We start from the raw sequence: 60,948 nt of genomic DNA, 5'->3' as shown, positions 1-60,948 counted from the left end.
CCTTATATGTATATTCTCATCCCTACCTCGCACGAGGCATTTTGGGAGCTCATTGGCTTCGGGTTCCATGGAAACTCCGAAGTTAAGCGAGTAGCGCACGAGTACACTCCCAGGATGGGTAACCCATTGGGAAGTTCTTGTGTGAGTTTCCAAAAACAAAACCATGAGGGCGTGGTTGGGGCCCAAAGCGGACAATATCGTGCTATGGTGGAGTCGGGGCCGGCAAGTGGTCCCGCCCGGGCTGGGATGTGACAATTTGGTATTAGAGCCTAACCTTGGTCGTGGTGTGCCGACGAGGACGTCGGGCCCCTAAGGGGGTGGATTGTGACATCCCACATCGCCCAGGGGAGTGATCCTTATATGTATATTCTCATCCTTACCTAGCACGAGGCCTTTTGGGAGCTCACTGGCTTCGGGTTCAGTGGGAACTCCGAAGTTAAGCGAGTAGCGTGTGAGTGCACTCCCAAGATGGGTGACCCATTGGGAAGTTCTCGTGTGAGTTCTCAGAAACAAAACTGTAAGGGCGTGGTTGGGGCCCAAAGCGGATAATATCGTGCTACGGTGGAGTCGGGGCCAGGAAGTGATCCCGCCCGGGCCGGGATGTGATAGGAAATCCCTGAGGCAATTGTTGGAAGATTTAGCTTTTGTTTTGTTTTCTTCATTTTGCTCGGGGACTAGCAAAAGTTAAGTGTGGGAGAATTTGATAGGAGCATATTTATGCAACTTTGTTATCTTATTTCTTTGCATTTACTTCGTTAACTTCCATTTATTTTGGTAGTTTATGTTATTTTCATATTATTGTAGGTCGAATTGGTAAAGATGAAAATAAATGGCAAAATGGAGCAATTTGGAGCAGTTTTGGACTTGGATTGGATAGCAGGCGTGGATAACATATGAGCTGGACATTTTTGGTGTTTAAATTGTGCTAGATATGTGCTAAAATCTGGAGAAATTAAAGTTGAGGCTTGGAAGGCAAGGAATTACACAAGAAGGAGGAATCCTAGTTGGGGAGAAACATTATCTTATCCAAACTTATCCTATTTTACCTTATATTATCTTATCCAATCTTATCTTATCTTTAGCTGCAAGGAGGAATCCTAATCATATTTCAACACTTTCTACCTGATTTTTAGAGTCCTAAAATAACTCAAAAACGCCAAAACCCATTCCTCCTTGGATTCACTTATATATATGAAATTCCTACAGAGATTTAGAGGGTGCCATGCCTACCATTCATCCATTGAAGTTGCTGGAATTTTCAGAGTTCTTTCTATCTTTGTTTTAAGTTTCAATGTTTATTTTAGATTGCTTTTCAGTTATGATGAACATGTGTAACTAAGTTTCTTTTTATCTAGAGGTGGATTCGAAGCCATGATCATATATTTTATATAAAGTGATTACATCCAGTTATTGTTTCATAAAGCATGACGCGATTTACTTATTTGCTTTATTGAAAACTTATTCTTGTATGTTTATTAAGGGTGCACACTTGGTTTTGCATGCAGGGATTTGATGCTAGAATATAAGGGAATTTCACCTAATCGTTATGAACTTATATTTGCAAGTAGTAAAAGTCACTAGTCGTGATTAAGTTAAGTGAATTCTTGGCAGGAGTATCATGCTTTTTATAGTTACGAATGCTTTGTTAATGCTTATGATTTTCACAGAACTTAATGATCTTCAAGATGTATCTTTATCATGCTTTTCATAGTTAGGGAACTTGAGAAGAATAATTTAATTGTGTCGCTGAGTCCAATTCAATGAATCTAGGAAAATATGAGAGTTAATTTATGCAATTCACAGTTAATTTGGGGCATTGTCATTCATGGTTTATAGAAATAATAATTGGAAATCGATTTGTATGCGTATGTTTCATGTGTGGAGAAGAATCCTCTAGCTAGCCTTTCACCTATATCTCATACAAGACCTAATTCGTTTGCTGCAATTTACTTTATTTTTGTTAAAATTCGTCCAAAAATCCCCCTCATTTTTTATTTTGTGTTAGTCATAGCTTAGTTTTCAGTTTTTAAGTTTAATTTGTGTTGATTAGCATCCCTCCTAATCCCCGACCTAGAACGATCCCTAATTGCCCATAGTACAATTGTCTAAATTATAGGGTTTAATTTGTGTGCTAGTTTATATCACATCATGTGACCATTGCGTCAATGTATCAACCAACATCATGAAGTATCTAAATGGTCCACATGTTGGTTGGATAAGTCCACAAATATCCCCTTGAATCTTCTGAAGAAACTTAAAGGGGTCATGAATAATCTATGTAAAGGAGGGTTGAATGTTCAACTTCCCCAACGAGCATACTTTGCAAAGTGGATGGCTAGGATAAGATTTCAAGTGATGTTTATGTGATACTTTGAGATATGGTGCATCATATCTCGTCCGGGGTGTCCCATTCGATCATGCCAAAGTAGGTGAGTGCTTTGGAACCCAGCCATAGGGACGGCCACGTGATGGGTCTCCATGAATCGAATGGTTGTTATGTACAACCCACTCGGGAGACATTCCAGGTTCTCGTGAATACGCTTATGGCCACATTTGTAAGAAGTGATACAAAGAAATTCAGAACTGTTCTCTTCAGTGGTTTCAACATGATATTGATTATATTGAATATCTCTAAAACTCAGCAACGTTCTGCCGAAATGTGGGGAATAGAGTGTCTCTTTAATGGTTAATTCAGTACCATTGGACAACATTATACGGACCTTTACGTATCCTTCTATTAGGTTGTTTGGGCATGAAAGAGTTGTCAAAGGTGCATTTTTAGGTACGAAGTTAGTAAAATAGTGTTTCTCATGCAATATAATGTGCATGGTGACACTATCAGCCAACCAATTAACTTCCCCACCACTAGTCATACTTAGAAATAAATTAATTGAATCGGTCACATGCATAAATATAATTCCATTCATTCAATTAATCAATTCGAGAAATAATATCCATAAAATAATTATCCATAATTTAAAACAAACCAAAACTAAACAAATAATTCCAAAAACTTAGAAAAAATGTCCAAAAATTAAACCATAAACCAAAAATTTAGGGGAGGGGTTCGGTCACTAGGGGTGTAAAACGCCTAAACATGTCTTAGAAAAATAAAACTTTATTCTTCCATGGGAGAGGATGCTTCTTGAAATCTGAAACCTCCAAAGTTGTAGTAGTATATTCGGGATGTTCTACATGGGCAAAGTTAGACTCAAGACGGAAATGATACTTGGCAATAACCTTAAGGGTAACTCGGAATATGCGTGACCAATGATCTTTTGATCCACAGAGATATCACATGTCTAGTTTAGTGGCAGCCAATTAAACGGTAGCTTTTCCATTGTTCTTGAAGTTTAGAGCCTTAGGGGCAAGAGGTTGGCGCTTCTGGGTCAAATTTCCTCATATGGGTGGGCCTCTGTTTTGTTGACCTTGGACCCATGGTGGGGCTTGCCGTCCATTTCACGACTACGACAGGGTTTCCTTTGGTTGTGGCTGCTAGAATTAGTCGTATACGCTTTAGGCGGAGCGTTCGAGCCAGTGGGTCGAGCTTGATGATTCCTCATCAAAAGCTGGTTTTGCTTTTCAACGAGAAGTAAAACATATATCAAATCCAAAAATTTGGTGAACTTTTGTGCCTTATATTGGTGATGTGAGATAATATTGGTGGCATTGAACGTTGAATAGGTCTTCTCCAAGAGATTCTGCTCGATTAAGTCTTTTTTACAGAACTTAAGTAGTGATCAGATTCTACAAGCTTCAGAGTTGTATTTATTCATAGACTTAAAGTCTTGGAAGCATAAATGCTGCCAGTCATGTCTTACTTCAAGCAAGTAAATGTCTTTCTAGTGATCGAAGTGATCGGCCAGAGCAAGCCAGATGGTGCATGGATTCTCTTCTGCAAGGTAGTCGGTCTGTAGTGCATCATGGATGTGTCTGTGGATGAAGATCATAACAGTAGCTTTCAGAGCTTTATCGACGGGTTCATCGTCGATAAGTTCCTCAATAGTAGCTCTAAGACTATTTTCAGTAAGATGAAGCTTCACATCTTATACCCACTTTAGGTAGTTTCTTCCAGAGACTTCCAAAGTGGTGAAATTGAGCTTGTTCAAGTTCGACATGTCCCTAAAACGGAGGGTACAACAAAATGTGGTTAGTCGTATGGAAAGCCATAGACATATATCGTAGAACATGCAGGTTCTATAGACATGTGTCGGTTTAATTTAAGCATGAAAGCTACGGGTTTCATGTGGTAAGTTTTGAATGAAAATTGTGGGTTTCAAAGGCACTAAATTTGAAACTACAGACTCGATTTAGTTATGAACGTTCATTTCATATATAGGGGTACCTGCAAGAACACAGAAGACAATATACAATAAAGCGTTGTGAATTTGTGGATTGCTTTAGGAACCCAAGTGTGAGTGCATCGGGATTACGAAAGATAGTCCGGTTCAAAGAAACGAAATAATTTATTGAATCGTTAATTGCCAAAAAGTGAACTTTAGGCCAATAATTTTGGATTAATTATCAGATTAATGGACTGCTGATCACTTTAATTAATTCAATAGATCGTAACTATTCAGGTTTGATCGTAGAAGCAAAAATAACAATAACATTCGGGTTAAAATTATAGAGAATGCCAAAAAATAGCATTGGATTAGCATAGCCCAATATCGGTGTGCTTGGGTGCTGTGTGCAGGGCTAAGCCTTAAAAGGGTTTAGTGGGCCATGCGCAGCCCAATCATGGTTGCAAGCCACGGGCTGGGGTTTCAGGATAGACCTAGCAGTGCAGGGGAGCACGGGCCCAGCTCAGAAGCTAGCCAAGGGTGTGTGAGTGAAGCCCAACTGCAGACAAGCTTCGGTTTGGGCTTTGGTTCGAGAAGCCCAGCTAAAAGGCTGGCTTCGGATCGCAGGCTAAGGCTAGGACAAAGCCCAGTTGCAGGCAGGCCAGGTTGTGCGAAGCCCATCAAGGCTTTGAAGGCTTGATGGTGGACTTAGGGCTTGAGGCCTGTATGGAGACCAACCTAGGCCGAGGCCACGTGTTATGCAGTAAACGACACCGTCCTAGTGATTGTGTGGCTGCAGGCCAGCCATGTTGGCTTTACGGTGAGGCGTGGAGCCGCGACTCAATCCCAATTTATTGATTTTTTCGAATTATAGGGATTAAATCCCCAATTGCTTCTAAATTAATTTCGATGCTCTGAGTCACAAATTCCACATAGCATAATTGCGTATTGCATGAACAAATATATATATATATATATATTGACAAAATTTATGAACACATATGCAATATATATATATATATATATATATATATAATTGAAATGAAAATATAAATATTGGGGGTTCATGCATCATGAGAAATGTTTTCATACTTCAAGGTTGTTTCAAATATTTTAATTTATTTTAAAAGAACATGATTGGAAAAAAATAATTGAAAGCTTTTGATGTTGTAGAAGAAAGCCTCCTCCATGATCATTCAGTTCCTTAGCTTTCGGTAAGAGTGTGCTGATAACGTGTTGTAGGCCTAATTTACTGAAAGATAAAAGAGAGTTGTAATTATGAGGTGTAATTATGAGATGTGTGTTGTATCACCCAATTATATATTTATTTATAGTAGTAGGATTGGTTAAATCCTTAATAGGATTAACACTCTAATATGAATTTAACTACTAAAGGAAATATATAAATATACTTCTAGATATACTGGGATTTACACAATCATATTCTTAATCTAATACAATTGCAACAATTTTATAATTTTTTATATTTTGCCAAAAAAATATATTTGTATACTACTATGAATAAAAAATAAAAGAAAAAATATTTTTGTTGAAAAAAAAAGAAAAAATATTTTTATATTACTATAAATAAGAAATAAAAGAAATAACAGATGTTATAGTTGGAACCGCAGCAACAGGAAAGTGAAAACACAGATCCTAAACCCTAAACCCTAAACCCTTAGCCCTCTCCTCGCCGGCGGTCTCTGTCCCTCCATCTCCATCTGTCATCAACCTCCACCACCTCAGGCCTTGTTTCCCTTCATCTCTCTCGCTCATCGATCTCTGACCCTCATAGTTGCTACCGTCAAAGCCATCGCCGCCTCCACTGAAGCCCTTGCCGCTAAGATTCAGCCTCTACCACCACAGCACCCCGACCGAACCGATCGGAACTTCCCCTTCCGAGCCTATCACTAGGATTCCCAAGGATAAAATAGGCAGCAGAGAAAGCCAAACAGCAGAATGAAGCTGGATGTGAACATGTTGAGATACCTCTGCAAAGATGATTTTAGGGTTCTAACTGCTGTGGAAATGGGGATGAGAAATGTAAATAAACCCCTACTTGTTTTTTCTTTTTCCTGAAATCGGTTTAATTTCTCAGCATAACTATAGCTGATTGCTTAATTACGTATATCTGTTTGAATTTCTCTTGCAGCATGAAATTGTTCCCTGTGAACTGGTGGATCGCATTGCTTCGCTCAAGTATGTAACATGTATCTACTTTTTATTTTTTTTTGTTGTTGAATTTGAATCATTATCTTTTATTTTTTGTAACTTTGATGATCTAATCGTTAAATTTATAGGCATGGGGGTACTTATAAGGTTCTCAAGAATCTGCTCAGGCATAAGCTCTTGCATCACGACTCATCTAAATGTAATGCACATGTTGTAATTGGTTCAATCAATCAACAATAGTTTTGTTATGAAATTTATCTTATTATGTCTTTGCTATTGTGTTCATGTGCACCCAGATGATGGGTTTCGCCTCACCTACCTTGGTTATGATTTTCTCGCAATTAAGACTCTGGTCAATCGCGGAGTCTTTGTGTCTGTTGGCCGTCAAATTGGCGTAGGAAAAGAGTCTGGTACGCTACTCTTTTGGTTTATATTACCAATTGAGACTGTTGTCAATCGTGTAGTAATATATTCCATCATTGTAAACGAACTTATTTTTCTTTTCAAGATATCTTTGAGGTGGCCACAGAAGATGGTACGGTTATGGCAATGAAGTTGCACAGGCTTGGTAGGGTTTCTTTTAGGGCTGTAAAATCTAAGCGTGATTACTTAAAACATCGGAGCAGTTATAGTTGGCTCTACTTGTCCCGCCTTGCTGCACTAAAAGAGTTCGCTTTTATGAAGGTTAGTTGTCTCTATCTTTTGGCATTTTTATCTTTTTGTGTTGCCCTATTGTGGGTTTATCATGTTGATTACGTGTATGGATGATTTTGCTCTGCTTGAACAGGCTTTAGAAGAGCATGGCTTTCCTGTTCCAAGTGCTGTGGATTGTAACAGGCATTGTGTGATTATGTCACTTGTACAAGGCTACCCACTGTAAGCTTCTCCTAAAAACTACTGGTTCAAATAATTGAATCATTTAGCATTGAAACTTCGTTTCTTTTGCCAAAAATAATAATAATTGAATGAGAAACCCTGGAAATAGCATGTTACACAATGAAATTACCAGACATAATGTGTTTCTTTATGTTTCTTTTGGAGCTGGCTTGCCTAAGAATAAAAAAGATTAGAAAATGAATGAGAATGGTAACGATCGTGCTGCTTCATGGAGGTATGGAATTCACTTCTGTCTTATAAAGTGTACAGGTGAAGCAGTTGCAGAACCCAGAGGTAGTCTTTGAAACAATCATTGGACTTGTTGTTCGCCTTGCAGAGCATGGTTTAATCCACTGTGACTTCAATGAATTTAACATTATGGTATGCATTTGAGGCAGTCTCTGGTAATTTAATTTTACAACACTGTTTCTCGTACTCCTGCTCTCACTTGGTACAGTTTTCCGATATGTTCTATCAGTATTTCAGTTAATATGTGCACTCCAAAGGCCTTATTATTTCTTATTTCAACTCATAGGTAAACTCGTAAATAATTTCCAATTTTCTGTTATTTTAGATTGATGATGACGAGAAGGTCACCATGATTGATTTTCCACAAATGGTATCTGTATCACATCATAATGCACAGATGTAAGATCTGCTTCTTAAAAATGGCAGTCATTTATTGTTGATTATCTAAGTGTTTGATTTGTTTACTTGCCCAAAAATTTTGTTTATCAGATACCATATTCTCATTTTATGAAATTCCCATGTTTCAGGTACTTTGACCGTGATGTTGAATGTGTCTTTAAGTTTTTTAGAAAGAGGTCAGTGTTCTTTTGTTTCAACTAGCAAGTTAGATGCAATTTCTTTTCACTTTCTGATATTTTATATATAATATTCAAGGTTGTGAAACCCCTGAACCGCATTTCTAGTTGGGTTGACAGAAGGAATGCATCCAGATGATATTTGGCACCATTTGCTTGATAACATTAGTTTAACAGCAACACACTGAACAATAACATATAGGTTATGTGCAACTGACAAACTGCTTATTTATTGCCTCCTCCGATTTCATTATTTTCTTTAAGATCATTAGTATATGGTGGTGTCTACTTACTTTTCATTTATCCGCCTGAGGTTAGGGTACGTGTCAGTGGCATGTGAATAAAAAATGTTGGGGATAAATGTTCTGCCTAGTTTGTTAAGATTCTTTCTTTTTCTCAGGTTCAACATGAATTTTCGAGAGTGCAGAGATGATATCGATGGAACAGAGGTAGACACAGATGAAAGTGTGAGGCTTTGTTTTTCTTCCATAGCCAAGGATGCTGTTTTTCTGGACAAGGAACTTGCTGCCAGTGGGTTTACTAGGAAGGATCAGGAAGACATTGAGAAGGTATCATGTTGACGTGAAGCATGGTAGATTCATATACATTCTCAATTTGTATTTGTGGAGCCAGACACTCATATTGTTCTTGCAAGGAAGATGTTACACCCTTTTGGAAAAACTTTTCATTGGGTTATCAAGTGTATAGTCCAATATACATTTCTATTTATGATCAAGTTCATTTAACTAAAAATGCCTTTTCAGTCGTATGCAAGACATCTCTGAGTCCAATATCGTTCTATTTATTTTTGTTGTAATGTTCTCAATATTTTGTTGTTACATGCAGTTCATTGAAGGAAGTTTGGATAAGGATGGTAGTTCTGGTGATGAAGGTGCTGAAGATGGCACGGACGTATCTGTGCTAAATGAAGCGAACATAGAGGGTGTTGATTCATTGCATTTGGTAGATCAGGTACATTTTTCACTTGATGTTGATGTCATGAAGAAATGGAAGTTATCTGAGTCACAATCTGAGATCTTAAGTAATTCTTTATGTGCAAGATGAAAATTAGTGAAATCATAACTGATAGTGTATTTGCAGAGTAATATAGAAAGTTCTTGTGTTTGTATAACGAATTAATAATAACAAATCGGCTTGTGAAAATAACTCTGACTTGTATAATTGTATCTTACTTAGAGAGACATCCTTTATTTCGGTGGTCCTTATTTACTTGGAGATGCTTTCTTGCATCATGCATTGTAATTTCATACTTATACTTAGTTTTTTTTTTTTTTTTTTTTAATTATTATTTTTAAGGAGGGGAGAAGGGTTCAAAACTATTATAATAATTTAGAGAGTTTTTAGGAGGGGGGGGGGGGGGAGAGGTAGTTTTGAACCCTGGACGCATGGTAGAAACCCAACACACTATCAATTAGGATATTGGCCCACATGCTAATTACACTTTGTTATAATAATTCAGGATCAGACTTCAAATTTAAAGCAGGAAGAGGAAGGAGTAGAGGACAATCTAAGAAGCTGTGAAGCAGGCCCGAGCAGTAAACCCGAATGTGAAGATGTGAGTGACAAGGTAAGTCTTGAAATTGTACTTCCTACATGGAATTGACGCATGGTAGAAACCCAACACACTATCAATTAGGATATTGGCCCACATGCTAATTACACTTTGTTATAATAATTCAGGATCAGACTTCAAATTTAAAGCAGGAAGAGGAAGGAGTAGAGGACAATCTAAGAAGCTGTGAAGCAGGCCCGAGCAGTAAACCCGAATGTGAAGATGTGAGTGACAAGGTAAGTCTTGAAATTGTACTTCCTACATGGAATTGAAGTTAGGATTATTTAGGCCTTGGAGTGTACGGTCAATCATGGCCTGGCAGATATTAGGTAACTTATATTTACAACGTCATGGGTTCATAGCTTGTGGATCCATACCTTAATGCAGCTGTAATAGGCTAATAGCAGTTGTCTTTCCTTGTGCTTCTTGGGTTAATAGCCCAATCAACTAAGTCAAGATTGTTGAAGTTTATTGTTTTGTTAATGAAATCAGTTTTGCTTAATTAAAGTTAAATGTAATTATTGAAAGTGCATATAAACTGAGATGTAATTGTCCTTCAATCCAATGAGAAATCAGTTTCTTTTACATTACACTGTAATGATATGGAAAAGCACTCTGAATAGTTTTGTTTCCGCAGGAGGGAGATAATGACACTGAAAAGGACAATGATGCGGAGCTGGTAAAGCGCTTGAACAAGCAGAGACGACGTGCCATGTCAGCAGCCCGTGGGCGACGGAAGACTCTTTCCTCCAGAAATACCTACAAAGATAAGGGCGGCAGATCCTCTACCAGTTGCAAAATTCAGCATCAATTAAGCAGCTGGTAGAATATGTGAAGTCCCACCTCAAAATCCAAGGCTTGGTATCTATAAGTTCCAAGTCTGGGCTTGTTTGGTATTTTATTGAATCAGAGAGTTTTATCTAAGTATCGGGTATTTAAGCGGTATTTTACATGTCATAATACACGTGGAGGAAATGTTATAAATACTCTTTAGTTTCAAAAACAAAAAATGAGATCCAAAAAGTGCTACCATCTTTCTTATAATATAAGAAATCCGCAACCCTAACCCGTCTTTAACCTCAAAGACTTCACCAGATTGTGGAAAACTTGACTTCTTTTCTTTCTTTTATGGTTCATTTAATTATAATGGTTTAGCCGACTCTATCTCTACGGCTTGACCTAATTATTACGATAAATAGAATAAATGATCCCTCCACTCTATGGCTTGATAAAGTAGAATAAATGATTTCTTTTGATAAATGGATGTAGACACGTAATAAAACCAAAGTAGATAGATTTAATCAAATTTGTCTAACAGTAGTAAGCGAGATGATGAGCGTCACAACTACTTAAGGTTAAAATTGGTGGGCAAATACATGACAGCTTTATTGTAACGTAAAATGACAATCATGTGTATGCATTTTGATAGCGCGAAAAAATATTTTCGTAAGAAACAAAATTGTTGTAGACACACAATTGAAGGAAAGAAACGCACGCGCGCAAACACCAATTTTTTAAAGTGAAAAACCAAGCCCCCGCCAACTTTCTCTCTCTTCCGCCGATCCAGATCGCCATGTACTTTTCTAAAAGCCCAAATCCAATAAAGCGCGTATAGTTACACGTTTCTGTCAACTCTCCTTTCTCCGACCTCCGACCACTCCCTCCCCGCATGCCACCGAACAACGCTATCAAACGCCGGTGGCTCACCGCTCCTCGCATTTGCAGCGATCGGGTCGTCTGAGCCAATTGACCCGTTTCACAAAACTGCGTCGTTTTTTTTTCTAGAGAAGAACAAGAAGGAGAGATGTGGGTCTTCTACCTGATCTCTCTGCCCCTGACCTTGGGCATGGTTCTTTTCACGCTCAAGTACTTCGCCGGCCCGGAAGTCCCTCGCTATGTTATGATCACCGTCGGGTACACCTGGTTCTGTTCTCTCTCCATCATCGTCATTGTGCCCGCCGACATCTGGACGGTACTTTTTCCATGACGTCGTTTCTTTCAGTTTATGGCTGTTTGAAGTCGATTCCATTATTAGGATTTTTCATATTTCTGAATTTTGAGGTGTTTCATTCAATTGGATGCATTTTTTTGAAACTTTTTCAGCTGCTTGTTTATACATTTCTCTGCAGCTCAGTTTAGCTCGCCTAACTTTTTTGGGATTTCTGTTTCTTTTCTGTAATAATGCAGAAGCCTTTTGTTGTCAATTTCGGAGGGCTGATTTTGTTTTCAGCTAAAGCATTTTGTTTTTCGGTTTCGAATATTTGAAATGATGTAAAGTTAGTTCATTGACTTACCCATTTGCATATTTGTCATTCAGGACTATCTGTTACTTTATCTACTGGTTCAAGTAATTATTTTGGCTATGCAACGATTGGTGGTTTCACGAATGTTCCTGATTGTTTTATTACATTTGCAGACGATAAACCATATTGAGAGTGGAGGAATATCATTCTTTTGGAGCTGGTCATATTGGAGTACATTTTTACTAACTTGGTACGGAACATGGAAATTCATCGACTCTTTTAGTTGCCCCTTTTGTATATACTTGAGTAGCCTAAGGTTCAAAATTCCAGTTAGTATATTATCTGGCTGTTACTACTCTCTATCTCTACCTTGGTGATTAACATTACCGTCAAGCATCTCATATTGTGAGCTATTGGACATGCGTATAATCCAAGCAATTGCTAACAATATTTTGGTCGAAGAAGCTCCATCAAATGACTTTTCTGTGTTTGTGACCTTTTACTCAAAGTTTATACGTTCTGTTCTCTCTGTCCTGTTTTTCGTTTTCGCTTTTCCAGAAGATTAATTTTTGGTACGAAATAGAAATCTTAGGAACATTCTACCCTATTGTTGAGTTTCTTTTAATGAACTGTTAGTTCTGCGCCATTTCTAATTTTAATCTTTGCAGTCATGATTATATGATTTTCTGCCCTTTCAATTTGCCTTTGATTGGATAAATAACAGCATTATGTATATATAAATGGGTTTATAGCTAACTTGTAAATTTCCTCATATTTCTAAGTTATCTCTAAGCAGGACTGTGGTGCCCCTTATTCAGGGTTTTGAAGACGCTGGGGACTTCACCGTGACAGAGAGATTGAAGACTAGTGTACATGTTAACTTGGTTTTCTATCTAATTCTGGGGTTTATTGGTCTTATTGGATTAATTCTTCTCATCAGTATGCACAAAAACTGGTTTGATCCTTGTCCTCCAAATTTGATTTATATCCATGTCGATAGTAACTTCTTCTTAGGTTTTGCCTATTAGGAGTCTAGAGACATTAAATAAGTTGTTAAATTCTTATTTCAAATGGCCCTGCTCCCCATTTATGCGATAAATACTAAATTATTGCTCTTTCTGTTTCTTTTGTGTTCTGAAATGATTTAACGAAACATCGAAGAACTTTCGATTTTTTAGGTTATTGATTAATATCAAGATGTTGAACGTAGTTTATAATTGACAGTAAGAGCAATTGGATACAGTAGCAGTTTATTTAAGAACAGTAGAACACACATTAGAGTTTCACATCCAAGACATGTCTATGTAATTTTCTCTTTCCTAAAAACCTATGAAATAATCATTTCTGCTACAATAGATGATTGGACTGGATAACATTGAAGTTAAAAAAGAGTAAGTACCTTGTAACTCGAGTGTGGGCACTAAGGTGGTAGGATAATGGTTCAACTCATTTGGCAGGGCTTGCTGTTGTATTTTACTGGCTGGCCCCCTTCCAAGTTAAGTTGGGTCATAAAAAAAGTATGTAGTGCAAACTAGATGTAAAAATTTGCTCAATTATAATTACAGACACGGTAGAGAAGGCTATAAGGAGTAGAAAGAAGATAATGTTTCAGCCAGTATAACAGGGCTCATTTTTTTTCTTTATGATTTTCCTTGGCTATGTGAGCTGTCCTATAGCTTCCTCATTTCTTTCCATCTTTTCCCTTTTTTTGCTTAATTAACAGGGGTGGAGGTGTTCTTGGTTTTGCCATGGGCTGCTCAAATACTTTTGGACTTGTTACAGGTGCATTTCTTCTTGGATTTGGTTTGAGTGAAATCCCGAAGGGCCTTTGGAAAAATTCCGATTGGACTATCCGCCAAAAAGTTCTATATCATAAAATTGCCAAAATGGCTGTGAAACTTGATGACGCTCATCAAGATCTTTCAAATGCTATTGTGGTAACTCTCGGTTGTTAATGCAAAGACTTCTGTGTTTTCTTTTGCTCTCTGCTCTCTTTTTCCTTGTCAGAAAACTATGCCATGCTATATTTATCAACATTTTCGGGTTGTTTAAATTTGTTTTAATGCATAAAAGTTGATTTCAGCATGTTTGTCTGAAATTCTGAGTTGTTATCGTTGTTCATTTACCTTTCTGTAACTTGTACCTATGTACAAATTACAGGTGGACATTTTTCCAGCGAGCTGTCAAATCCGATTGGACGGCCTTACCAGATTGGCCCAGTTTTCTTTTCTTATTCTGATTGAATTAAGTGAATACCTATTCAACCTGATAGATCCAGTTCTGTGTTGTTTTAAATGATTAACCCTAAATACGAACTCAACCCAATTTGAATAATACAGTATTGAAATTTGTGGTGTTCGCATTCAGTTGATATTTGAACCAGTCTTGTGTTAAACCAAATGTACCAACGCCTGTAATAAACCTGGTTTTCAGATAATATTAATTATATTATACATAAACTTTATTCATTTACTTCTAATAAATATATTGACTAAATAACAAATCATATTTTGGAATTGCTTCCATAGCTGACTTGGCCGAGTGCATGATTTTTCATTTTTCCTAGCAGAAGACTGTTACACTGTAACTCTGTTCATGCTCGAACTTTCCCTTTTCCGAACTGTACGCTTCCTCTCCTGTGATATCTCTCTCCTTTATCAGTTAGAAACTGAAGACTCACTTTTTTTTTCTTTATCAAAGTCATGGATATCTCTCAAGGGCTCACAGTTCTAGCAGCTTATGTTGACCACGCATTTGATCTCAGACCTACTTTGGTGTTTATATTCTAATTTTGTCTAATGCTGAGAGTCAATCTCAGCTTTTTTTGTGCAAGCTCAATAGAATGTTTCATGTCTGTTCAGCTGTCTTAACCCAAGAGCTTTGTATGCTTTTATCTTGTATGCTTCTGTTATTCTCAATGAAATCTTTACCTTTGTAAAGATTCTAGAAGAGAATTTTCAAGGATTACATATGTTCATATACACAAAAGGGGTTGGGGGAAAGGAGGAATGGAGTATGGTCCCCAACATGTGATCTCATATTCCCAACATATGTTGTATCTATGACAATGGGGAAATGCATGCAAGACTGTTAAGTTAATGTATTTGTGGGAAAAGAAGTTGCATTATTTGCCTTGTTTCCTTTTTGGCTGTGTGTGTTTGGTTACTCCCTTCAGAAATGTTGTAATTTTCTGATCTTTGCCTTTGTGAGAAATTCATGTCTCATGTTTCCTTAAAAGTTGAAAGTTCTTCAAAGATTTTAACCCCCTTTGTCATCTTGGCATGAACTATGCTTTCCAGTTTTCACTGTAGTGTTGTAACTTGTATCTTTGTAGTTTCTCACAGTATGATTGTACTTCTATATAACTTTGATTTGATATTACTTTTCTCTAAACTTAATGGTTTGCTCATTAGGTTGCCCAAGCAACATCCACTCAGATGTCCAAGCGCGATCCTTTGAGACCCTACATGGATATTATAGACAAAATGTTAGCTCAAATGGTATCTATTTACTTATTTACACAATTGAAAAGAAACGAAATTGATCCTCACTATTTCTGTAATTTTTCTCTTTGTAATATTTTTCCCTCTCTTACCAGTTCAGGGAGGACCCATCCTTCAAACCGCAAGGTGGCCGATTAGGTGAAAACGACATGGACTATGATACTGATGAAAAATCAATGGCAACGCTTAGGCGTCATCTTCGAAGAGCCCGGGAAGAGTATTATCGGTACAAAAGGTAAACCGCTTTGCTGAATACATGTCTGTATGTTCGTCATCTTCATCTGCATGCTATTCACTTAGTTTTTTTGCATTTGTTTGTGAGTAAATCGATGTTTATTCAGGCTGTAAATGTTCTATATAATCCTTAGTGATCAGGAACTACATAGGTTGCAAATTTCTTGTAGATGGCTGTCTTGCTGCTTGTAAAACAATCTTATGATATGTGCTCCTTTTATGTCACATCCCGGCCCGGGGCGGATCACTTCCCGGGCCCGCTCCACCACCGTAGCACGATATTGTCTGCTTTGGGTTTACCATTCCCTCACGGTTTTGTTTTTGGGAACTCACGAGCAACTTCCCAGTGGGTCACCCATCATGGGATTGCTCTAGCCCCCTTCTCGCTTAACTTCGGAGTTCCTACGGAACCCGAAGCCAGTGAGCTCCCAAAAGGCCTCGTGCTAGGTAGGGATGGGAATATACATTTAAGGATCACTCCCCTGGGCGATGTGGGATGTCACAATCCACCCCCCTTAGGGGCCCGACGTCCTCGTCGGCACATTTCCGGCCAGGGATTGGCTCTGATACCAATTGCCATATCCCGGCCCGGGGCGGATCACTTCTCGGGCCCGCTCCACCACCATAGCACGATATTGTCCGCTTTGGGCTTACCATTCCCTCACGGTTTTGTTTTTGGGAACTCACGAGCAACTTCCCAGTGGGTCACCCATCATGGGATTGCTCTAGCCCCCTTCTCGCTTAACTTCGGAGTTCCTACGGAACCCGAAGCCAGTGAGCTCCCAAAAGGCCTCGTGCTAGGTAAGGATGGGAATATACATTTAAGGATCACTCCCCTGGGCGATGTGGAATGTCACATTTTAGTTGATCTTTGTTGTAGTTTTTCATTCTGAAAAAATATTACTCTTAGAAAGCATTGTTACGCGTCAATGTTTTTGCACATATTGAATTAGAATTTACCTTTCTGGTTAATAATGGAAAAACTTATTCGTTGGAATTGTATGTTTAATTCAGTCTATGCAGTAATGCATTATCAATCAGGTTGCTGATATGTGAATAAGTTTGTTGTCCTGTAATTTTTCCTTTCTAGTGTTGCTTTGCTTTAGTGTTGCCATGCTCACCTTTTGTATTATAAATCAAGATATAACTGAAGGTTTGTGTACTGTTTTCTACTGGATGCACGCTGATGGAATAGGCGTATATAAATGCTAAGTACTGGTATTTACCATTTATTGTCACAAATAAGTATATGATGTATTTAATAATAATGTGGGATTCAAGTTTTTATTATGAATTTAGGATCCAGAGTCAACTACTATTTTCACCTTCCGATTCAGTATTCTACTGGATTTGTAATTATAATAGTCAGGTTCGTTTTATCTAAAATTTGCCACTAGTTTTGCAGTGAGTATATGACTTATGTTTTGGAGGCCCTTGAACTTGAAGATACTATAAAAAATTATGAACGCCGGAGTTCTACTGGATGGTATGCCTCTGATCCTGCTTTCTCTATTCTTATTCCATCGTTACATGTATGCTACAAACACGCACCAACTTGTACACACTTATATATATATGGGGTAATGTTCTCATCCCAAATATCTTAAATGTTATGTTGCTAAAGTGTCAATATTTGATCACACATGCAAACAAGAATCCGTTTGATTATTGGTGCAGAGTAACAATCAGACAGCATAAGATGTTAGACTGACTGGAAAGAATATATGCATATATATACACACACATAAATTGGATTGCTGAAAAAACTTACGGAATGATTACTATCTCAAATATGAGGGATCCCTCAATGGAAGGGGGAGGATCCGTGACACCACTTTTTTTACACAGCTTTTAGAATATTAAAAGTGGTGCCACGGATCTGCCCCCATATATAAAATATAATTATGTTATATTGATATATGTTCTTGACTATTAATCGAAAGAAAAAGAATTCTTGACCTTACAAGTACATGCTACCATTTCAGGAAATATGTCTCAAGCTTCAGACCTACTCGAACTGGCACATTAGGATCTCCTGTTGATACAATAGGTAACATTCAGATCAATAAATTCCTTTCTACATTAAATTTTAAGTACTTGGCACGGCTGAGTTATGAATTCCATCTTTTGTTAAGTTGCATGTAGGGTCTTGTATATGCTTTAATGTAAATAGGATACATACATGTGAAGACAGAACTTTATATTGTCTTATCTGGGCTATAGAAATACATTCTTGATAAACCCACTATATATAGTCTTACTTTATTTTCATGCATCTTTCCACCATAAAGCTTCTCAGAGTATCTCCAAGGGAGTATACAAACCAAGTTGGCAAAATTGTACTAGACGAACCAATGTGGCATGTTGCCTAACCATTGGTCTCATAAAACAAAAAGGGTCACTCCATGGGACTAGGCAAACCAAGTTGGCAAAATTGTATTATATTGTTATAATTTTTTTTTTTTTGAACCAAAAAAGATGTAAATGGTAAAACTTGCGGAATGATTACTACAAGGTGTCCCTCAAATAAAGTTATTTGCCTGCTCATATGCCTACGCATTTGTATACTCCCTCGGAGATGCTCTTAAGCCTCAATATTATATTTTTGGTAATGGAACATAAAATTAATGTAAATGAAGCTTTATCTTGTTTGAATATTAAAAAGTCAATCTCTAAACTGAAATCAAGATTAATTCTGTCCCTTTTGCAGAATTCTTATGGCGCTGCATACTAAGAAAAGAAGTTGAGAAACTTTTGGCTGTCATACTTGGTATCATTTCAGTTGCTATTCTTTTAGCGGAGGCAACTCTTCTTCCTCGAGTTGATCTATCTCTCTTTTCAATTCTCATCAATTCTGTTGGAAAGCAAGAGGTTCTTGTACAGGTGGGTGATATGTATTTTAGTAAGTTGTAGTCCTTTAGTTCTGTCAAATTTTGAAGGTCAATATTTCTCGCCCAGGTTTCATTGCTGGACATAGTGTTTAAAAGGAAAAATTGAACGAAGCTAGTTGCATGTGTTCATTGGACTAGTATGAATCCACATTTTTGTGACAAGTTGCACATAGAAATGATTAGAAGTGAATTGACCTTCTTATATAACGTGTCTGGTCTTCTTATTTGAAGGAATGCTGTTTCTTTTTATTACTCTAGCGCTCACTGATGTAAATTTGTTTAATCAACTATTTCCCAGGTATTTGCCTTTGTTCCTTTGCTGTATATGTGCATCTGCACATACTACTCCTTGTTCAAAATTGGTATGTTGATGTTTTACTCATTAACACCCAGGCAAACAAACTCAGTCAATTTGCTTATGATATGCTCGTAAGTTTTGATCTTAACTCTAGTTTTACGACTTGAAGGTCTTACTCATCTTTTGTTAAAGCAGTACTCACATTCCATTTTCATCATATCTTCCAGGATGGTTGCTCGTTATGCTCCTCCAGTTTCATACAATTTCCTTAATCTCATTCGTCTTGGTGAACATAAGACCATATTTGAGAAGGTATTCTCTCATCCATCTCATCTGTTCCTCTCTTACTTTTCATCCTTTCCATTTATAGTTATAAGGGTTTCTTGCTGCAAAGCCAATTTAAAAGCTTTCAAACTTTTGTCATGATTTTAATTTAAATCTAAATACTCTTGGGCAACTGCAAGTCTAACAAAAATAAAAATAAAAATCTTTGGTACCTTGTGTATTTGTTTTTTTTTTGTAAGTGATGTCCTCTTTTCTAAACATAATAACATTCATGGGTAGCATCATTTTTCCCTGGTTGGGTCTTATGTTTTCAAAACTCTTCTTGATTGATGTCATAGTTTTCTCACATTTGTAAATTGTTGACCAAAAAAATTGGATTTTTCATCAATTGTAAATTCACTTTTAAGCATTACCATAAATTTCCCGTGTAGTTTTGGGTTCAGCATTAGTTATATTAGATTTTGGCTTGTTTGTATAACTGTTGAACTACCCTTCCTTTAGTTGATAACTGACTACTTTTCCATTGTATTTGGGGATATTTTATGGCAGCGAATGGGAAACATTGATCAAGCTGTCCCTTTCTTTGGGAGTGAGTTTAACAGAATTTATCCACTTCTCATGGTTGTGTACACCCTGTTGGTTGCGTGCAATTTTTTTGACCGCATAATTGATTTTTTTGGGAGCTGGAAGCGATTTAGGTTTCAAACCGAGGCTGATGATATGGATGGTTTTGATCCATCTGGATTAATTATCTTACAAAAGGGTAAGCTTATGCCATGATCTGCTCTTCTTGCAAGTCATAAACTACTATTCACTTGGGCAGGCCATCTGTGAATTTAGCATATTTTTTCTCTTTTTGGTTAAAAATTTCCGTATCTGTTGTGAATGACTAATTAACTTGTTCTCATTTCCTCAGAACGATCTTGGATTGAACAAGGTCTGAAAGTTGGTGAACATATTATACCCCTAGCTAGGAATTTCAACAGCACGGATGTTGAGACAGGCAGCAACAACATGGTACATTAATAGTTAGCATGCAAGATGTTTGGATTTACTGAGTAAATTATTTGGCATACTGTAGCTATCCTAATATGTGATTTCTTTTCCGGGTTCATATTATCCTTTTTCTTCTTCACGCTTATAGTTCGTTTCCCAACTTAAAATGTTGAATTTTCAGGATAGGACTCATGTTGAACTGAAAGCAACAACCAGTCTAGGCACTGAGGGTGCAAACGGAACTGCCTCAAAATCCTTGAGAGATGAATCTCGTATTAGATATGGCTCAAGCAAAGAAGCCATCAGCAACAAGTATGCTGCCATTAGAGATCAGAGCAGGCAATCATCTTCGAATACAAATCAGAATATTTCTGCTGCCAAGGTCTCCTTGTTTGACGAAGGCAACTCTCACCCTGATAGCATGGCGGGAGGGTTACATACTGGTTTGTCCTCAAAGTGGGAATCAATGAAAAATGGTTTCCAAAATTTCAAGGCAAACATAGCGGCCAAAAAATTCATTCCCTTGCACCAAGTTCAAGATACTGTAGAGCTATCTCGTGCTTCATCTAATGAGTCCCTCGATGAGATATTCCAGAGATTGAAACGGCGGTCGGTAGACCATGTGAGTTATGTTGACGAGGATGAAGATGGCATGGAGGGGAAGTCTGGTCCCAGCAGATAATATTTATAATCTGTTCTAGGTAATGAACTTTACCCTTTTGGAATTGGGAATTATAAAAGCCCAACGCTGCGAATATTTTGCGATGCTGAAACTACATACATTTAGCAGCTGCTAGTCGGAAGACTCGAACAATTTGACAGGTAAAATAGGAATACTTCAGTGATCTGTAAAAAAAAAAAAAAGAAAAAAGAAAGAAATACCAGTGTTGGGGAATGCTTGTATTTCAATTATACGTGTAATTGTAAAAAAATGTCACCATTTGTTTCTCCACTGCCAACGCCTTGGAGCCGATTAGTATTCATCAGAAATGCACTTTCTTTTGATATGCAGTGCAATACTTCGAACACTAGTTACAATTTTGTATTTTCCATATGACAGTATATACATTTTCATTACAGTAGGAGCGTACACATCAAATTTATTCACCAAATAATGTGTCTGCTCCGATGCCTTTATATTCTTTATAGCATTTATTAAGAAGCAAGTAAACATGCCAAAATGTAAAAATTCGAGATGTGTTGGCTGACACTTGGAAGGTAATGAAGCCATAAAGTGTAGTGATGTGGAAAATATGAATAAATTTAAACCTAAAAGTACCTAAAGACAAGAGTGTGCTGTGAGCGCGAATGAACCCATTTCACACGCGACGTTAGAGCATAAGTACAATAGTGTGGGTAAGGATCATACCCTTAGAGGTAGCCACCTATACTGAGATTTGCCAAGAATCCTCGTCGATACGAACCTTCAACAGCTAAAACCTGGAAGGGCGCAAAAACAAGGGTGAGTGGGCCCAAAAATAGAGTTTTTAATGAAAACCTTTTGACAATGTTATAACCCCTCGCAGTAAAACCCGTTTAATTTTCCAGAACATAATAATACATATGTATATAGAAATCATGCTCGAGAGTAGTGAAAACCGAGTATATGCCATGTCAAATATCTCAGTAATAAAATAAGTAAGGCAGGTGAAATAAATCAATGTAAAATGATATGCCAGCCAGAGTCACCTAACGTGACCTGTACAGCTAAACCTATAGCTCATTAACCAATTCCTGCACACGAGTCGGAACCACCTAATGTGGTACGTACGACAGGGTTGGGTGTAAATAGGTACGCTCAAGTGAAGGCTGCGCGAATAGTCGCAGGTCACCTACGAGTACCTAATGTGGTATGTACGATAGGGCTACGCACCAAACTTGGATCCAAGGTGAGCGTGCGGTGCGGGAGGTGAACATCACGTGAAGGATTGTGTCCTGGCCACAGGCGCAAGCACTAACACCGAGGTGCAGAATAATGAGCTCTACATGCCTCTACGTATAACCATAACCAATGCAAGCACTAACATCATATAGTACTCACCTAAAACTTACCTAACCTCCACAACGTCATAAAATAGTATGCATATAATAAAATGAAATGCAAGCATGACATGGCATTTAAAAGAATACGCTCGTTTCAAAACAGTTTTTGGGAAAATGTAAAGCATATATACGTACATATATATATATATATATATATATATATATATATATATATATATATATAGAAAACCAAAAGCCCACTTACCTAGAGTCAGCGCTACAACTTCCTAGCACAAACATCAAGGCGTCACAAACGATTGACGCCTAGAACAATTATCAAATCATGTCTTAGAATTCTTATCAATAGAACATATAACTTACATATCCTATTCAGAAAGATTCGTACAGCGGATTCCCGATCTGTAAGTTTCTAATATCCTCAAATATTATGTATTATAACGTATCAAAGTTTGGTGACGATCTAACGGTCGGATCATCGATTGCTATAATAATCAGGCGGCGGACTTTAATGGAACTACATTCAAATGACGAAAATTCGTCAATCGGACTTCACCAATGGAATCAGGATATTCAAATTTAGCCTAGGAAGGTCAGGGGATGTCTCGCTCTACGCGCCGTTGGACACGCTGCCGTAGGTGGCGATCAGCTGCCCTGACTTGCCGGAAAATTCAACTATTTCTGAAAATTCTCAAACTTCACGGAAATGAAGATCTCAATGAGTAGAGCAACTTTCATACCTGCAACCAAGGTCAATTTGGCCGGAAAAAGCCCCAATTTCATGATTCGACTCCAAACAAGCTTCGACGCCTCAACCAATGCATGGGCTTTGTTTCTGGGTTCATGGAGAATCTATTAGTGGTGTTAATTGAATCAAAACATTTTAGGTTTGCTGGATCTCGGCTTAGGGTCCTCACGACACCCATTGTTCCCCTCTGGATGTTTTCCCCAAAATACAACCAAATTCATTATAATTTTAGGTGGAAAAGGAAGAGGGAAGGTAGTGGAATGTTTTCTAGGTGATGGAAAGCGGCGATTAGCTGGAAAAATCGCCTAAAAAGGTGTCGGAAGGTGTGGAGGAGCCGAGTTGGGTATGGGTCAAGGGGAACCCGGCGGGTTCCTCTCCTTCTTTGCTTCTCTCTTTTCTCTCCTTTCTCTCCTCACCCATTGGCCACCCTCTTCTCTCATCCCACCCCTCATTTCTCTCATTTATCTCTCATCTCCACCGCCATCGTTTCTTCCTTTTAATATGGGTCACACACGTGGCTTTCTAGATTTTGCTCTAAAAACCTGGAGCTTTCTTGAACTTTATTAATTTACTAGAATGCCCCCAACTTAAAACGTTAATATCTCCTTCGTTATAACTCCAAATTGCGCTCCGTTTGCGTCCATGCGTCCATAACGACAAGTACTACGAGGATACACCAAGAAAATGAATCTTACATAACTCAACAAGGCGGTCAACAAAAGTCAATGCATTTGCCTTGAAGGGCATTTTTGAAATTTCACATTTAAAAATTATAAAGACTGTAACTTTTGGGGATAGGTCGTTACATTTAATGCTTAACGAAATTCATAATTGTTGTAGGTAATAATAAAATTCAATAACATAATTAGGGTATTGTTGTGGCATAAGTTGTAAATAATTTATAATAATAGGTTACTTATTTCCCACATTCAACAAGTTTAAATTTTAGGTTTTATTTGAATGTTGAAAGAAAGATGGGTTTAAGTTTAGGAAACAATAGTTACAAGGGCTGCATCCTAAGGTCATCTCCAACCGAAGGAGGGCCAGAAGGCTCCTTTTAGCCTTATAGCCCTCCAAGAAATTAATATTTTAATGAACATTGCCAGGCCATATTTCTTACCATCTCTAACCGAGGGGCCAAAGGGACATAGGCCAAACATGGCCCTGTGACAAAAAACCATCTCCAATCGAGGGGCTCAAAGGGCCATAGGCCAAACATAATTTATTATTTTAATTGAATTAATATGGTTACTTAAATTAAACTACCTCAATAATTTTTCGAGATGGAATCTCAATAATTTTACGTCTAGGATTTCGAGTGTCACGTGTCGATATGTGAGTAACTTTGTAGATTTCTTGTCGATAAGGAATCTCAATAATTTTACATCTCGGATTTCGAGTGCCATATGTCGATATGTGAGTAACTCTCCAGATTTCTTGTCAATATGTAATCTCAATAATTTTTTGGATAGGATTTCGAGTGCCATATGTTGAGATGTAATTGGCTGCGGGAATTTTAGATAGGATTTTTATCTGCGTGACATTTCTTATCTTTAGCTTCCAATGTCTACAAATAAGGTGGATATTAGCTTATAATTCACATACCTTCAGCTTTGCCCTCTCCAATATCTATTTCAATTCAATTTTGCAATGAATTCCAACTTTGGATCCTCTTCAGATTCCAATTGGGGGTCCTCATCCAATTCCGAACTGGAACTAGAAGATAAATGGGCACAGATGAGACGAGAAGATGAGGAGTCCGAAGAAGAAGATGAAGCATGGTGCAATGCATCATATATAGCAGCCATGGTGTTTAAGTTTTATGTTGTTAAATGTTTTTTATTTTTTTTATTTTTAATATTGTTTAAGTTTCATTGTGACAACCCGTCCTGGATTTTTCGTACCGTAGGGGAAAAATGACAGTTTTGCCCCTAGTGTGTTGTTTCATTGTGTGGTCATTTTGGGGGTTTTGGTTGGCTGTTTTGGACCACACACACACATCCACACTCACCCTCATCCTTTCCCTATCCCATATCCCTGTCTCTCTCTCTCTCTCTTTCTCTCTTTTCTTTACCATACGTACGGACAAGACCCATTGTGCTCGAAAACATCATGGATCGAGGAAGAAAACTACATATTTGTGCTCGTGAAGTCCTTAGGAGTTCAACCATACCCATTTCAGGTAAAGGAACCTTCATTTTCACGTTGAACCCAAGATGCTCAATTCGGGGTACTGTTCATGCACACGTAAATTCATGTGTTTTTGGGAATTTCAAGCTTGTAGGAAGCTTGGTGAGGTCCTTAGGAGGCTCGGGGTGGTTCGTTTGAAGGTTTTGGACGTCGGGATCGTGAGTTGCAGGTTTGGCCGGATTTGGTGGAGTTTTCCCGGTGAGATTCCATTGGTTTTAATCCTTGAAAGTGGTAAGGATTTGTTCCTCTAGTTGTAAGCTTCATTTTGGTACCAATTTTGTGAAATTTGGGTGAAAAACGAGTGAGATACGAAGTTTGGAAATTCTCTCGGTTTTCCGACGACGGCGACGGCGCCGGAGTTTGGCTGGAGAAGACGACGGAATATTCCGTCCGCGTCAGTTTGGACGGAATATTCCTAACGGCGTTAATGGAATCTGTCAGACTTAATGAAATATTCCTGACAGCGTTAACTGACGCCGTTACTGTGCTAGGCACGTGTCTGCACGTGGGCGGTGCGTGTGGCCGTGCCTTGGCTGATGCGTAGGGGCGTGTGCGGTGTCAGAAAATTATTTTAAAAATATGGGGATGTTCGTGAGGTTGAGTAGATCGCGTTGGTGTACTCACACACCCCATTTGAGCATTGTATGAGAAGTTATTTTGTAATGTTGGTTATGTGCTTTAAAATTAACGTTTTTATAGTTGTTTCGCATATAGGTGAGGCAAGGGGGTTACGACCCTTCTACATACCAGTGAGTGGGCTTTTGGTTTTCCGTATATACCTATATACTTGTGATTTTTCTAGAAAATAAAATGAAACGTTTATATGTTTTAAATAACTAACACACCCCGATTGAGATCAGGGCATGCTGGCCGTCACGTGAAGGTGACGTAACCATGTGCATAATGCAGAAGCTAAGAATAATAATAAAAGTACGAATAAATAAAAACCAAACTATACACTATGTAAATCACATACATGTGCAAGCGTAAGTATGAAAAACAATATTCAGAGCACGAAAGACCTAGTGCAGTCTGGGAGAAACAACACTAAATAAACACACCCAAAGGTGGTCCTACACTGGTGATAATCTATTAGATATGCCGTGAATCCCTCGAGAGCCACCAACAGAGCTATCCAAACTAGAACCTGGAGGGGCGCAAAATAGAAAGCGTAAGTGGGCAAAACAAAGTTTTTCAAAATCATTTCAATAACAAAGTTCTAACCCCTCGCCGTAAAACCTGTATACTTCCCAGAAAAAATAGAATATATACACATATATAGAAAACATGCTCAGAAATGTGCCATGTCGAATGCCTCTAAATAAAATGCAAGTACTCAGGTAATGTCAATCAATTCCATGTAATCTATCTGCCGGAGTCACCTAACGTGACCTGTACGGCTGAATCTAGAGCTCAAATCCACAACTCACTACCTATACCTGCACACGAGTCAGAACCACCTAAAGTGGTCTGTACGACAGGACTGGGTGTAAATAAATACGCTCAAGTGCTCCGATCACGTGAAGACTGGGCGAATAATCGCGGATCACCTACGAGTCGGAACCACCTATAGTGGTCTGTACGATAGGACTGTGCACCTAACTTGGATCCAAGATGAGCGTGTGGTGTGGGAGGTGAACATCACGTGAAGGACTGTGCCCTACTCTGGGCGGGAGTACTAACACCGGGGGTGCAGGTTATGAGCTCTCTATGCATCTCAAATCACTACTAAACATAAACATAAACCATAACTTACCTGGCACTTACTTGTGCGTCCGCAGCACCAAACATATGTATATATGCAACTAATAATGCATAATTAAACGGGCAAACATATTGCATGGCATATAAAACATATAAACATTTAATTTCATTTTCTGGGAAAATCACAAGTATATAGGTATGTACGGAAAACCAAAAGCCCACTCACTGGTATGTAGAAGGGTCGTAACCCCCTTGCCTTGAGTGACTGCGCTCATCCTCGGGATAGGTCTCACCTATATGCGAAACAACTATAAAAACGTTAATTTTAACGCACATAACCAACATTACAAAATAACTTCTCATACAATGCTCAAATGGTGTGTGAGTACACCAACGTGATCTACTCAACCTCACGAACATTCCCATATTTTTAAAATAATTTTCTGACATCGTACGCGCCCCCACGTGTAGGCCAAGGCACGGCCACACGCGCTGCCCACGTGCAGGCACGTGCAGGCACGTGCCTGGCACATTGACGGCGTCAGTTAACGCCGTCAGGAATATTCCGTTAAGTCTGATTCCGTTAACGCTGTTAGGAATATTCCGTCCAAACTGACAGAATATTCCGTCATCTTCTCTGGCCAAACTCTAGCGCCGTCGCTGTCGCCGGAAAATCGGGAAAATTTCCAAACTTTGTATCTCACTCATTTTTCACCCAAATTTCATGAAATTGGTACCAAAATGAAGCTTACAACTAGAGGAACAAATCCTTACCACTTTCAAGCACTAAAACCAATGGAATCTCGCCGGGAAAACTCCACCAAATTCGGCCAAACCTGCAACTCACGATCCCGACGTCCAAAACCTTCAAACGAACCACCCCGAGCCTCCTAAGGACCTTACCAAGCTTCCTACAAGCTTGAAGTTCCCAAAAACATATGAATTTACGTGTGCATGAATAGTACCCCAAATTGAGCATCTCGGGTTTGACGTGAAAATGAAGGTTCCCTTACCTGAAATGGGTATGGTTGAACTCCTAAGGATTTCACGAGCACAAATATGTAGTTTTCTTCCTCGATCCATGATATTTTCGAGCACAATGGGTCTTGTCCGTACGTATGGTGAAGAAAAGAGAGAAAGAGAGAGAGAGACAGGGATACGGGACAGGGAAAGGATGAGGGTGAGTGTGGGTGTGTGTGTGTGGTCCTGTTTGACCACACAATGAAACAACACACTAGGGGCAAAACTGTCATTTTACCCCTACGGTATGAAAAATCAGGGACGGGCTGTCACATTCATGTTGTTAAATGTTGTTTAAGTTTGATGTTATTTAATGATCTTCCATTTTGTTTAATGTTGTTTAACGGCTTAGGTAGTTATAGGAAAAAATTAGAATTTTTTTTTTTTTTAAATTTTGTCCCGTAAAAAAAAATGCAAATCCAACGGCTACATGGCATCAGCTAGCTGGTGTCACGCTGACGTCAGCTAGCTGTTGCAGTTCAAACCTTGGGCCGGCTAGAGGCTGGCTGAATTGGGTCAGTTGGTTGGCCTGATTTGGTATTTTTGGCCTGGTGGGGCCCACAAGCCCTTTGGCCTAGCCCTCGGTTGGATACGGTTTTCGAGTCATTTTGGGCTATTTTAGTCCTATGGCCCTTTAGCTGGATTGGTTGGAGATGACCTAAAGTGTTGCATCTTACAAGGTGGGCCTTCGAGTTTTCAGTTCTTTAGTTTTTCGTGTATAATAGCAAGGTAAGTTTGTTTGTGTTAAGGATAAAACTAAGGAAATTAAATTTATATACAAAATTTACAAACTAAATAATGTGGCACCAATATAAATAAGCACATTTAATAACGCTTAAGTAATAAATTAATCATCAACTTTCATATCCCTTAGTTTCCAAATTTTTTTCTACAAATTTAGTTTTTGTAGTATTATTCTCGTGTTAAAATACTAATCGGGGCAAAGTAGAAACAACCCGGCCAATTAAAAAGAAAAAAAAATTAAATTTTAAGTTTACATTTCTTTCATCAGAATAAAACTCACATTCATATCGTTGGAAAAAAAAAAAAAAAGTAGAGATGTGAATAGGACGTGAACGGATTTGGTTGTTGGAGCATGTGAACGGATTTGGTTGTTGGAGCATTGCTCTTAATATCTTTACGTAAGCAAATTATATAAAGACTATGTTTAAGAGATGACACGACACAATTGTTCCCAAATTTTAGTCAAACAAGCAAACCATACAAAACAATTATTCAAACTAAATGATGCAGCATGTTGATAAAATAAAAAAAATTCTTCTTGTTTGTAGTTGTTAAATGAAAATTCAATGGTCCATATTTGATCAAAATGACCCTCTCCTTGGGCTTAGGAGAGGATCCAAATCCCAAAGAAAAAGCCATAATTGTCCAATTTCCAATTATATATACATCAAATCGATTATTTGGACATGACCAATGAATAAACACGTCATGCACGTGGTCAAACAAACAACCATTTCAAGTCAAAGTATCAATCACCACTCAACCTCAAAAAAGTCTTTTAACTTACCAGAAATCGCGTTGTAGATAAGTGGGTGACAATCCGGGTTGCGGGATCGATGAAGGATGGAGCCGATCGGAAAGGAGAGGGAGTGAATTGGTGAAAATCGTGGAGGTGAAAGGAAGAGAAAAACGGAAGTAGGGCCAAGAACAGTTAAATCAGATAAAGGGGTTTGAGGAAAGGGGCCAAAGGGCAGGGGATACCAAAGGCTGAGGGACAAAGAAAGAAAAAGCAAAAAAAAAAAAGAGAGAGGAGGAGAAAATGACCGCCACCGACCCTAGCCATAGCCAGGGCCGACGGCTATGAGAGAAGAAAGCGAAGGAAAGTCATTCATACACCAGTAAGAAAAGTCCTCACAGAAAGAGAATCTCTCTCATCAAACGGGAGAGAATAAATTTGGATTTATGATTAAATGATCATAACATATAATACTTCTCATTCGATGAATTTGAACTATGAATTTGAACGTAATTCTAACTCATACGTCACTCTGAGCACCACTTGAACATACATTAAGAGCTTTCAGTACCTACATACATTTTCAAATTGATTCAAAATTCTTTTTGTATTTCAGTAGAAAACGTAAAATAGCCCTCTGTAGATTTCGAATTCCCACCAAATGATTTCGAACTAAACTTAAAATTTGGCATACATATTATTGTAAGGAGGGGATCATTGTGGTGAATTTTCCTGAATTAGGACCAAAGATGTTGAGCGTGTGAATCCATCCCACACCGGGAAATTGAGGAACCTTACGCGCCGGGTTGGTCTATTCTCCTATTGCTAATTAATTTTCAGGTGAAATCTCAACTTTCTATTACATATCGCACGTTATCATCCACATATATGAAATAAGACAACAGAACATATAGCAACTTAAAACCCAGCAAGAACAACCCACCTCCCATAAACTCTTTAATTCTAAATATGACTAAGATCAACAAGACAATATCAAGAAGATTAGTTGCATACTTATATTTCACATCGTATATTATCTGATACCATATTACAAAGAAACATATACTAATTATTTTCTGTGATCGATCAATCCTAAGAGAAATATATAGTTCCTAATTAAGCAATCGAATGAGATCCAACCAAATTCAGTTTGTTCCTTTTATCTAAGACCAGTCTGTGAGTGCTTGAGAACCTCCTTGCTTGATCTACTCCCCGTTGTCCGTAGCAGCTTCGACCAAAACCCTCTTTTCTTCTTCTTCCCGCTACTATTCTTGTGATGATCACCGGAACGATGATGACTTGTCTTCGAAACGACGGCAACCGATCTGCTCTTCTTCATCAGCCCATGACCACCACCACCAGTAGTAGGAACAAAAGTCGTACTACTACTCCTTATCATAAAAGAAACCGAACCCAAAACATTCATATGGGAACTATTACGTCGACGATGATCTCGGCCGCTGCCCGCCACCGGCGGTGGAGAGTTACAAGTGGAGGAGGAAGCAGAAGAGAAGTCGGGTTGATCGTGTGAAGAAGGACCATTAACTTGGAGTCTATCTGTGAGATATGTTGAGGAGGGAGCGTAGAGCTGAGAAAGCTTCTCACTAAGACAAGCGGAACAAACGCCTGGTGAAATTAGGGTTTGCTTATCATCGGCGGCGTAGTACTGGAACTGTTGGTGCTTCTTGCATCCTCTCTGTGATTCTGACCAACCCATAGTTTAGAATTTGGTCTGAAATTCTATGCGCTTAATTGGTATGCACGAGAGAATTCCTCGTTTTATAGGGAGAAGAGGATTGGGTTGCTTTCTAGGTACGATTCATTTGTTTATATAAAAAAAAAAAGACGCACGGACGTAGTAATTTGCCACGGACATTCGTTGTGTTACTCCAAGGTGCTTAGGCCTTGTTTGCTAGTTTGGCGGAGACATAATGTGAAATAAAATGTTTACTTTGAGGTCTTAGGAAGACAAGTCTCTTTTTTCAAAATTTTTTAAAGTTCTATTTTCTTTTACATGTGAGAAGACTTAATTAATAATAATTTTTTTTTTAAAAAAAAGACCCTAACCGTTATTTAGAGAGAAAAAGAAAAGAAAAAAATTCAGTAGCCTCGACATTGATTATGACCTTGGGATCGGCGACAATCTTTCTTGATCTTTTCTATCTTTCTCTTATGTGTTTCTTCAATCTTCAAATAATCTTTACTCTCCAATTGTGAGCACTCTTTTGCTTTGGCGAGAAGAGTTTTCATGGTTGTGGCTGCTTTCTCATTCAATCGATGAGAGCCTTTATGGCTTCCATGGTTATGGATCAAACTTCATATCTTTGAGACATAACTATTGTTCAGAGTTCGGTTGGTTTGTGCTTTTCTTCTGGTTTGTGCAGATGGCAAATAATTATGAAAAGGAAGGTCGGTGTTTGTTGGAGGTGGCATATAACAATGCTTCTTTGCCGACGATTGCAAAATCATCAAAGGGTGGTGTGGTCTTTTCCTTATGATGCCGTTATAGTGATTCTACAACTTGCAAAGTTTAGTCCTAATGAGTTTATCTTTCTAGTTGATCAAATGTAAGTTATCTGTGATCGTTGAGAAAGTATATTCATAAAGAATTTGTAATTGTGAAATTGTGTGGCGTTTATTGTGGCATGTGCGATTTCTTACTCATGTATGACATGAATATCCTATGTACATTCTTGAAGGGTTTCTTAATAAAATTTTTTCATCTCAAAATTCTTTTGAGTTATATGACAGCAAACAAATATAATACATTGACATAAGAAAGATTATTTGACTAGTATAGGTGTGCACGTAAAGAAAAATGTGTGTTGAATGAAGGGTGGGAACAGGTGTGTGGTCCCTGAAGGTGGGCTGTCAAACCGATGGACGGCTGTGATGTCAATAAATACAAAAATGTAGGACCCATGTTTGGGTTGGAACTTGGAAGGTGTTCAGAAGTCCTGATAGTTACTTGGAAAGGCAGGCAATGAGGAGAGAGAGTGAGTCAAGAGTCAAAACTGGGTGCCGTCCGTGCGTGCGTGCGTGGGTGGGTGCTGCGTGTGCGGGGCCAAACGACAGAAACCACAAACGACGTGAGTGATGAGTTATGGGACGGCCGTGCACGTGAAAAGAATACACGTTTCTCTCGAGCCAAGTAGGCTATAACCTAAATTACTTTTAGATATAAAATTTGATTATTTAGGATAGACTTGATATTCATGTTGTGTTTTCATGTTCGTGTTATTTTAAAGATGCATTCGGAGGTCGTGTGTGTAATACTCGTTAAAATAAAAGAGTAATACAATCTGATCCGAACTCGATCCATTAATATTAACAAATAATAGAACTCAACATGTTTTCGTAGATTATCAAATGAAAAACGTAATACTACAAACATATGTGAAATCAAAGAATCCAACAGTAAGGATTTAATTTCACACAAGTGAGATTAAACCCTATAGCTATTGTTGTAGTAAAGTTTTTCAATTAATGTGGAAGTTTGAAAAATATAATATATATATATAAACTCTTGTAATGACAATCTCTACAACTTTTGTAAAGGTCAACTCTGAAATTTGCGACTATAATCCATAAACCATAGATTTAAATTTAACCGTTGATTGTTGTTTATGTTTACTCTTCATTTTTCTCAACGAATTTCCTTCTTTTTTTTTCTTTAGATTTTCTCTTTTTAAAATATAATTTTTTAGCAGATGCAAAAAGGTAAACGGTTGGATCGTTGATATCATGTTTAAGTTTTTACAGTTAGTGAAAATTTTGCTCGAAGTTTATAAAATCTCTAGAAATTATATAACATCGACTCATATTTCAGTCAACTCAAACATCGGAACGTGATATCAATGATCCAAATCGTTCATTTTTCTTTGTCCGGTAAAAGATCATGTTTTCGAAAGAAAAAAAAAATCTAAATCTAGGGTTTATGGATTATGATGTCGAATTTTAGAGTTGATTCCTTCACGAAAGCTGTAAAGCTTATCATTGTGACTGATTGTGTGTGTGTGTGTGTGTGTGTGTATTTTCACAATTCTACATTAATTATTATTGATTTTCCACTCAAACACTAAAGACTATTCATGAGGGTTTGGAGGGTTATAAAAATCTAAACGACGATGTAATCAGCGTCTAAGTGTAGATGATACAATCACAAGCGTTTGTATATTCTTTTCACATTTCTCACACTTTTATGTTATTATCGTGGATTTTTATTTATTTTAAACTTTCCTCTAAAAATCCCGTTCACCAGGGGTTGGAGGGTTTCAAAAGTTCAATTTATGATATACTTATCATTAAAGCGTAGATTATGTGATCATGACTGATTGCATATTCTTTTTCATTTTTTTCACACTTGCAAATTAATTATTATGACTTTTAATGTGCTTTGATATTTTAAAATTGCGTTGATATTTTTGATTTGCTTTGAAATTTTTTTAATCTCACTTGTGTGAGTATAAATATTATGGCTATTGTAATAAGTTTTTTTTAGTAGTTTAAAATTATCAAATGACTAACGGTACGATATATAATAAAAAAAACTATATATTAAGTTTACTTATTTGTACGATATATAATAAGTTTACTTATCTGCCTAGCCTAGGCCCCGCTAGATGCTAGGCTCCAGTCCGTCGCCCGACTAATGGTTAGCATCTTTTAAAACCTTGACTACAATAACCAAAACTGGATGACTCAATAACTGAGGGTCCAGAGATACATGATTGACTTTGTTTTATTTTATTTTATCGAAGGTAAATATTATTACCAAGCACACACACATACATCGAGGCCTACTTACAATAAAAGCACAAAACAAATATATAAACATGATTGGCTCTTAACTTAATTGAATTGAATCCAATTCATGTGACATATCTTTTAGCATGTTAATTTTACACCAGCACATTCATATATGTGAATTCTGATCTCTATGAAAGTATAACTCTTTATTTGTACATTGTTTACCACTTTCGGATTATAAATAAAATTTTCTACAAAAAATATCGATTAATATATCTAAGCACGCCATATTGACACATTGTTGATGCAGGAAATGATGTCTAGGTTTAGAGAAAAAGGAGAGACACCGCTGCTTCTCTTCCCTGATAGGAGAGGGTTAGTGTTAAGGCAAATTTAGGATAATATTTAGTGCCTTGGTTCTATTCTTGCGATAAATTTCACTCAAGGTTGTCGACGTAAGCTAATTAAGTAAGGAAATGCTTTACCACATGTTGGAATCAAATTCGCGCATCGTTGTAGAAGATGGAAATGCACAATTCTAACTAGCGTGAGCTAGCCAAAAACCAGTTTTGGGGGGGGGGGGGGGGGGTGCCCATCAAAGGGCTATCTAACAGTTAAGTTAGTAAGCAATAAAGACTCAATCACCAGTAAGAGAGTAAGTATGCAATAATTGCATTACCATCGTTTAGGATGGTAGAATCCTTATTAAACTAGGAGAAACGAAGACGGTATGTAAGAAGTAGATATTGCATCCTCTTAGGAGTGTGATTACTTGTGATGCACGTCAAGCTTTAGATTGTAAGATTCCAATATTATAGGAAACCTGCTGATTCCTTGTTGGATTAGGTTTCCGTATCTTGTGGAATAAGCACGGTCAATCTTGTCAAAGTCGTCGGACTTCGCCCATTGATTCCAGAACAGGATAATGGTGGCATCGCTCCTCCGTTTATTCATCTTCGCAGCGGAGGCTGTCAAGTCATGACTGGATTTCTAAGGTATGCTTATTCCGATTCGTCGTACTCCGACCTTGAAAAATCATGGTCCCACAATTGCCCTTAACTATGTATTTGAAGGGACTTGGTCCCGTTGAGGATGCATAGTTATTCAAAGACCATGTCTTTTGGAGTAAGTCAAAATTAGTACACTTTTTAGTTCCTCTAATGTGTGGAATCTTAGCTTTGTAATCCACAAACCTTGTGAACGTGGCGTTGTACTCGAGTCGTTCCGCATTCAGGCATGTAAATTGGAAGTATGTACTGATGTATATTTAAACTAACCTAAATAATAGATTAATTTAAATCAAATTAAACTCGCAAGCGCACGAATCAATTGTAGAAATATTTGCAAATACGAGGTCGATCCCACAGGGATTGCTTTTAATACCAATTCAACCAGTTATTACGTGAAACTTAACTTAGAAACGAATGATTGATTAATTGATTATGAAAAATAATTAAAACTTAAACTTAAAATTAAACCAAGAATATGAATAACCAAAAACACACAACGAATGTAGTTTAAAAGAAATTAATGTGATGAAAGCCTAAGATCATGAATCCACCAATAACAATCATATCCTCTTTTCTTCAAGCCGATTACTATCCAATTATCATGCCAACATTTAAGGTTGTTCTTTCTAAGATCGTGTGTCTATACATGATAACTATATCCTATTGGTTAGGCATACAATTAAACACATAAAAACCCATTAAGCATAGAAGAATCATGTCAACCAAGTAGGACTAGCATTATATTGGTCATCCTCACTAGTTTGTCTACTTTTCTTAATCTTAGTTCCAATAAACCTAATTGATATTGGTTATCCTCTCAGATGTATCTAAATATCTAGAAACAAATTCACAATGATTGTCAGTCACAAGAACATTCAAAACTAGAATAGATTAAGCACAAAGATTAAGAACTAAACATGGCATGTAATCGAATAATAATCAACAAGATACTTCGGAAATAATCATGTCATGGCTTCATCATAAACCTTAGAAAAGTATTTTAGTTACACATAGTCATAATAATAAAAGAAAGATAGAACCCAGAAAAGAATGGTAAGAGCACGCTAAACTGCCATCCTTCACTTTGGACGAATTTTCTTGTGTGTATTTCGTCCCCCCTTAAAATAGCCTATGGCACTCTATTTATTCTAAAAAAATCCTAAAAAGTCTGATAAAAACTATCCTAAAAGAAAAAAAACTCCTAAATAATTAATGACACAAACTAGGAAAGAGTCCTTCTTGACTTGGGAAACACGGCATCTGTCTTGCACGCCAGATTTGGGGTGGATTTCCCTTCTGGAAAATTCTGTAAAAATATGAGAAACGTAGCTTTATCTCTTATCTTTCCAGGCATATATCGCATGCCACTATGAAAAATCGGGAAAGTCTTCAAATCTTCATTCTCCCACAGCTGCACAGCTCTGACGGGAAAGTTACTTCTGCGGGATTGATTTGTAAAACTGGAATGAATGGCTCCATGGAAAATTATGAAATTTGGATACAACGATCTTCAGCCTCTTAGCTTCCTTCTCCAATTGACCTTGCATTAAAACTCCTCTGGAAAGTCGAATTATCACCAAAAACGTCCTAAGTGCACAGAATGGCTGAAACAGAGAAAAGGAAAGTAATAAGGCTCTTTTAAGATCAATTCCTTAACAAAACTTAGGGATAATTAATATGAAAATATGATAAATAATGCACCTATCATGTACCATCAATATTGCAATGATGGAGATGTGTTAGTTTCATGTGCACAGAGAACGAGGGTTTGTTGGTTACTTTCTCCAATTAACTTTAACCCATGGATTCACTAGTCTCGAGACATGACGATCCGGATTCAATGATGAGATGATTCTGAAACACCCCCTCTAAATGTCTTTGGATTTCTTCCTTTGTCTTCTCCAAAATTCTCAAATTTGTTTTGTTGAAGAAAAAGTGTTGAATTTTTTCCACTCTTTTGCCTGAAATTATCATTTTTTCTTCACCGTCTTCTTGAATTTCTTTGTTCTTCTTCAATGGCGGCTCCCTCAAATGAGCTTCATGCCCTACTCGTATTTGTCAACGCCTCTTGAATGGATGTACCGTCAGGTAGAAGTGACGTTCAAAGCCCTTAGCCTAAACCTTCTAATCCCAAGGTCCATGTAACAGAATCCACCCTTGGTACCTGGATTTGGGACTAAAATTCTTACTTTCTGCCTTGCTGAAGTAAGTAATGAACTACTTACCTAGTGAAATTTGAATATAATGAATTACTTACCCATTGAAAAAATGGATCTCTTCATCGATTTTTGTGACTGATTTGGTCAATCTCTTCTTCTCCAAAATCTAAAATCCCCGACCAACCTCTCAAAAAAAAAAAAAAAAAAAACGTTGATGGAAATCCATCTCGTTTTCTCTAAATACTGGTGTTCGGGCTAGATTTCTGAATTTGGTCCCTCGCACAACTCCCCAGGGAAATGGCTATTTCTGGCCTGTTGGGCAAGACATTGCTGTTTAGTGTATTGCAAGACGAGTTTATGATTAGTTTGAAAGGTGCCTTTGTGGGGCTTTTGGTGTAGGCCTTGAGGCTCACAATAAAAACTAACAAGATTTGAGCGTGCTACTGTTATCTTTGTATAACAGATTGTTGAATAGGTGTGAATTAAGTTGATTACTTGCTCCTCAAGTTATTTGGACTTCTTGTTTATCAAATGATTGTCGTAGATGGGTTAAGTCTGCATTAAGTTGTTTTTCTTGCCTTGTAAACAAGGACTTTTAATTCTGAACATTATATGTCCAAGATGAAGGGATCCAGGGCTCTTTTAACCATTTCTTTGATCAAAGTTTAGTTTAATGAAAACAGGCTTATTAATTTAACCATATTCGAATGCAAATGAAACTCTTAAGTAGAAAACAGTTGAAAATGATTTGAATACATGAAGGAAAATGCATTAAACGAAAATTCTACTACATATAAGCGTAAACAAAAGAGACTCGGGCAAGATCTAACCTTGTCAGGCAAGGTTGAACTTCTTGCAACCACTTCTCTTTTGAGTTTACAAGAGTTTGTATGCAGTGAGACGTGAAAAGTAAATAGGTTTTACTAGAGGGAATCGATACTACAACACTCAGGGAAAGTAGCAGAGCTTCTAAACTTGACAAAAGATAGCTTTCTATGGACATTCTACGACTAAAAAGGGGAAGTTTGGACAAACTAAGGCTTTCTGGTTTCTGGCTTTGTCTGAGAGCAAAGTGAGATGTCTTTTGATTGATTGGTTGAGTGTCCTTATCTTTGTGTCCCTTTCTCCTTTTATAGACAATTTGGCCCGACTGTCTTGGCTTTGCTTCTAGCTGATGACTTTCGGAGGGCAGTGAGTCATCGTCTATTTACTCATCCATGCCATTGAAAAGTGTTTTTTGACTGGTGGTGAGGTGTTCTCTGTTGCCCATCACTTTAAACATAGGCATGTGGCCTATGCTTTTGCTGAAATAGCTTTCAATTTATCTTGGGCATATCAACTGGGCTCAAGCAAGTCTTCATTTTCTTTTGCACCTTTGGGCCTCCATTATCACCAAGCCCAATGTTAAATATAAACCCACACAACTGGTGTGTGGGTTGTTCTTCTTCTGAAGAAGCAGGATGGCTCTGTAATAGCACAATCCCAATCCCGTCGTGAATTTTCATTCATCCTGGAGTCGTAAGATAATGAGGTTTTAATTTTGCACAATAGTTTCTGCTCCTTTTATTTATTTATTATTTTTTTTGGTTTTTTGGTTTTTTATGTTTTATTTTTGTTTTCTGTTTTGGACAATAATACTCATTGGGATTATACAGATAATTTTCAAGTACGTTTTGCACTTTTTTTGTTTCAGAGGCTTTTTAGTCCAGTTATTTTTGGTAAAGCCTTGTGACTTCAAAATAAAACTTTGACTTTCTAATAGTAAAAAATAAAACTTTGACTTTCTAATAGTAAAAACTAAATTCTTAGAAAATAAAAAAAATAGGAAAATGACATGCTTGGAAGCACTTGTCTTGAGAGTGACGGAGACAATAAAAAATCGTAGGAGAATCTTATGGTTGAATATGTTTATTTATTTTTTTTTTTGAAATAAAATTTAAAAATGGGAAACCCTTGATAGAATAGTAATATATAAAAATCTGTATGGCAGTCTTATGGTTGAAGTTTTATTTTTGATATTAATTTGATGAGATGACACACATTGAAGTTGTCCGAAATGTGGTTTATTAAGATATAAGCTATAGCCTCAGCCTGACAAGTTTAACTGGCCAAATGAAATTAGATATCATGAGTCTTGGAAAATGAATTCCAAATTGTTAGTTTGTTTTCGTCATAAGAGTGACTTACGACTTTGTTTGATAAGTATACAAATAGACCAAACGGTCATTTTGGAGAACTGGATAAAATATTATAACCAGAGAAATTAACTTGAAAATAGTTGCTACCTATTCATTTTGTTTGTCATAGGTGGTGGTAAGTTTGATTCTCAGTTGACACCTCCTCTTGTGAGCTAGCTCCATTCGATCGATGCTTTCGTTCGGAATAGATTAGTTGGGAATTGGATGCTCTGCAGTGAAGGACCTAGCTGCTAAAGCAGGTGATCGACTCGATAAGGCAGGAAACGAATAGAGATGAAGATGCAGAGTCTAATGCGTCTCTCTGAATTCTAAATATGTTTTAATGGCTTACTTTCTCACATCAAATAAGGTCCATGGTGTGTGAAGCTCATAAAATGAGGCCCAGGATATCATGAGGAGTTGTAGGCCCATGATATCGTGATCAAAATCTCATGCAAAATAGTGATCAACATTGATACACTTTTTGTTGGAAGACCATGTATTAAGAAGACATAATCCACTCCTCTTGGTACAAAATTATGGTGACCCTCTAGTGTACAAGCCCAATCTCCATTGCTAATAATATTCGAAATATAAAGGAACCAATACAAAAAACATCACCGAGCATTATTTATAGAATGTCAGGATGTTCTTCGAACCAAGAACTTGAGTTTAAGGGTGAGAAGGGCAAGACGGTGGGCAGTGCCATTACTTGGCGGTCGTACCAAAATATATTGAAGTGGCTTGTTTGTTGGCTTTCTAGCACAACAAGGCATTTCTAAATCCACGTAGTTTAAGAACCAAAAATATGCATATAGAGACTTGTATATATAACTCTGTGACCAAGACATTATATTTGAGCTACATGGTTGAGTAAGAATCAACACGATCAACATCTAATCAATAGTGGTGGAAAGGTGTTGAGTCCTGTATGATGACGTGTGTTCTAACCTTATCAATGACTATTCTAATAAAATCTATCATTTGACCAAAAAAAAAAAAAAACAAAAAAAAAACAAAATGCTCTAGTTCACAAAACAAAAATTTAATTAATACGTAAGAGGTTAATGTTTGTTATTTTTTCTATGAGCTTACATCCAATACAAGATTTTGTTTACAAAATTTTCCTAACATGAATCTAGCCCAAAGCCTAGGTTGTATATGAGCAAGTTCTGAAAAACCTAATAGCAGAAAAGCACTTTAGATAAGCATAAGATTTGACTAATTTTGTAGCTAATCCCCTCCACATGCTGACATTTCGATACCATATGAAGCAACAATATGTTTTTGGCCCCCGTCAAACGGTATCCTAAAGTAGAATCGGTGGCCTCGAGGAATCAATAAGAGTTTAAACTCGAGTTAAGGATTCCAAAGCTTTTATCATTTTTCACTATACCAATGCTTTGTGATTGATGCCATCAAAAGATAATAAATTATTTTGTAGTGTGAATTCAGCTGAGTCCATCTTAAAATCCCGACTTCTTCTCTAATTAGTGCTACAAAGTTTCTGCAGAATTTTGGATACTGGATTGTATTTGTATTTGTAGAGCCACTACTCCAACTAATAAGCAATAACATAAATCACAAACGTGTAGTAAGTATGCATGCATGCATGTATGTATGGATGTATAGTAAGAGGTAGTAAGTTGCAGTCGACCGGATTCGGATCCCGAGAACGTGGTTGTCTAAATTTCTTGGACCCCCAATCCAGGCAGCTGCTCACTAATTAAAAGAAAACGACAAAATCTGCGTGTTCGATAAAAGTAAGAGCAGCCTTTTCTTGCTGCTTGGCTTGGCTATTCTGTTCGGCTTAGCTTGTTAGCCATTAGCCATTAGCCATCATGTTAGTGGGCTTGGAATTTGGCTTTTTACACCTGTTAAGATAATGACAGTGTTATTCACATATTGATTTTTTATTTTTACAACACAATTGTTAACTTTTGTCTATTGGTTTTTATTTGTTTTTAATTTTTTGGGGTGTGTGTGTGTGTGTTAAACGATAGATTTTGTTAGGTTAGTTGCTAACAGGATTCAAACCCACGTCATCATATAAAGACTCAATATTTTTCTACCATTGTGGTAAAAGGCCACTTGCCTATTGATCTTCTTTAGTTCATTTATTTTCGATAATTGAAAATTAAGAATGGTGTGAAAAGTAAAAATGAAGATGTGGATAACAATGTATTTAAATAATCTACATTAAACTATAGGCAATGAAATTTGAACATAGAACTTTAGATACAAGCCACTTGTTGTGATTAGAATTTGTTAAATAAATTGAATTTTTGTGAATTTATTATGCAACGTTAGGGTTCAGAACACTCCTTGGACACTCTTTCACCAGGATGACGGACGAAATCCTAACAAGAAGGAAGCACCACCTAATGACACTGAGGTTGAAACCCATGAAATATCATATAGATCTTGATTCACAGACAAAGAAGCGAGACATGGAGGAGATTGCAGGCAGTTTTTGGTCAGCAACTTCGGTTTTCAGCAAAAAATTACAAAAATAGAGGCAGAAACAAAAGCTGGAAAAGCCAATCGGGAGACAATTCAAAGAAACCCAGTAGGAGATCACCGATTACGGCTTCGGCCAGCATTCTTGCGACACGGATCCCAGGTTTTCGCTTAACAGGGGTTGGATGTCGCTCGACGCAAGTCGGATGTTGTTCGATGACCTGAGATACTCCTTTGACGAGCCTCAGACCTCATGGGATGGATACCTCATCGGAATGTCATGAGGGTGAGGAGCATCCCAGAAAAGAAAAACAAATATTTTCGGGCCTGATAGCTAGGGCGTGTGACACACCACACCCAAAATCAAGGCGTGTTGACCATCACGTGAGGGTGACGTAGCCATGTGTGCAGTGCAGAAATGATAATGATATAAAGAAATGTGAATAACTAAGAACCAAGCTAACTAATTTACACTAAGCAAATAAAAGTGCAAACCCGATATTTAAGTGTGGTTACACAATAATCAGAGCATTGGTAGCCAAAGTGCAGTCCAGCAGGATAAGTACTAATTATACAATACCAGAGGTGGTCTTACATTAGTGATAATTTGTCAGAACCGACGTCAATTCCTCGTAAGCCACCAACAAGCACTCCTACCTAAAACCAGGAGGGGCGTAAAACATAAAGTGTGAGTGGGCAAAAACAAAGCTTTTCAAAACAATTTCACTTATCAAAGGTAATAACCCCTCCCTGTAAAACCTGTATAATTTCCCAGAAAATAGAATACATACGTATATCAAAACCATGCTCATAATAGCAAAATCCACATATATGCCATGTCAAATATCTCAGCATAAAATATGTAAGCCAGGTGATATAAATCAATGCAAATAATATGTCAGCTGGAGTCACTTAATATGACCTGTATAGCTGAATCTATAGCTCATCCATTTAGCTAGAGTCACCTAATATGACATGTACGGCTCAACCAATAGCTTAACAAGTATGTCTGCACACGAGTTGGAACCACCTAAAGTGGTCTGTACGACAGGACTGGGTGTAAATAAATACGCTTAAGTGCTACGATCACGTGAAGACTGTGCGAATGATCGCAGGTCACCTACGAGTTAGAACCACCTATAGTGGTTTGTACGACAAGACTGTGTACCTAATTTGGATCCAAGGTGAGCGTATGGTGAAAGAGGTGAACATTATGTGAAGGACTGTGCCCTGACCACAAGCGGGAGCACTAACACCGGGGTGTAGGTTTATGAGCTATAATACATCTCAACATAATCATGCAACTCACATCCACAATCTATAAACTCACCTGACACTTACTTGAGCTTTTGCGGCGTTAAACATAAATATGTGCAACTACTAAATGCATATTCTAAGTATAAAATATTTGGCATGGCATTTCAAAACATAAGTCCATTTAAATGAGTTTATGGGAAAAATACAAAGCATATATATGTACTGAAAATCAAAAACCCACTCACTGATATGTGGTAAGGTCGTAACCCCTGAGCCTCACTTGACTACGCTCGTCCTTTGGAAACGTCTCACCTATATGTGAAACAACTATTTTAACGTTATTTTAAGCACATAACCAAAACTAGGTAATAACTTCTCATACGTTGCTCAATTGGGGTGTTTGAATATATCATCGTGGCCTACTCAATCCCACAAATATCCCCATATTCTTAGAATAATTTTCTAAGTTCCCATGCACCCTCACGCGCTGCCCACGCTCAGGCATGTGCCTGGCACACTGACGGATTCCCTAACGGTGTTAAGGAATATTCCGTTAAATAAAAGCATATACCGTTAATTTTACCTGATGCCGTTAGCATATTTCGTCAAAATTGATGGAATATTCTCCTTCTTCTCCGATGGTTCACCGGATTCCTGCGTCGGCCACGGCTGCATTCGTCGGTTTCTGGAAAAACTTAAAACTTGAATATCTTCGCCATTTCTTAACCAAATTTCATGAAATTTGTACCAAAATCCTTGAAAAACCGGCTATTCCTGCAATCCCACAACCAAGCTCATTTCGACGTCCAAATTTAACCAAAGTTAGCCTAACATGCTAGAGAAGATGAATTCTTACCTTCTTAAGTCTTAAATCCAGCTAATATCTTCTCGATCACACAGAAGAAAATTCCACTCCTTGCCGGAGCTCGTGCATCTCGAGTTCTACTAGTCTTTTCCTCAAACCAAAGGCATGGCTAGACTCCAAGGCTTGCAAGGAGTTCAAAAACAACCTCTACTAGCTCGATATGTGAGAGATGAAGTTGGTAGAGAGATTGGATATACGAATTGTATGGGCGAGGAAGACTCGAGAGAGGGAGAGAGAGAAGTCTATACGTGTGTGTTGTGTGTGTGTGTGTCCAGATTGGGTATCCATATAAAATCCTTAAGCCCTAATTGGGCTACCAATTTTAGGCTAAGATTCATCCAAAACAATTGCAAGTTTCAATTGGGTCCAAAGTAGGAAATAAAATAATTAGTCCATTTTCTTAGCCCAATAATACATTCACAACCCAACGCTCAAGGGTAAAAGAGTCATTCCATGCTATCGAGGATAAAATATATTATATTTCGGGACATGTTGTCACAGCGTGGCGTGAGGGAATGATGGATGTGCAGAGGTTGGGTGGGTGTAGAGGAAGGAAGGAGGGTCGGGGGAAGAAGACAAATATTTTTGTTTTTTTGTTTTTTTTTTTTTTTTTTTTGTAATTTTGTACTTTTGTAATTTTTAATGTTTAATTTTTAATATCCACGTGATGTCTAGTCATTGTCAACGTAGGTGCCACGTCATCTGTTAACAGGAGACGTAATAGCTAGACTAATGGATGTATGAGACTGTCCCAAAATTAACACTTTAGGTATGACTCTTCTAAGACGAAAAAAACTTCAAGTACCAAAAGTTGAAAATCACGAAACTTGAAGGTAGTAAACTGAGATTTACTTGTGATTTTAGATTATTTTCACTCAGCTTAAATTAAAGAATCTATTTTATTTTTTTTATGAAGGACAAATGACGATATCATGTATGTAGTGCGCCCAATAAGCCAAAGCAAGTTGTTTGTTTGAAGGGGTGTGCTATCCACACACTCTTTTTAACTTCTCACATACCTCTTATTAATTTATGTCTGTTGATCTTCTTCAATTCATCCGATCTGACGGCTAAAAACTAAAAATGTGTGGGAAAAGTAAAAAAGGGTGTGTGGATATCACACCCCTTGTTTGAACCCCATAGCTTAAATAAGTGCACAAAAATCTAAAGCAACCTCCATAGGTCAGATGAAATGCTTCTAGGGACAAACAAATGAAACCACCAGGCACTCATATTTTCAGGAGGCAAGAGTTAAGTATGGGTTACGTTATCGAAATAAAAAATAGGGAGGGGGAGAGAAGCAACCCACAACAAAACAAGGAAAAAAAAAGGGAAAAACTTGGGGTGAGTCTTGAGAGTGGAGAGTAACTTACATAGCACAAATATATCGTCACTTTACATCTCATGTTAATAGGAAAGGAATGTGGATAACAAAATGTCGACTTTTGTGTAATACTTGTAATATTGGGTTTCCTAGTCTAGCTCTGATTAGTTGTAATTAGTCATGCAATTGTGGGATTATGTTTGTAGATCATGTATATATAACTCTCAACGTGCACATTATTCAGAATCAAACAACATTCTTCTTCTTGGCACCAGAGCTGGGAAAAAAAGAAAAAAAAAAAAAAAAAAAACTAGCAGCTGCTGCAAAGCCTCTACAACCGCTACAACCCGCGCAATCTTGCGCCTGACGAAGCCCGACGCAACAAACTTGCAACACTAATGCCCGTAAATGTCCCATTGTGGACAGACCAGACATTCGAAGAATCAATGCTATGAGATTGTTGGCTAACCTAATTAGTGGGATAAAACCGAGATTCTAGGTTCAACAAGTCTCGTGCCTCAAGTGCTGAAACCAAGGATTATTCCGCAGATATAGCCGAAATCGCATCCACCTTAGCCATCACTGCAGGTAATGATGGCAAGTCCGTAAAAGTTTCTGCATCTATTTCAAACAGTACATGGATATCAAAGGGAGAAAGGTAAAGAATATGGTTGTGGCATCGTCATCTTATACATGCCTCGTTTGGGTATTTGAAAAATTATTTCCGAGTTTATATTCAGGACTTGATGTTGCTAATTTCCATTGTCATGTTTGTAAACTAGCTAAAACCCACCGAGTTTCTTTTTCACCAAGTTTGAATAAAAGTTCAACTTCGTTTATGTTGGTTCACTCTAATGTTTTGGGTCCATTTAAGGATACTATTTGTAGTGCCCGTTGGTTGGTTACTTTTATTGATGATTGCACTCGGATGACATGGGTGTGCCTTATGAAATTGAAAAGCGAAGTGAATTTGTTGTTTTAGAAGTTTCATAAAATGGTTTACGTTCATTATAATTCACATATAAAGGTATTCATAAGTGATAATGGTTATGAACACAGTATCATACATCAGACTACGTGTTCATATACTCCATTACAGAATGACTGAAAGAAAAAATGGGCACCTTCTTGAAGTTTTTCGTGCCTCTTTATTTGCCGCCCATATGCCCGTCTTACTGGGGGTGAAGCTCTCTCCTTTGCTGCATATTTCGTTAACCATGTTCTATTCAACATAGTTAACTTCTAGACACCGTATCAGACATTACATGCTTTCACCACCGGTCCACCGTATCATATAATCTTTCGTCCCCTGTGTTCAGTGTGTTGCATTTTTTCACATCCACCACCACTAACGCTGTAAGCTTGAACCTCATGCATTGAAGTGTGTGTTCGTGGGGTATGCATTGCAAAAGGACATCGTTGTTATCATCCACCTACTTGGAAAATCCGGTACAACACGATATGACTAAATATGTTGAGGTTGATCGGTTCTTCTTTAAGGAGAAGCTTGAAGATAAAGTTATTGAGGTACCAGCAATTAGGACAAATGATCAACTAGCTGCTATGCCTACAAAGACAGTATCAGACCAAGTGCTTTCCAGGTTTTTGGACAAGTTGGACATATGTGATATTTATGACGAACTTGAGGGGAAGTGACCTGTGCATAATACTTGTAATATTAGGTTTCCTAGTATAGACTGATTACTTATAATTAGTCATGTAGTTGTGGGATTATGTTTGTAAATCATGTACATATACCTCAATGTGAGACAAATAACACGTTAGTCAGACTCAAACGACATTCTTCTTTTAAAAATGTACACATGTCTTTCTTAATTGGCACCAGATATCAGGGTGATGATGTATTCGCGTCATGTAAATCATTAAAAAAAGAGTAGTCTTGTTTTACACTAAAATTTCTACGGTGCTCCCGAAATATTTTCTATTTCAAGATTTTAAGCTATTAGATTGTGGTCATGCATCTTTTACTAAGAATCTAATAGTTAAACAATTCTTCAAAAAAGCTCAAAGTCTATAACATCTCATTGTGCACTAAAAAAAAGCTCTAGAGAACAAATTTTTAAGTTTTTAACTAATGACATGAATAAGCACCAGTACCAAACCATTTAAGTTTTCAACTATTTGGAAAGTATGAAAAGAAATAAAAACCAAAATGAGATGTGCTGTAGAATTAGTAATCATGTTATTCAGTAGTAGAGACTTTTTGATACAATGATATATTTACAATAAGTGGAGAAGGAATAAACTGATATCGGACACGTCATTCATGAAATGCAAACATAAGGCCTGTCACTTACAAGTCAAGAGTTAAGTACTCTTATAAATTAGTAAATTGCATGCCCTTTCATCCCAAAAGCAACTCACGTGGAATGGGTTAATCCTCATGTAGCGTCTAAATTCAATAATGCAATGCTATGTGAAAAAGATCACATATCATTATATTATTAAACTGAGACACATCATTAGTGATAAATTCATTTCATATAAGTCATTTTCCTTTTTGTTGCATGAAAAATCCCAACCTATACTATATCTCATATTCGCTTGACCAAAATTTCCACATTTGTCAATATGAAAAAAAAAAAAAAAAAAAAAAAAAATGTTAGAGTGATCACTGTGGCTGACTGGTGCATTTTTGCTCACCACCCTCAAGTGGTGATAATACTCACCACACTACTTATTATTATAAGATGAGTTTAAATTTTAAGATTTGTGTCTATGACAAGACAACACAGATATCAAAATTCAAATTCATCCAACATTGATAAATAAGATGGTTAGCATCACCATCACTTGAATGTAGTAGCAAAAATATTCTCATCGACTGACACTATGAATAAGATACCAAAAATTACACTAATGAATTTTCTTTTTCATAATCTCTTGTAATATAATCAGTGAGTCTTTTCTTTTTAATCTTGATTTCTTCCCTTTTTTTACTTCAAGATTTCTTGCTTTTTAATTTATGTATCTTGCGGTTTTGATGTGACACCGTGAATCCTCTTGGGCCCGCACGGCTCCTCATTACTACCCTATACCCATCACCAACCATGTGATTTACGGGCCCATAGTTTGGCGATTTTTCTTCTGGTGCATTTCGGCACAAATACCGAATTCTTTTTGCCGTCTGATATCATTCCTTTTTTTATTTTTTTTTTGTCAAACTAAATTACTTCTATTAATTAAAAAGGCAAGTACATGTCTCTTAGTATTATGATCTAGTGATATTCTTTTTTACTTGTAAATGAGAGGTATTAGGTTCGATTCTCGCCAAAGGCGAATTTGAACCACATTATTGTTAGCTCATTGTTAGGCTAAGCCCATCATTCTCTCCCCTTAATGTAGATATTATTGTTTTATCATCGAAAAAAAAAAAGGCCAAAAGGCAAGTACAAGGAAAAGGTAGTCCAAAAGGCAGCCCACTACCAAAGTATATGCCCAACAACAAATAAGAAAATACAGTAGAAAGGTCCAAATGCTGCAGTTGAACAACAACACAAAAACCCTAAGACTGCAATGGAAACCGGCAGCCACCAGATGCGCCTCAATTGCAAGGCCACACTACTACCAAGAGAACGAATCAATGAAACAACTGGATCAACAGAAAATGGGGGTGAGCGAGCCACCCGTATAGTGAACGCTCCCATAATCCTACTAAATAATGCTACAAGCACTTTAACAGTCACCCAACACCCAAGGAGAAGGACACATGCCTGGTAGTAGAGGCCGGTGGTTGAGCACGCGTGACATACAGTAACATCGGAGCAGGAGAGGGCTATAAAGGTATAGATCTGAGATCAGCTCGTGAGAATTGAGGCGAAGTTCAAAGAATAAAGCTCAAAGGAAGCCAAAACAAGGACCAAAAGAGAAAAAATGCAGAAATTAAAAAAGTTTTCGAGTGGAAGGATGGGTGAAGGATGAAGGAAAGAAGGGGGAAGAAGAAAGATGCATAGAGTGGAGACAGATGGGAAAGAAGAAATGAAGGGTGGGAAAGATAGGGAAAGAGGGAAGATGCAGAGGGCAGAGAAAGAAGAGAAAGAGGGAATGAAGGCTACAAAGACAGGGGAGTCGGGCTACTGCCAACATCAAGCCGTCTGATGATATCATTCGGCGGCTCAAATTCATCATTGATTGACTAAGTTACAGAGTATAATATTGGAAAATTAGAAATTTGTCTAGGTTGGGAGAATTGTTGGAGAGTTAGTTGGAAAGTCGGCTCCTTCAGAAAAAGACAAATTAAAATGGGTGATTCATCTGAAACATTAAAATGCCCTTGTGGAATCGCTCAAATCAGTTGCTCTTTGTTGAGTAAGCAATCGAACAATTGATTCCAGCATTGTTAGAGATACTCTTAGGCTTCAATTGATTCGAACAATTGATTTCGGGTGATTTTGATGCTAAACTAACAAAATTTTAGCTAGCATTGTTAGAGATACTCTTAGGCTTCAACTGTTCGTTTGGCTTCCAGTCTTTAAAACATTTCGGGCCACCACATTATGATATAACTTTGCTACATGCTTTCTTGGACTTTTGATTAAAAATGATATTACCAATCTAAGTTACGCTATAGAGATAAGAGGAGGGAGAGAGTTTGATTTCTGGTAGTGGCGGAGTTAGGAATTGTCAGGGGAGGGGTGAAATTTAAAATGTTAAAAGATCTCAAACATGTAGACAACCAAATCCTAAACATCAAGCTAATCATAGGCGATTGGCCACTGTCTCGATTAATCCTTAAACATTTGAAAATTAAGAAATGGTGTCTAGACCTACCTAGGCACCTGCCAGTTGGTGATTTTCACTTAGACATAAAATAGATAACTTTGATTTTGCATTTTATCTTTTCAATAAATTGTAAGAGACTTGTTTAATACTTGGATGAACACTCATTATATGCTTATTCCCCATGTTTTCGATATGCTCTGATACTTTATAATCTATATCTCATTCTATTTTTCAATTTATATATCCCAATACAATTATGCAATTTTTTTTTAAGTATAAGTAGACATTTATTTATATGTTATATAATAAATTCAATTATAATTAAAAAAATCGCCTAGGCACCCGCCTTAAAGCCAAGGCTTTAACCCCCTGCCTGTCACCTGACTAGCGCTTAGTGGCTTTTAGAACCGTGCAAATATATAATCAGATAATATTACAATTAGGACATCTCAAACACAAACACAAATAACGACAACCCTCAACCAAAAGAACAAGACTATGAAAAACATAAAAAAAAGAGACAACATAAGACTAAATTCATTACACAGAAAGAATAGAGGCAATGTGACACACCCCAACTCGGAATGTCCACCTAAACTCCGAATCGAGCTGTGCTAGCCGACACCAGGAGGGTGACGAAGCCATAAAGTGTAGTGATGTGGAAAATATGAATAATTTAAACCTAAAAGTGCCTAAGTATAAGAGTGCATTGGTGAGCGGGAATGAACCCATATCATACGTGATGTTAGAGCATAAATAAAGTACAGTAAGAGTAATAAAGGAATTATACCATCGGTAGTATTTCCATTACAACAGTTTACCAGAAATCTCGTCGACACAAAAACTCAGCCACTATAACCTGGAGGGGTGAAAAACAAGGGTGAGTGGGCCTAAAAAAAAAGTTTTAATAAAAACCTTTTGAAAACGTTATAACCCCTCGCCGTAAAACAAGTATAGTTTCCAAAATATACGTACTACGTATGGTATAAAAATGCTTACCAAAACCAGCAATATTTCAAGGATGCCATACATCACAACTTTCATAAATGAGTACATGACGTCCGTAATCACATATTTTTGCATAAATAAACATATCACATTGAATGCTCATCGACAGATACTGACACATGAGTTCATGCAGAGATATTCTGACATGAACAGTACTGGGTGTAATAATGATATACGCTATAGTACTACAATCATGTGAAGATTGGTGCTATGCGCAACACATACGAGTTAGAGTTGCCTATTGCAACCTGTACGACAGGACTGACACCTGCAATGGATCCAAAGTGAGCGTACGGTGCGATGTGCACATACACGTGAAAGATTAGCGTTGGCCCAGGCAAGTACTAACAACGGTGCAGCAAACGATGAGCAGATAACATAAATATAATCATGCCACAGCCATTCAACAATTCTAGTCAATATCATACTATTCATGATCATAAATATAATTAAGGCATCCCCTTAATAATAAGCTTACCTCTGCACCCCGTAGGATTATTTCACCATTTCCCAACAATAAGGCATTTCTTATAAACATTATTTTAATCATGGCAATCGCGTAGAGAATTTATTAATAATTCTATATATCGAAACTAACCAATATATACATATATATATATATATGTCTGTATGTATATAAAAAGACCCACTCACAGATCATGTCGTCGAGTCGAACCCGCCCCGTAGCATTAAGAGTCCTTGAGATGCGTTTCACCTAGAAATGAAACCATTTATGTAAATACGTAACGTACTAACGTATAAACGTGTTTTCGTACAGAGTACGGCTAATAAAGAAACTATTTTAAAATGGTTGAATTTTGAAAAACGAAGGGCGGATTCAGGTCTGGCACGTCGAGAAACCTAAGGAGGGACCTCGGGTTCCTTCATGCACCGCTGCAAGGTGGCTACACTGATAGCCACGTGCCACATTGGCAGCCATGCGCCGCATGCACCGACCATCCCACATGTCCACGCGCGCCCACGTGCCTGCTAGTACGTACATACTCGCCTTCCTCGCGAGTTCCTGCAATTTTGTAGGTTTTTGGTCCAACTTTCAGAGCTCCTATCGAACTCGATTCTCTACCAAAATCAATGATTCAAAAGCCATTTTAAAGTTAGAAATGTAGGGAACAAAACTATACCAAATTAGGGCCGAGTTAAGGTCGATGTTGGCCGGAAAAATGGACTGAAAGTGGCCAAATGACTACGGATCCTAGTTTTCCAGAAATCAGGGAAATTTCATCCCAACTTTCAGAGCTAATTTCTAGCTCGCTACTTAACCATTTTTAGTGCTCTACCTATGTATTTGAAGCTCGTAATGAGTGGAACAGGATCATTCCATCATGAGGTCAAAAAAAAGTCGGAGCCGGTCGAAAAAATGATCTGAAAGTGGCTCGACGGCCACGGTTCCTTCCAAAAATCTGGGGAAAACTCCCCTGACTTGTTTTCTGCACTAAATGACCCCCAAATCATGAATTTAAGGTTAACAACACCACAAGAGCTTTGAAATATGAAGGATATGAGGGTCTCAAAGCTCACCATGGTTGGAAGAAAGAATGAACAATGGTATGACCACTGTAAGTGCAGATTCCATGGTCGTTGCTTACATAGCTTAAAGTCCTAGTTTTTGGGTTAGGAAGCTTGCAGATCTTGTCAAGGCAACAAGGTTAGCGGCGATGGTGGTATTGCCGGACCACATTGGTTCTTTGCAACAAAAGATGAGGAGTGAGAGACAAAGGGTGTACGGTTGCAGAGGTGTTTGATGGCAGGTGGTGATGGCCCGTGTTGCTACACCTTCTGTGCAATGCACATAGTTGAGAGAGAGAAATCTCTGGCTTACAGAGAAGAGAGAGTTTGAGAGGGAGAGAGTGCTTGAGAGAAGAAGAGAGAGTGAGGGAAATAGAGAGGTGACAGGGAAGAAAACACGGAAAGGGAAATACAGGAAGGATGGAAGGAAGGAGGTGGATTGTCTGCCCTCCCATTTCCATACTCTCCCCATGCCCTTTTATTTGTGTGGTCACGGTTAAGCCACGTCAATATTTTATATTAATTTTTTTTTATAGAAATAATAAAACAAAAAGTAATAGGAATATAAAATGTTGATGTGACTAAACCGTGACCACACAAACAGGAGGGCATGGGAAGAGTATAAAAATGGGAGGGTAGACAATCCACCTCCTGGAAGTAATGGGGCATGGGCCCCACACGGTGCACATCCCAAGACCAAAATACAAGTCAATTTATCTCCTACAAACGTGAAATCACTAAAACGCCCTCTACGAACGTAAGTCCGTAAAAACTCCATTGTAGCTCCAAATTTAATTCCGCTTGTGTCTACACGTTTGTAGTGTGAGTACTATGAGGATATGCTAAAAGAATGTTTCATACATCTCACAATACGCTGGTCAACGAAAGTCAACATCCTCGCCCATTTTCGTCAATTCACACTTTTAAAATTAATAAAATCGTAAAATTAGAGACGGTTGTCACACAATATATGTAAAATCAAGCCGTGAATTTTCATGAACTACTAAAATGCAGACCCAGTAGCCATTGACATAACCATGGAGCACTTAGGAAGCTGAAAATTTCATCACTCCCAGAAGCGGCTTAGCTGGCAGCTCCTCATACAACCCATTTTCTCTGAACACAGACTGCACTCATTTCTCTTCCCTTAATCTAATCTGTACACATGCAAGCTCTTGATCAACTCGGCCAAACAAACAAAAAAAATCTTATTATTTTAAAAAAAAATGAAAAAGCAAACAAAACTCAACAAACAAAAGAGCATAAAGATTCAATATTTAGAGAGAAAATGGAAAATTAGAAAAGGTGGATGGTGTGCTTTGATAAATTTTCCGTGGTTGATGGTGTTCTTGAAGGCCATGAGAGGTCTCAGCAAATGGGGGTCAAAGTCACAGTCACAAGAATCCATGAGAAGCGAGAGAAGAAGATCATGGTGTTGGGTGTAGAAAAAGTAACAAACGGGGTCGATTTCTAACGACCAGAGGTTCGATAGCACTTCCTTGCTCCTTTGTGGCTTCGCCACTGACCCCGGGGCACAGTGGGTTGAGGAGGAAGGTCTTATCCACTAGAAAAATCCATCATTTGTTGATTGTATGAATATTTGTAGTATTATAAGATTGTATGTTTCATCATGATTTTGTAGTATGGCCAAGTAATTTTATTTTGTATAAATGATTCCTTTTGAAAAGTAAGAGTTTTGCAGAAACAAGCATAAGCTGCATAACCACATTTTCTAGAGCGAATACATTTTCCTATGTACTTCAGTTCAAACCATTAATCCTCTTAGCAGTTTAAAATTAGTTTGAAGTATAAAAGGCCACTGCTATTCATTGAGCTTCTATACAAACAAAAATAAAAATGTAAGAGGTTTGTTCACACCCTCTTCTTGGAGTCTAGGTACGTACATCAAAAGGCACAAGCACTAGTAGAAAAAACCATTTGCGCGATAGATCTTTGTGCGACGAAGGAGAGAACGTCGTGCAAGGGTGCTTCGCCCGATGAAATCAAGGGACCGTCATGGAATTTAGTCGGACTAAAATTAAAGTACCAAAAAATTTGCGTGACGAAATAGGGTCATTGCATGACAAAGAATGGACCCCATCGCGCAAAGTTTGGCAGAAAATCACGCGTAAGCCCTTAATTGGCGCCAAACAAATACGGAATGAAATATTTACTGCAAAAATCTTTCTGGAGAAATCTTCATTGTGCAATGAATAAACATTTATGCCAAACAGTTAGCCTTTTGAGTCAGAGAATATTTATTGTAGGGTTATGTGTAATGAAGACTTCGTCGCGCAATGAGTAAACATTTATGCTAGACGGTCAGCCTTTTGAGTCAGAGAATCAATGCCAAGCTTTCTTTAAATTTACAGTTTCCCACTCCTACTCTTCACAATTCGTTTTGGAAATGCTTTACTTTTTTATGGATTATTATTCTAATTGTTGTTTGAATTTTAGTATGATGGCTGACTCTGGTACTCATTCGTCAAAGAGAACCTCGATGCCAATAAAAAAAAGGTACATCCACGAGATTTGCATCAGCCGGTTCACTCAGTGGAAGTGTGAGCTCCACAAGCATTATGAGCGATATGATGGTCTAGTGGCTCTACGGCTATTTTTCAGGACAAAAAATACCTCATAAGTAACATATATTTTAAAAATATTTTTATAATCTTTCAATGATATTATATTTTTCTTATTAATTTTTTATAAATTTAGAAACTAATACGTTTTTTAATTTAACAGAAAAAAGTGAAGGCAAGTTGATCAATTGGTTGAAGAAGAAACTTCTTCACCACTCTGACTCGCGACGCTTCTCTTATAGGTTGAAGGATCAACATTAGGTAACTTTATATTTATTTTTAGTTTTAATATTTTTCACTCTCTATTACACAATTGATAACCTATGTGTTAATATTCTTTTATTTAGGGGAGTTGAAGTTTCCATAGATTGACATGTTCAAGGAGGTATACGTTCGGCCCGGCAATGATCTGGCAGAGCAGCTCCATGTAAGTTCTTTCAACTTTTAATATTTAATTAGTATTAATATTAATTATATTTATATTAAAATCAATTTGTTTGTTTTCACTGTTCCAGGTCACTATGGTGGAGAAAAACCAGACCGTTCTGCAGGAGGTGGCTTCCCAGCTTCCTTTGGAGACCCCGCTCAAGGATATGGTTCCTGTCAAGGGTGCAGGTTTTCAGATTATGACGGACACCCTCGACCAGACCCTTGGTCGCAGGCTGGGGAATGTTCATCTGGGGCTTGGGAATGCCTGCCATTGGGACTCGCCTGCCTTCTCCTCCAGACAAAGTATAGAAGAGCTCGAATCATTAACATCTGAAGTGGCGGGCCTAAAGCATCATATTGCGGCCCAGAGCAGTATGATGAACCAAATTCGTCTCCCCCTTTAGTTCTCTGGCATTCGGTTCCCCGATGCATAACCTGCTCCAACTGCAAGCTCCTAGCCCCCCCTGACACATTAGCTACATCACCGGCCGGCGATTGTGACGTGGACGACTATATATTGTAGTTGGATTTTATAAATTTTCCTCCTATTGTATGAAAGTTTTAATAATATTTTAATTAAATATTCTTCTCTTCATTTTCTGTTTTTAATTTCATTAAATTAATTTAAAAGAAATAAAACAATATTAATTTCAATTACTAAAAAAAATAAAATAAAATATTGTGCAACGAAGATGCTTCAGCGCACAAAATACAGAGAAAATAAAAAAATTTTGTGGCGTGATAGTCATTGGACAAAATGCATATAATTAATCATTATTAAAATTTATGGAAATTGATAAACCATCATTTCACTAAATTTTGCAAAACGAAAGAGTTCATCACCCAAAGTTTATGGACGACGGTCTTGTGGCACAATAAAGCATGCGCAACTTGCGACAGAGATTCTTTTCGTCGTGCGGTTGCGATTGCGCAACGAACTACTATTCCTCCATCGTGCACAACTTGATGTCATGACCTTTGTGCGACATAGATTGTGCGACGACGGTTTCACCGCTCAAAATTTCTAGCGATAGATTTCAATTTAGCGAGAGGCCCTTTCTTCGTTGCATTACCTGTTATTCTTAGTAGGGAAGTGTGTCACTCACTGAATAATGTACATATAAGACATGCACTTGTAATGTGTCTCATTGTCTAAATATTGAGAATATGAAAATAAAAACGAAAAAAATCGTCAAGATTGAAACCTGAAGATGTTATGCAGACCCAACTTTGCCATTACATTGGGAAGAGGATCCTCTTCGGACCCAATTTCATTGGATCCTCCGGACCCTTCTTCTTTAAAGGTTGAGTCAATGTCGGCCCAGAGTAGGCATTGTGGCCTCCCCGGAGCTAGTTATTGGCAATGTCATAATGGTCGTTGACGACTTGTGGTTTTGAAGTTTTCCAATAAACAAACAATAAAAAGTGAAGAAGAAGAAGACGCATAATTGAAGAATTAAGGATTATTGAAGAAGAAGAATTGAAGGAGACGAGAAAAAAGAAGAAAAACTGTAGAGAAAAAAGACGAAGGAGGAGGATCCGGAGTGATTGGGTTCGGAAAGGATCCTCTCCCATTACATTGCATTAGATAATTTGGACAACTTCTGGAAACTGGTTAGAAAACATGGCACAAGGCTCAAAATTACAAATAAAAATTTGTTGAGAATCAGCCTAGGATCAGGCGCCATAATATACCGAGGTGTCGGGTGGAAAGGGATCATTTCCAGATCTCTTTCATCAAATCCACCAAGTCAAGAAATCCAGATCTTTGAAATTTGATCCAACGGTTAAAATTATTATAAATTTTAAAGAAGGCCCTTGTTTTTAGCCGTTGGATCAAATTTCAAGGGCCCGAATTCCTTGACTTGGTGGATTTGGTGGAAGGGATTCGGAAATGATCCCTTTCCGTGTCGGGTGATACCGAATAATACTAAACATGAATTGATTAAAAATTTCAGAGGAGAAGGTAAAGACATTAAAAAAATAAAGTTGGCACATTAAAAGCATAAATTAGTAGCCTAGTTAAGGGTTAATCTCCACCAACAGTGTTTTGAGCAGGTATAGAGGAAAATGCATCATATAAGAATGCCTGATATGCTGATCAACAAGTATAGAAGAAAATGCAGCACATGAGATCAATAGGTGATTCAAAAACAAAATAATACCTCTTGACTAGACGAAGAGAATGGTACTTTTTTCGAACGCTAACTCGCCGTAGTTTGGTCGGACAACGGCTCGAAAGTGGCTAACCATTTTCGAGTTAGCCAATTTCGAGCAGTTTTTCGGCCAAACCATGGCGAGTTAGCCCTAAAAAAAGACACCATTCTCTTCGTCTCATCTAGAAGCATGATTTTTGTTTTTGAATCACTCGATTTCGTTGAGTAATGAAGAGGTTATGAACGTTTAAAGTTTACCCAGTTTCCAGTGAGTTTTCCAGTTTTCCTGCGGACCAGTTACCTTTCAGGATATTTTCCGGCCATATCCGGCAATCATTGGGCTTCCAAATAGGTATAATCTTGTTCTACACTTTCTTATCTTCATTTTGATATATTATGGATCGAAATTGGTTAAGAATCGATTGAGTTACGAAGCTTTGAAAATTGCACAAAGAGTTTTTAACGGAATGACCAAAATCATGGATGATGGACAACCTCAAAGACCATTTCTATTGATTATGCAAATCTCAGTGACCATTTTGGATAATAACCCTTAATTGGTCTACATAATTATTGTGTTATAGTTCTTGAAATCTTGTCCGATTAAAATAATAAACTAACATCTTCTGGTTATGCAATTCATCTTGAATTAACTAGTATAAACACACAACATACAAAAATATAACACTAAACACTCACGAGATCACTAAACAATGCAAGTCGTAAAATTACTGTTATGACACCACAAGAAAAACTGCACCACCCTTAACAGTGGTTGAGTTTCCTCTTCATAGCCTTTTGCCATGTGCAAAACTATTAAAAACACAGAGACTACCACTTCAACTTTAAACAATAACAATCACCCAAAAATTTGAGTTTGAACACTAATTTATATGTGCTACAAAAACTTTGTTTAACAAAATAAGAGAGCGACCACAATTACCAAATTTTTTCTCATTAGAGTGAAAAAGCAGCCACAACAAAGAAATAGAGATGATTAGAAAACGAACAACGCTTACTCGGTCCCATACACACTCCTAAGCTTAAGCAAAAGTAGTAGATTCTCCAAAATTAGTTGTAAGTTAATTACCCCCTTGAAACCAAAATAGTCATTGCCTTCCTATCTTTAGAACAAGAAATGGAATGCATGTTGCCACCTTTGTAGCATCCTCCCAGGGGCGCGGCTTAAGAAGCCCCCTTAATTAGCCGTATCCGATGGAGCAAGTATGCATTTTTCTTGGTTGATGTACGACAGCTTGGATGTGACCTAAGTGATCCTTTCGTAAGTCCTCCGTAATCCCAATTTTTTCAAACGTAGCTTTAAATAATTTCTTTTATATTGCATACAGCCACAACCTTTCGTTGTCGCGTCCCTACTATATATAAAGATATATGAACCACCCCAAATTAAAAATTAAAGTTTTAAAAGAGGTTGAAGAGAGAGGACCCGTGAGCCCCAATATCCCAACTCGCTTTAATCATTAAAAAAAAAAAGAAAAAAAAAGCCCTTAGGAAATATCCCTTTCACCCATTTCATTCTGGAAGGGCCCTTAAGTCCAAAAGAAGGGGAAAGTTGGTAGTTTTGGGTCTTTCCCAAAGCTAAAATTACTTTTGGCATATAATTTATTTATTTTTTTTAAATTTTCTCCAGCTATCCCACTAATCCAGGGGATCCACCAATGACAATCAAATAGTGTTTTGCTTTGTGTTTAAGTAACTTAATTCTGTAATATCAATCCCATGTTACCTATATATGACAAAACCAAGAATGTGTGAAGAAAGAAACATAATTATTTAATATTCTTAAAAGTTTATAGAATTTGATTATATGATTATTTTTCCCGAATTTCAGGATTCTCATGCAAGTACGTACTAGTAGAAGTTTAAGTTAGTATAAATCTTTCCATCGTTTGTCTAAAAAAAAAAATATTTAGTAAGATGTGTGCTAACATTGATAATATATTACATTCTGATACCCTCACTTACATCTAAGCCTCTTTCTACCCGAGGGCTTCTACAATGAAATGAACTCATGTTGAAAAATTGCAATTTCGTACTTGTTAGGATTCGAAAAGGATAAATTAAATTGTTAGAAATAATGATAAATCAAACAATAAACAAGTGTATCATTATTTCTAATTACAGGCTTAGGGTTTTGATTTTTGTTGCCCCCAATTTTTATTTTTAATTGCCAACTTGACTTTTTCATTTTTTTTTAATGTTAAAGAAAATCGAACCATAAAACCCTAAATTCCAACCCCTACTCCTAAACCCTATTTAGAAATATCAGTGGTTCCATGAAGTTAGGGACTTGTTGCTATATATGCAGAGTCGCGGACGGCAGTGAGGGCCACAAAAAATAGATATATAGTTCTGAATGGCACCTGGATTGCAGTGTTTTTTTGACTAATTGAGAGTCCAAAGCACGCACACGAGTGCACCGGCTGTTTGGGAGTAGGATTTTCTCCCCTTTTTATTTTTCGTTCTTTTTCATCATCTTTTATTTGAACGGTCACGCTTAAATTACGTCGATATCTTATATTAATTTTTTTTTTTTTTTATAGAAAGAGAATGTCAAAATAAAGAATGTGAGAGGAAGGAATGAAAGGGAATGAAAAGAGAAGAAGAGAGAATCCTACTTTAGCTGTTTGAACTTTGTGAGAGATACGTGTCAATGTGTTCTTTGCAATCAGTTTCTTTGATCAAGCAATCACTGACCAAAAATCAAAGGGAAATTTTATTTGAATCCAAATATTATCTCACACGCCCAACTTAAAAGTTTTGCCTCATGAACTTCTCATTTTAGCCTAAAAAGTAACTTAAAAAAAAATAAACAAAGAAACCCATTGCGGACATTAGCAGCAACCGCCGTCGACCTTCTAACCTCATTCTTCGTTGTTCAGTTTTTTTGAGAAACCTCCATAGGGATGGATCTTGTTCCGATTATTTTATTTTCTCCAATGAACTAATAATTAAGCTCGCCGATTGTTGCTTGGGAGAAAGAGAATTGTGGAATAAGCTGGTTTTTGATTATGGGGTTGATGTTTTTCTTGAGATTTTGGGTTTGATGATGGAGGAGAGTGAATTTGAGTATGCACCATACCTTTTTCTATTAGGGTTTATGGTTGCAACGAGAGACCAAAATTGAGGAAGAAAGAGTGGTGACCCGCTACTCGACGGC

At 37.5% G+C, this 60,948-nt stretch overlaps 3 protein-coding genes across 5 annotated transcripts; 2 read left to right on the top strand and 1 right to left on the bottom strand.

Annotated features, from left to right (window-relative positions):
* The first annotated feature begins 5,895 nt into the window (after window positions 1-5,895).
* On the top strand, window positions 5,896-10,673 carry LOC137719619 (serine/threonine-protein kinase rio2). Of its 2 annotated transcripts, XM_088698816.1 has the most exons (14): window positions 5,896-6,326; window positions 6,436-6,482; window positions 6,584-6,654; window positions 6,752-6,865; window positions 6,964-7,139; window positions 7,243-7,331; window positions 7,595-7,712; window positions 7,906-7,979; window positions 8,108-8,155; window positions 8,556-8,724; window positions 9,002-9,118; window positions 9,660-9,671; window positions 9,857-9,964; window positions 10,366-10,673. In XM_088698816.1, exons 1-14 carry the CDS (start codon window positions 6,243-6,245, stop codon window positions 10,552-10,554), a joined length of 1,416 nt encoding a protein of 471 aa, XP_088554942.1. In that variant the 5' UTR covers window positions 5,896-6,242; the 3' UTR covers window positions 10,555-10,673. The 2 variants fall into 2 exon arrangements, with proteins under 2 accessions (XP_088554942.1, XP_068314753.2); XM_068458652.2 differs by lacking the exon at window positions 9,857-9,964 and having other exon boundaries at window positions 9,002-9,127; window positions 9,636-9,743.
* A 470-nt stretch (window positions 10,674-11,143) lies between these two features.
* LOC137719618 (uncharacterized) lies at window positions 11,144-21,209 on the top strand. 2 transcript variants are annotated; one of them, XM_068458650.2, is made up of 14 exons: window positions 11,144-11,700; window positions 12,145-12,221; window positions 12,768-12,926; window positions 13,695-13,908; window positions 15,385-15,471; window positions 15,570-15,709; window positions 17,114-17,194; window positions 17,694-17,758; window positions 18,419-18,591; window positions 18,898-19,028; window positions 19,125-19,209; window positions 19,732-19,945; window positions 20,099-20,199; window positions 20,360-21,209. In XM_068458650.2, the coding sequence occupies exons 1-14, from the start codon at window positions 11,533-11,535 to the stop codon at window positions 20,858-20,860; spliced, it is 2,196 nt and encodes a 731-aa protein (XP_068314751.2). In that variant the 5' UTR covers window positions 11,144-11,532; the 3' UTR covers window positions 20,861-21,209. The 2 variants fall into 2 exon arrangements, with proteins under 2 accessions (XP_068314751.2, XP_068314752.2); XM_068458651.2 differs by having other exon boundaries at window positions 11,653-11,700; window positions 12,790-12,926.
* A 9,105-nt stretch (window positions 21,210-30,314) lies between these two features.
* LOC148699229 (uncharacterized) lies at window positions 30,315-31,141 on the bottom strand. Its single transcript, XM_088698814.1, has one exon. The coding sequence runs from the start codon at window positions 31,036-31,038 to the stop codon at window positions 30,481-30,483; it is 558 nt and encodes a 185-aa protein (XP_088554940.1). The 5' UTR covers window positions 31,039-31,141; the 3' UTR covers window positions 30,315-30,480.
* Window positions 31,142-60,948: the final 29,807 nt, after the last annotated feature.

The sequence above is a fragment of the Pyrus communis genome, chromosome 1 (assembly GCF_041283825.1).
Source record: "Pyrus communis isolate YQ-2024b chromosome 1, ASM4128382v1, whole genome shotgun sequence".
NCBI classification, from domain to species: domain Eukaryota; kingdom Viridiplantae; phylum Streptophyta; class Magnoliopsida; order Rosales; family Rosaceae; genus Pyrus; species Pyrus communis.
This window is presented reverse-complemented; position numbering and strand designations above follow the sequence as displayed.

Excerpts from the sequence above, each read along its gene's own strand:
- LOC137719619 (XM_088698816.1), top strand. The coding sequence starts at position 6,243 with ATGAAGCTGGATGTGAACATGTTGAGATACCTCTGCAAAGATGATTTT. Across the intron at positions 8,156-8,555 it reads TTTAAGTTTTTTAGAAAGAG|GTTCAACATGAATTTTCGAG; the intron begins GTCAGTGTTCTT and ends TCTTTTTCTCAG. Across the intron at positions 9,965-10,365 it reads GTGAAGATGTGAGTGACAAG|GAGGGAGATAATGACACTGA; the intron begins GTAAGTCTTGAA and ends TTGTTTCCGCAG.
- LOC137719618 (XM_068458650.2), top strand. The coding sequence starts at position 11,533 with ATGTGGGTCTTCTACCTGATCTCTCTGCCCCTGACCTTGGGCATGGTT. Across the intron at positions 19,029-19,124 it reads AATTTGCTTATGATATGCTC|GATGGTTGCTCGTTATGCTC; the intron begins GTAAGTTTTGAT and ends CATATCTTCCAG. Across the intron at positions 19,946-20,098 it reads ATTAATTATCTTACAAAAGG|AACGATCTTGGATTGAACAA; the intron begins GTAAGCTTATGC and ends TCATTTCCTCAG.
- LOC148699229 (XM_088698814.1), bottom strand. The coding sequence starts at position 31,038 with ATGGGTTGGTCAGAATCACAGAGAGGATGCAAGAAGCACCAACAGTTC.